Below are 60,948 nucleotides of genomic sequence, written 5' to 3'. Positions count from 1 at the left end.
CTTTAGTGTCTAACACCCAGACTGGTTGCTCACGATACACCAAATCTGATTTGAGTTGAATACCTCGAGGTTCTATTCTTTCCTCTAGAACACGCAAACATTTCTTGAGATGTGATACATGGAAAACTGGGAAAACGGTACTCATTGTCTCAGGTAACTCTAACTTGTAAGCTACCGGACCTCTTCATTCTAAGATCTTGTATGGTCCTACGAATCTTGCGGCAAGCTTTCTTCGGATTCCAAACCTTTTCTTCTTCATTGGCGTGACTTTCAGATAAACATAGTCACCAACTTCAAACATAAGAGGTCTCCTTCTTTTGTCTGCATAGCTTTTCTGACGTGATTGAGCAGCTTTCATATTCTGCTGAATAATATGAACTTTCTTCTCGGCTTCTTCTACAAAGTCAATGCCGTAATACCTTCTATCACCAGGCTCGATCCAATTCAATGGTGTTCTACATTTTCTGCCATATAAAGCTTCGAATGGGGCCATCTTGATGCTTTCTTGATAACTATTATTATAAGAGAACTCAGCTAACGGTAACCATGACTCCCATGATCCCTTGGAAGACAATACATAGGCTCTTAACATATCCTCCAAAACAGCATTTACTCGTTCAGTCTGACCATCTATCTGAGGATGATAAGCGGTACTGCGAATCAAACTAGTTCCCAAGCCTTTGTGTAAATGTTCCCAAAAATGAGCCGTGAACTGCGAGCCTCTATCAGATACTATGGTCTTTGGTATACCATGCAACCTCACAACCTCTACGATATACCTCTCAGCATATTGAGGTGGTCGATAATCTGTTTTGATAGGCAAGAAATGAGCGGTCTTGGTAAGACGATCCACAATTACCCAAATCGAATCATGTCCTTTTTGAGTAGTGGGCAAACCCGTGATAAAATCCATACTTATATCGTCCCACTTCCAACTAGGGACTGATAAGGGTTGCAACATACCGGCAGGTTTCATGTGAATTGCTTTCACTCGACAACATGTGTCATATCTGACAACATATGCTATAATTTCTTTCTTCATTTTGGTCCACCAATAGCGAGATCTTAGTTCTTGATACATCTTACTACTTCCGGGATGGATAGATAGCTTAGAAAAGTGAGCTTCATCCATGAGCTTATTCCTAAGCTCTCGATCCTTGGGAACCACAAGACGGTTGTCAAACCACAACACGCCCTGTTCATCCACTTTAAAGTGTTGAGACGGCTTTTCTTTTATTTTCTCTTTGATATGAAATATTCCCTTGTCGGTTTTCTGGCCTTCTATTATCTTACTTTCCAAAGAGCAACTAATCTGAATACTATGTAACACAGTAGGATGCATTAGATTGAACCCATCTTCAAGTAATGGCTGCACATTTAAATAATGTGACTTTCTGCTCAAAGCATCTGCCACTACATTGGCTTTACCAGGATGATATTGCACATTCAAGTTGTAATCCTTTATCAATTCCAACCATCTGCGCTGTCTCATGTTTAGCTCTGGTTGGGTAAAGATATACTTAAGACTCTTGTGATCCGTGAAAATATTGCACACATTACCAAGTAGATAATGTCTCCAAATTTTTAGGGCGCGCACAACTGCAGCAAGTTCAAGATCATGTGTTGGATAGTTGACTTTGTGCTTTCTCAATTATCGTGATGCATACGCTATGACTCTCCTTTCTTGCATAAGAACACAACCCAATCCAGTCTTTGATGCGTCACAAAACACATCAAATGGTTTCTCAATATCTGGTTGTGTTAGAACAGGAGCAGTGGTCAATAGTTTCCGCAAAGTGTGGAAAGCTGCTTCACACTCTTCTGTCCACACAAACTTATGATCCTTCTGTAGGAGGCTTGTCATCGGTTTGGCGATCTTCGAGAAATCTGGTATAAAGCGACGATAATAACCCGCTAGTCCTAAGAAACTTCTAATCTCAGGAACTGTGGTCGGTGCTTTCTAATTCATAACTTCTTGCACCTTACTTGGATCGACTGAAACTCCATTCTCTGACAGAATGTGACCAAGGAAAGGAACTTCCTTCAACCAGAATTCGCATTTGCTAAACTTAGCATACAATTGATGGTCTCTAAGTCTGGTCAAGATAGTTCTTAGATGCTCTTCGTGATCTTTCTCATTCTCGGAGTACACCAGAATGTCATCGATGAACACTACCACAAACTTATCCAATTCTGGCATGAAAACTGTATTCATCAAAAACATAAAGTATGCAGGAGCATTTGTCAAGCCAAAAGACATGACAAGATACTCATACAACCCGTATCTGGTGGAAAATGCAGTTTTCGGTATATCCTGTGGCCTAATCTTAATCTGATAATAATCGGATCTCAAATCTATTTTTAAGAACACCTTGGCCTTGGATAATTGGTCAAACAGAACATCAATATATGGCAAGGGGTATTTATTCTTAATGGTCACAGCATTGAGTGGCCTATAATCTACGCACATTCTCAATGTGCCCTCTTTCTTCTTTTTCATAAACAAAGCGGGACATCCCCATTCAGACTTGCTTGGCCGAATAAACCCCTTTTTTGACAAATCTTCTAATTGCTTCTTCAGCTCAGCTAACTCATCTGGAGGCATCCGATAGGGTCTCCTTGAAATCGGAGCTATTCCAGGGACTAGCTCAATTCCAAACTCAATCTCCCTATCTGGCGGAAGACCAGGTAGCTCATCTGGGAATACGTCCGGGAATTCACACACTACCGGAATCTAATGAATAGAAATGACTGTCGTAGCACAGGTAACACTTATTAGGTCTGTTCTCCGAGGCAATGGTACTTGGAAAGTACCCTCACCCAGGGGATCCTTAAGGGTAAGTACTCGACTTCCAGTATCTATGACTGCTCTCCAATCCTTCATCCAATTCATCCCTATAATGACATCCAAGACTAACCCAGGCATAACTATCAAGTTCATTCGGAACTTCCTGCTACCTAATTCAAGGGTTGCCCCTCGAACCATCTGATTGGTCAAAACATCAGCCCCTACTAAGCTTAAACGGTACCCATAACCCAATTCTGTGCATCATTGTCCATGTTTCTGTGCAAATGCTTGACTCATAAAAGAATGCGATGATCCATAATCAAATAGAACAACTACAGGGTTTTCGTTGACAGGAAACTTACCAGCAGTGACGGGCTCTCCCTCTAGAATTTCATCCACTGTCGTACTATGCACTCTAGCATTATAAGTCTGCTGCTTTTTCTTGGGTGGGTATGGACAAAACCTCGAGAAATGACCGGGCTGATCACAGTTATAACAGGGTCCTCTCACTGTCTCGGCAGATCCCACAGCTCCCTTGGAACTGCCTTGTACCGTAGTTGCGGCTCCTTTGTTGGGCTGTACTGCCACCTTGTATGGCTTTTGAGGTCCACGAAAATTCTGACTTTTTGGCCGAGGTGGCCGAAACCTAACGCCAGGTGCCGATGGGCGATATGGGGGACGACCTCCCATAGGGGCTCTAGCTTGAGATGGCCCACCCTCAAAGGCTCTCTTGCGTGTCTTGGCTGCGGTGCTGGCGTTGTTATTCTTCTCCTACTTCAGACAGTCGCTGATGAAGTCATTGAATCTGACGCGGTTGTTGGTACCAACATGCTTCATCATTTTTGGATTGAGACCCCTCTTAAAACTGGCTATTCTTTTAGCATCCGTGTCAACCATGTCGGGAGCATAGCGACACAAGTTGTTGAAGGCATGCAGGTATTGCGTCACGGTCTTAGTGCCCTGGTTCAACGCCAGAAACTCTCCCAACTTTATCTCGATCAGCCCTGGTGGAATATAGGCTCCACGGAAGGCCTCAGCAAACTCTCTCCAAGAAATCTGAGCATTTGGAGGGAAGGTAGTGCTATGGTGCTTCCACCACATTCCCACCGGTCCTTGCAATTGAAGTGCAGCATACTCCGTTTTTAGAACCTCCGTCATCCTCAACACACGGAATTTATCTTCCATCGTGTAGATCCATTCCTCAGCATCGAGTGGCTCTGTTACTTCCTTGAATACTGGCGGCCTGGTGTCCATGAAATCTTTGAAGCTACTATATTGGTTCACTCCCATGCCACCACCTTGATTGTTACCACGTTGAACGTTGTTGGCGATGGTTCGAAGAAGATCCTCCATGTTCTTCTGGGATTGTTCCGCGTTGCGCTGACTCCCGAGCAGCTGTGCGAGGAACATCTCGGGGGTAAACGGGGGAGGAGGTGGCAAATGCGGTTCATGGGGAGGTTCATTGTTGTTGCCGTGGTTTCCACCACCACCACCACCACCGGTCCCCGCACCATTGGCACCGGACTCAGCGGCCTCATACGTGGTTCGGCGAGTGTTTGTCATCTGCATATTTCAGCAACAAGTAACGATTGAGTGAAGCTGTAATAATTGCGAGTGAAGGAAAAATTTATGCCGTACTGAATTTACTAGAGAGAATAAACTCATACAATAAAACAGAGGCACAACCATCACATCCCAATTAAAACAACAGCACTTAATCGAATTGCTTCAACGGCAAACATCGCGTCCATACAATCACATTGCCAGCATACATACACTGGACTTTTTATGCGTTCAGATATCGCATTCAAAAATCAAGTTCCAACCACATGCCAAGTCTCATACGTTCGAAGCAACATACGATAGATTATGTGCCAACAAAAGAAATGCCATCACGACGAGACCTAGATACTAGCGCAAGGCAACTAGCCTACTCCTCGAGGCCATCATCAAGATCGGAGACGTCACCATCGCCTCCAGGTGAAACTGCAGGCTCATCCTGGTTGTCATCGTCGATGTCCATGCCAGCGGCGTTCGGTGGAGCATATGGGCCAACCCCATTGTAGAGCGCGTGAAACTCCTCGTGCAAGTAGCCGTTGTATTCCTCTAGCTCATTGACCCTCTGCAGCAAAAGGTTTCTTGCGTTCCAGGCTTCATTCCTTTCCTAAACCAACTGTCCAATCATGCGGTCTGCATTATTGTTGGCTTGAGTCAACGCATGCACCCGCTGCATAGCTCTATCACCTCTCTCAACCACCTGATCTCGCTGTAAGTTCATATCAGCTAACTGCTCCTGCAAGCTAGCTATAGCATGTGCCTGTCTCTTCTTCTGCTTCCTCCCTTTGAGCTTATCCTCACTACGCAAGCCAGTCAAAGTCCAGTAGGTACTCTTGAGACCCTCATATGCTCTGATGGCGGTGAACATAGCACTCATTGCCTGGTTGTCGCTAGCCTGTCCTTCAGCTGGACCTCTGACCAATGCGCTTCCCTGAGGCTGAATCCAAATGGCATCATGAGGATTATCCCTAGGAAAAGTACCAGCCAGAGCTGCTGCAAGCTCACTAGGAAATCTGCTCATGATGTCCTTGATAACACGGAAGGCTGCTCCCTCTGCACCCTCAGCTGGAGTGCGACCCTCAAACTCCAAATGCCAACCATCCCAATCTGGAGCATCACCGAGAGCGGGAACCGTGATCTCCACCATCGCGAGTCCATCCTCTGCTAACTGGCTCTCATTCCAAGAGTACACCGGCTCTTGACCCTCTGGGTACCCCACATCATGGAGCACTCTCCAAAGCAAAGTCGGCATGCCAAACTCGCTCAAGAAGGTGTCCGTGGTGCAGTGCTCCCTTAGGGCCAATGGACGTCGAGGTGCTCTTCCTCCGGTGGACTTATGGGCGGTCTACTTCGTGCAGGCCATCTGTAGCAAAAGTTCTTTTATTACCTCGGGGAAACATATTTTTGGTGATACAACTTTTATCAAAATGAGATAATCAATTTATAAGGGGAGGAATGCATGAGATGAATGAGATGCACAAGTAACATGATGTATGTACGTGTCGTACGTTCTCACAAACTTAGGAAATAAATAATTTCTAACGACGAATTCGGTGGCATACAATGATCTCTCAATACGTAGCTAATACGTTCTACACGATAGCGTTGTTATGTACCTGCAGAAGATTCATTTCAGCCCAAATTTCCAATGAATGCATAAAAGCAGTAAAGTTTTATCTACATGCTCTACACGAATCCCCAGATACATGTACAACGGTAGTAACTACCCGAACCATCGCCCTACTGACGGCATCGCCTCAACAGACGGAAGACCCATTCATGAGATACCTTTGTAAAACATGCGTAGAACATGTAATTACTCCAGCATCATATAAGCATTCACCCTAGATCGGCGGTGTATCCGATCATGCTCTCACAACTCACACTTACCGAGGCGTAGAGGCAAATGATCCATACATTACCACTCAAACAAGTGGCACTCATACAATAGCATGCCGTATGAGCGACGAAAGAGAAATATGATGCAAGAACCCCAGTCAGTACTTAATTAAGCCACCTAAAGTCCTTAACTGGGTGTAAAGGATATGATCACTGGCACACTTTATAGTTTAAAAATCATGTTTTCCAAATGCCTTTTTGTTTTAAATACACTTGTGAACAGTAACACGCTAAACCATGCTCTGATACCAGCTGTGACAGAACCGACCAATTATACGAAATTAAGTAAGAAAATCATTCACCAGAGCAGACGATTGAACAAACTTAAGCCCGTATAACTCGGTAGTCCGTGAAATCACGAAGGATTTCAAACCAACTCGTGTCCCAGCCATGATCGTAATAAGTTTAGCGGTCACCATCACAACTTACATAAAAGTTCGCATCACAGGTACATCAGAGTTTAAACATAGTTATTACAAACCAGTTCGAATAAAAGTAGCGGAAGTCATTTGTTCAAACCACACACACTCACGCGGAGTTTAAATATAGTGCCAGCGAATGATCATCTCCAACAAAAGCATCAGATGAGACGTAAGGAATGACCATGCCCATGGTCCTAAGCATCACCCATCGCAGGATAAAGGCAGTTGATACAGTAGCCGTAATACATCTGCCCATCTGCAACAAGTGGGAATAAAACCCTGAGTACGAGAAGGTACTCAGCTAGACTTACCCGACATAACCAAAAATAAATGACACCAAGGATTATGAAGGGCTTTATAGTAGGGTAGCTGACTCATTTGCAAAAAGAAGCATTTTTAGCATTTCGAGAACCTTTAGAAAAGCATTTTTGCCAAGTTAATTATTATTAACCTGTCGACTAGATTTGGCAAATTGTCAGCTGAAACAGTATTTTTCTTTCACACAAACCAGCCAGCAGTACTTCTTCACGAACCAGCAATGATACGAACCAACCAATCGAACAGGCTGAGTGAAATAAATAACTAATAACTCAATAAATAAACGATATTGAACATACAAACAATTAGGAATCCCAAAAGGCCAGACCGACAATAATCCCATCACAGTAATTAGGAATCCCAAAGAGCCAGACTACTGACAGACAATAATCACATCAGAGTTCTACAGGATTTATCAATCTCATACAAATCTTGTAAGTAATCAGTTCTCTATAAAAGTATTTACCCAGTCAAAGGCAAATCAGAATTAGTCCAGAACTAATTTGAGACAATTTGCCAAATCAAATGAACTGGAACATGATTTGACCCTACAAACCCACCCGGATCAGACGTAACCCCACAAACCATAATACTAACGCGGCGGCTAAAACGAACCATAGATCCGACGACCGCACTAACCCAGGCGAAGAACTGACAACAATGGGGAGATTTATATACCTTGATGATGAGAAGGTTAGCGTCTGGTAAGGTTCTTTCCTCGTCGGGTTTAGATGGTGATGCCGATCAATAAGATGAGCGCCCGTGCGGGGCTCACCTTTTATAGGCCTGGTAAGACTGTCTCCAAAGGGCCGAACGCAAATACGGGACGCATTCCTTCTTATAGGTCATGCGCAGTAAAAAGCTTCGGGACGCAAAACTTCACGTTTCCAACTACGGACGCAAAAGTCCAAATGCCGAGCGCAGCCCGCATCCATGGCGATGCGGCTCCTGTCCCCCTCCACGCCGCCCCCACTCTTCCCGAGCCCCGGCCCGAAGGCACCCACCTCCGTCTCCGCATCATCTTCCTCCAACTCCTCCGTCCGCTTGCGCAGCGCGCGCGGCGTCTGCAGCGGCTGGCACGGCCGTGGCGGGTGGGTCCGACCGGGACGGCAGACGCTTCGAGGGGGGAGGCGCGAGCTCTGGATCCGGCGCCACCGTGCGGCCGAGCTCCGGCCCTGGCGTCGATGTGCCCGGCGAGATCTGGACCCGCCGCCACCGTGCGGGCGAGCTCCGGCCCCAGCCTCACCGCGTCCGTGCCGGCGGCTCTCTTCTCCGCGGGCGGCGAGCGGCCCTTGCCGGCGGCGCTGCTCCTTCACCCTCCAACGGCGACCACAACCCCTCACCTGCTCCCTCCGATGGCCGCCGCAGCCCCTCCCCTGCCCGATGCCGCCTACCCCTGCTCCCTCCGATGGCGGCCGGGCGAATCCGGACTCCACGACGGCAGCCGCGCCTCCACCGACCTCCATCGGTAGCTCCTCCCTCTCTCTCTCTGCTGTGTTTTGCGTCGTCGTTCTCGATGATGCTTTTTTTGCCTTCCGACTCCGTTGCTACGCAAAATGCCTGCCTTCTTTGCGTCCTCCGTTGGAGTGTAATTTCGGGACGCAAAACACTGTGCACGAGGTTTTTTGGGTATGGGTCACCGTTTGCCTGAGCCGTTGGAGACCGTCTAAGGCCTTGCAAAGAGATATCAGGTGAGGTTACCTCCCTGTGTCACAACCAATGGATGCGGGCCACGTAGAATCGTAGATCACACCATCTTTGGGCTGAAAGGCTGAAACTGCGAAGGTTTGTGGCCCAATTGAGGCCCAGGTTAAGCAGAAGATAGCAGCAGCCCGAGTTGATGAACGGCCCCGCATCGTCCCCGCCCAAGCTAGCCGAGCCTAACTCGGTCTCCCTCTCCCGCATCGAGAGACGCCGTCCACGTCGCGCCTCCTCGTTTCCCAAACGGCGGCTCCGCCTGCGGCCGCGCCGCCGCCTTCTCATCGTCGCCGCTTCTCCTTGCTCGCGGCACGCCATCTCCTTCTCTCGAACGCCAACTCTCGTCGCGCTCCGGGGCCGGCGCTTCCCCGTCTGCTCTCCGACGCCGACGAGGGAATGCCCCCCTGTTTCCTCACGCCAATGCTCTTTGGTGTTTGTTTGACCCGCTTATTCACATAGTGAACTTGTAGGCTTGCTGTATGTATGTGCTACAATGGCGTCTCTGGGGCGAAGTGGTTTCACCGGCTTATTCAAATTGTGAACTTGTAGGCTTGTTGTATATGTGCTACAATGGCGTCTCTCGGGCCCTGTCCCACTTGTGCATCCCTTTCCAGCCCTCAAACTTGAATACCCCACACATTCTGGATGACCTAGTTCCTCAGAAGATTGTGTGGCATCGGCGGCCTCATGACCCACCGGTCCTTGTGGACGGCTAGAGGGATTATTATGGCCATGCGCCTGCTGTCATTGAGCTCTGCATGCAAGTGGGTGCAGTAGTGCCCCTGAAATACCATTGCATGATGAAGACACATGGCTTAGCACCGCCTGTTCGATGAGACCATATGTCATAAAGTTGACTGCCTGGTTAGGTACAGGAACTGTATAGATCAGACACCAAAATAATTTTATTTGTGAATGAAATTTCTAGAGTGCAAAAGACTGTTCTGGAAGAAGCCATCAGTTAACCGTTATGGCTAGCTGAGGAGATACGCTATTTTGAAGATTATTACTGTTATCAGAATCCAGAAGGTGAGACTGAAAAGAAAAGATTTCAGAAGGTCAGTACAAGACACAACTATTACTTTGAAGGCCCTCAGACAATAGGGAAAATTTTGCATTGTAACATATTAGATCAGATTACTTCATTGCCCTTCATTTGTTCAGATTCGTTTCTCTGGAATGGAGGCAGAGCTTTAGGAGTAGCCTACTATCTGCTCTTCAGTGACTCGGCACAGCTACAGTAATAGCAATGTTGCCACTTGCCATTGTTTTATGTGATCTTCATTTTGCCAAGAGGATCACCTCAGTGTCGTACCTTAGCTTTTCCCCGCACTTGTATTTTAAACTTACAGGCAATTTTGTTATGTGCAAACCATGTAAACATATAAGAGAGTTTGACATATTCTGTATTGTATGTATCAAGTACTATACCCTGCTGTCAAAAGTCGCAAGCATTCTTTCTTACAGCTGTAACTTTGTACACAGGTTTTTACTTGTGTTCTTTTTTGCTGTGCTCGATACTGATGATTGAGTCACATGGTTGACATCTGTTGTCCAAAGCTGAATGTTTCTGATCTATATTCAAATTGCGTTTCTGCTCTGGACAAATCCTTGTCAGGCCCAGCATCCAACTGCAGAGTAAAGGGAGCTCTCGTTGACGGTGAAGCTTTTTTTAATATGAATCATTTCACTGGATTAAACCACTCTAAATTTGTGCTAAGATTGAAAAGTAATAAACGATTTTATAGCTGAGAACTGAATAGTTAAAAGGTTTCGTAGTTGAGGACTGTAAAATGAACTTTCTTTCTCCTTTTTCCTGTGACAAGTTGACAACTACTTGTCTCCAACGTTATATTTCAATGACATATTAGTATATTACTTTGTTTGATCTTTTGATAGTGAGATGGACACAAGTATTTCCATGTTTGCAGTTGAATGGATATTTGAGCCTCTAAACAGTTAAAAAAACGGACTAGCTAGCGTCCGGACGTTCGATCCGGGTGCTAGCGTTCGGACGCTGTCCACACAGAGAGCGATAGCGTGTTGAGTTGTGAGGGAGCGCACCAGTAGTGGTCCCGCGCTGCCCCGGACGTCGCCCCGAACGTCGTCCGCGTCGCTGGTTGTTTCCCACGCGCATCCCATGTACAACACCTGATCTACTTTTAAAACATCTAGATACAATCAGTTGTAACATATAAAAGAAGACAATGTCTGAAACATTTGCAAAAACGTCTGAAAAACATTTAAAAATCATTGCAAACATATGCAACATCCAGATGAAACACTTGCCAACATACGTATCAAACACTTGAAAATACTTGAAATATATGCTTGCAATATGTATATACAATATCTAGATCTACTTTTTGCAACATCCAAAAAAAACGCTTGCAACATTCGTCTGGACCAGATGAAACATACACTTGAAATATACGTGTATAGCCATTACAACATGCGCAACATCCCGATTTACTTTCGCAACATCGATGTACAACACTTGCAACATACCTCGAAAACATCTGAAACACTTGAAACATACTATTGCAACATGCACTTTCCGCGTAGCATCTGCCTGCTGCTTGGACGAATGGAGGCTCGTCGACACGGAGCTCGAAGCCGCGGAGTGGCGTGAAGGTTGCCGATGTGGAGCTCGTCGGTGGCACAGACCTCAGCACAGAGGCAGGCGGATGGAGCACATCCGTGACTGGAGGCGCGAGTTCGGGAGCGAGCTAGTGAGCGTCTAGCGCATCGGCCTCGCCGTGACATGTGCGGCGTGGGCGGGCGGCGGGGGCGCGAGCGGGGCGGCGCAGGTGAGGACAGGGTCTGTCCCGCGAGCAGAGGGAGCCGCGACATGGGCGGGGTGAGTGCGGGTCCGTCTGGACGGACGAACGCCCAAAAGCCCGTAAAAATATATCATATTGATACGCAGGTCAATATCTGAGGTTGCGAGTTCTTGTTGTCTTGTCAGGCCACCTGATGATAGTTCATCGTCATCCTACTTGCATGATCATTCACTCGGCTGTTCGTAATTGCAGTTACATTACACATGGATAGTACTCCCTCTGTATGCAAGTACATGTTGCGTGTCAGCAAAATAGTTTAGGTTTAACCAAATTTTAGTAAATACTATTTACATTTACGGCTCACGCGACCGACGCCCCACGCGGTCGCGAGGGCGAGGAGGACGACCAGTTCATGCCCGGCTCGGCGGCGGCGGCCTGTTGGCGCCGTTCGACCCCTTCGCGGACGCCGACGAGGACGTCGGGGCGGCGTCGCGGCGCCCAAGGACGACGTGGTGCACCTCCGCGTGCAGCAGCGCAACGGGAAGAAGACGCTGACCACGGTGCAGGGGCTCAGCGCCGCCTACAACTACGCCCGGATCCTCCGGGACCTCAAGCGGGAGCTCTGCTGCAGCGGGGTCGTCGTGGACGACGAGGAGCTCGGCAGCGTCATCCAGCTGCAGGGCGACGACCGCAAGGCCGTCGCCGCCTTCCTCGTCAAGGCCGGCATGGCCAGCAAGGCCAACGTCAAGGTCCACGGCTTCTGAGTTCTGACCGCCGCCGCGCCCGCGCCCGCGCCGCCTGTCGTCTCATCAGTTTGTTAGTTTGTTTTAGTTGTCTTCGATCGGATGCTTTGTTTCGTAATGATTTGTGTCTCGGTTTAGTTCAAACGGTGTCGATCTTGTGCCGTTCTTAGTATGGACTGCAGATGTCATTTTCTAAGAAGTCATGTTAAGATCTCGTGTTTGCTTTTAGGATTAAATAATTTTGCTATGATTTGCTTACTTGTTGATTGATCTCCGTCCGTATGCCAATCTACGATGTGCAAAAACACACAAACAGCTGATGAGACATTGGCAATGAGAAAACCTCCTCAAATCAAATTTGTTAGAACAGATGTACTCTGCAGCACATCCGCAACACCGATTTCTTAGCCAATTTCAGAAATTTGGCATGGTGCTGTGTGGCAGAGATATGGATGGACAGTTGAACGTGTTGTCTTGCACTGTTGTACACTTTTGAAGACCTTGCCTTGTTCAGAATATCATTATCGTTAGTACAATTACAATTTTTCAGCATGTGCTAACAAAAAGATATTACTCAACCCAAATTATGTCTTTCAGTCAAATTTGGTAAAATGCAATGTGACTCGGTATCTAATTATTTCTCATAGCCACGGTGTTTGTTTACTCTTTTTCTTTTTTTGAGGGGAGCGGTGTTTGTTTACTCGACCAGACCAGGTGCGACAAGCCTTTCGGATTTGGCAATTGGCATCTTCTACAAGATGAAACTTGCACACCATAGTATCTCGCATTCTACTTGGCCACGTGGCTCACCTCCAAAGCTCGACGTCGTCGGATCCTGAGCAGCAATTTCATCAGGCTGTCAAACCAAGCCTCTGCACAGGCTTTCCCTGAACTTTCGCTGCTCCTCCTTCGCTCGTGTGGGACGACGACGCCAGCTCGACGAACCATCTCACTGCCGTTCCTTGGCTCTCATAGCGGTAGCGATCCTTCTTCTCCAGCTCATTCCCGAGCGCCGCCTCCCTCCATTTCACAGCCCCCTCCCCTCCCCGTCATGGCGCCCGTCGACGGCGAGCACATCCGCAACACCGATTTGTTAGCCAATTTTAGAAATTTGGCATGGTGCTGTGCGGCAGAGATATTCTAAATTTCCATGGGTGGACAGTTGTGTCAGTTGAACGTGTTGTCTTGCACTGTTGCACACTTTTAAAGATCTTGCCTTGTTCAGAATATCATTATCGTTATGCTACCTTAATTAGTACAATTATAATTTTTCAGCATGTGCTAACAAAAAGATACTTAACTCAAATTCTGTCTTCCAGTCAAATTTGGTAAAATCCAATGTGACTCGGTATCTAATTACTTCTTCTGAATCTAAAAAGGCGCAATACAAAGCCAAGGTGTTTTGTTTACTCTTTTTGTTTTTGTTTTTGTTTTTGAGGGGAGCGGTGTTTGTTTACTCGACCAGATGCGACGAGCCTTTGGGATTTGGCAATTGGCATGGATACATGGACTGGACTGTCATGAGCCGCTCTGAAGAAAGCCACCCAACTCGAGCTAACAATTGGATTGCCCTCAAAGGCCTAGGCCGTGTTTCACAGGAGAGAGCCGCGTGGGCCACGGCCCAAATGAGATCCTCGCTAGCGCTGTGACTGAGAGCTGAAGCCCAAGTGGAAGCCCGCAACCGAACCGGCGCGAGTCCAACGGAAGGAACACACCACTGCGCGCGGTCCCCACCAGTCAGGGGCACGGCCTCGCCGGTTGTCCCCTCCTCCGCCGCCGGGACGAACAACCGCAGCGCCCCTCCCTCGCAACTTCCCTTGTGAGTTCTGACGGACGGAGCGGTTCGAGACCTCCCCCCCCCCCCCCCCCCCCACCCCCTCTTTACTCTGGACGTCCGCAACACAGGATCATCAACAACAACGCCAGGGCGGAGCGGGGTCGTGGAATGGACTCCAAGTCCGCGCCCTTCTTCTATTCTCGTCGACTTCGTCTCCATGGCCCAGCAGCGGCCGGCGGGCTCGCTCCCCGCGCGGGTGCTGCTGCCATGGCGCCTGCAGTGGCGGAGGCAGAGGCAGAGTCGGCGGCAGATCTTGGTGAGTCCGCTGTGCTCGCTTCTGTTATTCCCTCTAGCTCTCGCTTTGCTGGTTTAATCTGTGGTTGCCCATGCTGCTGCGCTTGTTGGTTTGTTGCTGCAATCCGCTAATGGCTTCGTTGCTTAGTGAATCTACTAGTGTCTGGAGTATACATAGTAAAAAAAAAAAAGGCCTGCTTTCTCTTTCGCATCCGTTGTTTTTTATGCTCTTCCACTTTTTCGCTCACTTGGAATTAGATTTCTCGTTTTGGTGCTATATATTTAGATATACATACATAGTAAAAAGCAATGTATGTACTTTTGATATGCATACGTAGTAAAAACAAAGCAATGTATCTTTAAAAGTCTTATAAAATTTGAGTATTTGCCGGTCAATCTGCGGTGTCTGCGGTAACGGAGTCGGGGAGAGTAGCCGTTTAGCCGAGACGGAGAAAAATCGCGTTTTTTCCCTCGCCAAGTGTGTGATTCCTGTAGCGACTCGACTGTTCCGTCTGAGGACCGTTAGTATGTCGTTTTTGTTTAATGGACCGTTTAGTCCGTCTAGAAGCTCGACTGTTCCATCGATCGTTTAGTCCGTCTCACGTCTCAGTCACAAAAGTTGCCGGGTCGCTAATTTTAAGTTCCCGGTTTATAAGGACATACCTCTTCGGGATGTTTGGTTTCGTAGATAGGATCACGATGGCTTGATCATCCGGACAGTACCCGGAACGTAGCTATGGATCGAGGATCTTAATTTTTGTCATTTCACCTGATTATTTTTATTTGCCATTTTCCCATGATTTTTAGAACTTTTTGCAGCCGTTACTTCACACTGGGCTGGAGGCCCATTTACGTTGGGTGTGAAGTGCTCGCTTGCTCGCTCCATTAGTCGAAGCATCGCTCCCAGGTCCCAGCGCCGCCGCCGTTCGACGCTGCGATGCTGCCACGCCGCGCCGCTTGACCCCAGCACCACCGCCGCCATCCGACGGTGCTGCTGGTATGCCGTCCCCTTCTCTCCTTCTCTTGATCCGGTTCTTTTGGTACGCCGTCCCATTTCGCGACCCAGGCACGTTCCTGCGACCGTACCGCGCCGTCCCCGTTCCGCGATCCGGAACGAAAGTTCCGGGAACGGGGAACGCCGCAGCGTTCCTTGTGACTGCGTCTACGGTTTAGTCCGTCTAGGGACCGTTAGTACGTGATTTCTGTTTAATCGACCGTTTACTCTTTTATTAGTAGTTTTTCCCCTTTAATTGACCATATATCCCTTTTATTAAAAGTTTATTTTGCCACTTAAGCGGCTACGATGGTTTAACGACAAGTGACCGACCGTTAACCGTTTAGTTTTTAAGTATAATAACACTGCCCGTAGCTTATGGATTTTTTTTCTGGATCAGGGCGTCAGGTGGGGACATCGCCGGCGACACCCGACATTGTCCGCAAGCCAACGCGGGCGTCCGGGACAACCGCCGCAGATGGCTCTTGCTGCACTGCTCTGTACACCAGCGCGGCTGCTGGCCCCAGAAAGTTGGACAGCGACTGCCTGGCCTCGGTGCCGTCGCATGCCCAGGAACAATCTCAGTCCGCCATGCCGGAGGATTTGGGACATGTGGGCTGTGATCCGGTGGGCACGCAGGAGTCCAGCACCTTGCCTTCACTGGTGGGCGAGTCCTCTGGCAATCTTGCACAGCAAGAGCAGCAGCAGCACCAGGAAGAAGGTGTTGCTAGTGGCAGCGATGCAGGTGCTGCTTCTCCTGCCCATACTCCTACTCCGGAGAAGGTGGGGCCCACATCTCGGAGCTGGGGGAAGAAGTCGACCAAGGGGGTTCAGCGGCTCAAAGTGGCCAAAGATAAAGTGATGAAGCCCAAGGTGACCACGCCCAGTACAGTCAAGAAGAATAAGAAGAAAATGCCAGAGGATGGTAATCAACGTGTTGGTGCTGCCAGGTCTAATAGTGCAAGACGCAAGTTGGATTTGGATTCATCAGAAAGTAAAACATGTTTCAGCAGAGCCGAGCTGATGGGTAACTTGATGTCCCTTGCCAAGATTCATGGTTTAAACAGTGAACCAACTACGCGCAAGAGGAGCAAGAGAGGGAAGAAGAGGAAACTGATGGTAGGACACAAGGAAAGTGGTCAGCTGGCACTTTTGCCTTACCAGAGGACTCCAGCTGTTGTGGCATCCTTTGCACTTGAGCCACTTTGGTATTCAACAGAACTTGACATCCCACGCCCTCGAAATCATGGGAAACTGCAAGCTAAGGTTTTGGGCCTTACTGATGAAACATTGAGGGTGTTTGCTGTTCTGACAGAGTGGGATAGGAGCGACAGTGAGAGTTTTGAAGGGTTTGATATCGGCAGCGGACCTGAATGGGATACAACACGGCGCACGTTTGAACATTATGTGGATATATTCATTGCTGAAATGTTTGCCCTAATTGGTAATTATTCTGGCCCTTTTTATGCTTTCTTGTGTCAAAATGCAAAATGCAAGAAAGAGGATCACATTACCTTTAATAAAAAGTGACAGCACAAAAAAATGCCTTCTAATCTAATCTAACTTGTCTAAAAAGCTTAGGAAATCTTGCACTATTGCAGGTCACTCCATAACCTTAGTTTTTCTCCATTTGTGTCAAAAAGCTAGATTGAAAAATATCTTGTGGAGTCAACAGGAAAAATGATTTCTTGACAACAATCTAAGCATTGTGAACTGATAAAATGAAATTCAGAAAAAATGGCGTACCCAGTGCAGAGAGCTCCCGCTCTGTGCGGGGTCTGGGGAAGGGTGTTAGAGCCTGTGCAATGCGAGGAGACCGCGACTCGAACCCGGGACCTTCCGGTCACAGGCGGTAAGACTCTACCGCTTGCACCAGGCCCGCCCTTCATAAAATGAAATTCAGAGTTAAGTCAATTTCATATTTCGCAGAACAAAATAAAAAAATCTTGTAGATAATTTGTTGCCTTAGATCAAGAAATAGTTCTTCCAGTGAGACATTAACTTCATTTGTTGAAGTTATTCACTGAGATGCCACTCCTCTATTTCCCTTTCTTTCTTTTAGATTGTACACTTCTTTTAAATGTATGTTAGCTTCTAAATTGTGACCAAAGATCCAATGATGTGTGCATGAATTTTTTTTCTGAGCAAACATCAGTTATTCAAACATAGACATTGGGAAGACCTATGTAGAAGCAAACACCTGTTGCATGGCTGTCAACAGTGTCACAGTTTTATGAACAAAAATCATGTCTTGCTTCTACAGTAGTTAGTTGTATCGGATCAGTAAGCCATACAACCTACTGTCTCTATGGGATACATGAGTATGAAATGGTTTCTAATTTCTTAATTGCTTTCATCAGGGCCTAGAAAATATTCTCAGTGGGGTGGATCCCTAATTGATTCTGTGGTTGGTACTTTCCTTACACAGAATTCTGCTGATAATTTATCAAGGTAAAATGAGGATCCATAAATATGATTTTAGAATGTTCGTATGTTTTATACCAGAACTAATTTCCTCCTTTTCCACTTTCCTACATTTTTCGTTCCTTATCCATGGAAAACAGCCAAGCTTTTATGAACCTAGCGGCAAAGTTTTCTCCAAAGAAGAGACACTATAAAGCTAATGCAATTCCATTAGTAGATGGTGATGATAAAAACGTGAACTCAAATGAAGCATTGGATACGTTTGACTTCGTCGATTCACATTTTGATGGATACATTGATTCTGAGGAAGTTGACTATGATACAGAGGTGAAAGGGCATTATGGTGAAGATGAAGACTACAATAGACTTATAGGGAATTTCGCTGCTAGTATGAAGCAGAAAAACATTTCTACTTGGGACAGTGACCTTATGAACTTAGTGAAGAATAAATCAGGAAATCCAGTATGCACTGAAAAAAACTTGAAAAGGATCTTAGCTTCACTACAACAACCAGACACAGCATCTAATTGGAAAGAGTTACGGGAGGAAGCATATAAAAAGGGATACAATGACAAAAGTCGAACTGAAACAAGTGATGTTGTAGATTGGGAATCAGTTCTAAATGCGCCATTTTCTGAGGTCGCAAAATGCATTGCAATCAGGGGGCAGCATAACATTTTGTGTGTGCGGATACGGGTATGTTATTGCAAGACAAAAACTGCCATCTACTTATTTCTAATATTTTGTCCAAGTTTTTTGTGGCATCACTATATTTATAACTATCTTACCCCAAGTAATGAATGCACTCATCTTTGAAAAAGTTAGTGTTCATCATTTGTAATCCTATTAAAAAAATTGTAGCGAAATTATATTTATAAAGTTATATCCAACATTTTTGTTGCAAGAATAAATTTCTAAAATTGTATCCAAAATTTCTGTAGACGGGAAACTTTCTTCAGATGGAGTTGTTTCTTTTACATGTGTATTTAGTGGAATGAGTTTTGTGCATCACATGCCTGTTGTGGTATTAGAGATAATATTATAATCTAAACCTCAAGATTAAATATCAGTCTTTTGTTCTGTTCTTTCCCAGGAGAGTCACCGCGCACAAATATTTTCTGAGATTTTTTTATTGTTGGCTGTTTTTATTAATACTGTACACATTTATTTGCTTAAATTAAATTATTTATTTCATCAAAACATATGCTTCATCCATATGTTATGATTTTTTATGCCAACTGAAGCAGGTAAATGAACTCTTATAGGAAGAAAATGTGAGAACTCTAGTCTCCCTGATAGGCTGTTCAAGTGTTATAGAGCATTGTTATGAGTTTGCTGGTCGCTGCAAAATTTGATGTTAATCTATGCATTCTAATTGGCATATACTTACAATACTTAATGCTGGAAGGCATATTACATTTTGATGCTTGGCATTTTGTAAGTATGGGAATGGACGTACTAGTATCTTTTTAACGAAAATGACTGACACATCTTGTATCATCTACAGTGGACTCTTTATTCAATACAACCAAATGTATTTCTCTATTCTACAACCACCAGGTTATCAACAATGTGATTGAAATATTAGTTTTATCACTTACTAGGGTTTCTAGCCTGTCATCATATTTATCTTTCTTATTCTTGGGATGAAAGTGCTAAAAGCATTCTTTTACCTTTTTACAGGAATTTCTCGATCATGTACAGAAAGCTCAAGATGGAAGCTTTGACTTGGATTGGCTTAGATTTATATCACCTCAAAAAGCCAAGTATGGCTTTGCTCATAGTACATATACTACTGCCTATTGCTTCACCATTTTGTTCTATTCTTTGTGGTGGCTGTTGTTGAATGAAATATCTTCAAAGAGTAATATTCCTTTTTATTGTATTTGTGCCTGTGAAAAATTAAACAACTTTGTTAAGTGTTTCTTTTATCACCTAGATTATTTTTAGGAAAACTGTATTAGTGGACACAGTACAACTTAACAATTGGTTGTCTAAAACTGTATAAGAACTATCGGATGATTGTCTTGGAATTTTTAGCAGGGAACTGCTACCAGGTTATGAATCAAGAAAATCAAACCCTTCCACAGTTATATACAATCTACTTGCATAATGGAATTCCATCTCGCAAAATTTACTTATTCTTTTTATTTTCTTGGCACTAGAAAAATTCTGCTCAGTATACATGGGTTTGGAGTGAAAAGTGTTGACTGCCTTTGCCTTTTGTCATTGAGGCATAGAGCATTTCCAGTAAGTTATACTTTGTCATTCTGTAGAAAATACGGTCAAGCGCGAATGCTGACTCCATGCTTATTTCAGGTTGATGTCAACGTAGCTCGCATAGTGACAAGGCTAGGATGGGTCAAACTTCAGCCCTTAAACGGTGCTGATTTCCATCTAATTAACCTGTAAGATTTGTCTAGGTTGAATATGAGAATATGATTGTAACAATTTTCTCCTTATTTTTTTGTTATAATAACAATTTTCTCCATATTTCCTTTTTTTGTTTCGTGAAGATATCCGCTCTTGGATGATGTACAAAGGTACTTATGGCCTCGATTGTGCACCATTGATAAGGAAAAGCTGTAAGTCCACAATCTCCTTTGAAGATTAGTAGCACTTCACCGTTACTCTTAGTCTCTAAGCATATCCATCTGACTACCTGTACAAAAATAGGTATGAACTGCACTGTCTTATGATAACTTTTGGAAAGGTACGCATATATTCTAAGTGAGTTATATTTACGTTTTGCTAGGAATATTTTTCAACTCTGGCTGTGGTTGATTGATTTCATGATTCAGGTAGTGTGCACAAAACAAAATCCAAACTGCACAGCTTGTCCTTTCAGTGCAAGTTGTATATATTACAATAGTTTACTTGCCAGGTATGTTCAAGATTTATATTGTTGTTTGTAGACTGTGCCTTAAGTATTTGTATAACTTTATGCCATTTAAATTTAAACTTAGCATCCATTTAACTAATATATATCATAACAAATAGGTATTATCAGATACCATTAGTTTAGATTAGATTTTCAAAAATTAATTACTAACAACATAACTAAACCTATTCAAAGAACCAATCAGATGATAATAAACCAAAAGAAAAGAGAGTGCTCCTGTAAGTTATCACATTTGCGACAGTATGAAAGATGGGTGCTCTGAATTATCGTAAGGAATGTCAGGAAACCAGCCAGTTAAGCGAGCAAAGCCAGCCATGACTTCTCCATTCCCACATACAGTAACATGGGTCCACCTTTGTTACGCAGTTTGTTACTTGACCATTAAGTTATGAGAATTAGGAAGTTGTATTCTAGAATTTTTTCAGATTATAAGGATTGCATTCCATATATTAGATCCAATGTATTAAGGTTACTTTGAGGCAAGTCATCCTCCAGCTGCCACACCTTCCTCTTTCCCAGGTGTTTTACAAACCACGTCCAGTGATATGGGTCCATGACAAGAAATTTGTGACTTATTTAGGGGTGGGGGTGGGGGGACTTGTTTGGTAGACTTCATTCATTATTGCTTTCAATTAGTAAAAGATTACCTCTCACTCAACTCTTCAAGTTGTTTTCCGTCTTAACCCTTAGTTTTAAAACAATTAATTTCTTCCTCTATTCACCTAACTCAAACCAGTATTATTGTGGCTTGTATTGCTGAGTTGGAAAGATTCTTGTTGTTTTCAGAAAGCCGCTTCCTCTTCCAGAGAAGCATGAACATGAACAAGGAGAACAGCAAGCAAGCATGGTTGCTTCTGGGAGTTGCACACCAAGTTCTCAACAAATGTATCAGTATCAAATTCCAATAAGCAGCACTACAGAAACACCACCCATCCATAATTGCGAGCCAATTATTGAGATGCCACCAAGCCCAGAATATGAATACAACAGAACACCTAATGAGCAAGAAGATTCCTACGAAGATTATTATGCATGTGATATTGAAGATTTTGCACCAGAAGGAGTACAGTATGATGCTGAGATAAATATTTGTTCAAGCAAGCATGTGCTGAACAGTAATTCTTGGACACTGAACCGTGGAAAGGACTTGGCTGTCATCAATCCAAAGGGTAGCTTTGGCCGAAATAAAAAACTAAAAAATATCGGTCGTCTTAGGACAGAACATAATGCGTAAGTAATTTTGATTTCTTGATATAATTTTGTCCTTAGAAATCAGCAATTCAGCAGCACCTCTCTAAGTTCTTTTTCTAACTTCTATTGTAGATACGTCCTCCCAGATGATCATCTAATCCTAGAAGAGGTGTGCTATATTGTGTGATTCTTAACTTTACTACAATTATGAGTTATATTTTTCTTTTACACTGACATTGATTAATCTAGTGACCTATTTGCTTGTGTACCAGTACGAAGACCGAGTTCCAGAAGATATGTGTCCTTACCTACTAGTGGTTCTTTCTTGTCCTGATGACTACACAGTGGAAGGCACGGTTCTGGTGAGCAACTACTATTATGATTTCTAACCAATCCTGAAATTTGCTCCTACGGGAGTTGAACCCAGGACCTGAAAGTTCTGCTTAGGAGTCACAACCACTATGACTTTTCTCAGCTGCTTTACTGATCTTTGATGGATCAGCCATGGCCTGGTTTTTATTTCAACCCAATCCCTTGGGGTTGGCTGGGTAATTAATTCGTTTTTCATCCCAACCAACCCAAGGATATTGAATTTTGTTCTCTTTCATCCAAACATACCCTTCAATTCTGTAGAATTCTTATTCTGATTTAAATTAAAATTATTGAAAAATGCGTTAAAAAAATTATTGAAAAAACTTTGGCAACTCCTTATCACTTCTTTTTGTTGATGCAAATTCTTACATAGTTCTAATGACAACAATGCTCTCTCTCTCTCTCTCTCTCTCTAAACTCACCATTGAACTATTTTTCCTCGATATTGCTGATTGAAGTTGTTATGTTCCCCTCTGTTTTGTTTTGTTATTCCTTAACCATGCATATGTGAATATGCAGATACCATGTCGGACAGCAAATAGAGGAAAGTTTCCGCTGAATGGTACCTACTTCCAGGAAAATGAGGTATATAGCCTTTAATAATCAAAGCAAATACCATACCAGATTGGTTGAACACTAGTCCATAAAAAATATACCCTTTTGTAGGTTTTTGCAGATTACTCATCTAGCCGAAACCCAATAACTATACCTAGGGAATGTATTGGGATGCTGAAGAGAAGCGTTGTATACTTTGGTTCATCTATACACTCAATCACAAAAGGTATTATATAAGTGAAATATAAACATGAAAGACAGCCGTGAAATGATTGTTGATGAGTCATTTAACTTAAATTCTTATCAACCTCAGGTCAAACAAGGGAAGATATCCAGGAATGCTTCAAGGAAGGTATCAAGTGGCTCTGAACGTTTCTTGGTTTTCTTTTCTTTTGGCTGAGTCGTTGGTCTTCATCTCAAGGCTCTCAGCTCATAGGTCATAGGTTCAAATCCCAGAATCATAGACGGAAAATCCAACATGTAATCCATCTAACAACCTGTGCAAGACAAATGAGCTTTGTGACATAGAAATTGCATGCTATGAAAGCGTAGTATTGCAGACCAGTTACCAGGCCCACGGGTTTGTTTGACACAGACATGACATGCGATTCCTTTTCTGGTCTAATCTTTTTGTTCTTTTTAGGGGAATCTTTTGTGGTCTAATCTTACAGGGCAGATCCGCTTGGTGATTTTTTGCAGGATATGTCTGTGTACGAGCGTTTCATCGGAGGACCAGAATACCACTGCGCCTATGTGCCACACTGCATGCTACCAACACCATAAAGAAACCAGCTGGTGAGAAGCCTGTGAAGCGGGGCAGGACATCGCCGGAAGGGAAGAGGAAGAAGAACGAGACGAAAGCATCTTCCACTAAGTAGGAGCTGATGGTTGCTTGACGTAGCTGTGTACAAATTGTAGCTAAGGAATTAATGGTCTGCAAAAAAACGAATTGTAGCTGGGAATAATGCTGAACTAGTTCTGTAACACCCCCTGGTTAGGACTTAGAAGATAATGTTAGTTGTGTTAGCTGACGCCCAAGATTGGGAGCGAATACATGGTGATCTCTCTTGTGTGGCGGCTATTATATTTCTGCCTGTCTTGTGCTTTATTTTTATTCATCTTAGACTGTTTACCTTAGTGTTCCTGTTGACTGGAACTGCATAGGGTCAGAAAGAAGTGTGTTCAGGCCAATCTTTTGAGTATTGTCTGAAAAAAGTGTATTCACTGCATGGTTTGTGAAGAAGTGTGAGAAGTAGAGAAACATAATACGCTGAATAACGAGGCACACATGTTTCCGTATGAGCGAACATCATCGCAATAAAAATAATATAATTTTATATTAAAACAAAGGTCCCAAATTTCAGAGCAATAGCCAACCCCAGCGCGCAACCTTGCTTGTTACTTGGTTAGGCTACAGGCAGTGAAAAAGAGGGAGGGAGACGGAAAACCCTGTAATTTTAGTCTTTTACGGTATTGTTGACACTACCAAACTCAGCGGCTGGTTATTATCTCAAGTCAAGATACCAAATATCGGGATGCTCAACAGCTTCAGAACATCCTTGATCTCTACGAGCATTGTTCTGGGCAAATGGTTAACAAAGCGAAGTCTGCTGTCCTTTTCAGTACAAACACCAAAGGGCAAAGGAAGAAACAATGAGTGAAAAATATCTTGGCCTTCCAGTGCGAGTGAAAAATATCTTGGCCTTTGCCTACCTGAAGGATAGGATCTGGAAGCAGATGGAAGGAGAAATTTTTGTTGTGGGCCGGCAAGGAAATTCTAATCAAAACAGTGGCTTTTGAATAAAAATCTCTGCAAAATATTCCTGCCCTCACCTTTTACAAACAGTTCTCTAATTTGTTAACAAATCGTGAATCTACAAGTAGGCAGACTGTCAGCTACAAAACCCAGTAAATCGTGCTGTCTACTATCACAAAAGAAAGTGGATAAGTTGACAGGATTCTACGATGATTCAGACTTGTAATGTAAGATTATTACCATCCTTAAACTATTACTTTCCTACACTACAGAACTGTTGCTTCCTCGAGGTCTTTCAATACATCAAGGCTAGAACTCCACGAGTGGTGACAGAATTGTTGTTTACTCCAAATCTTTCACATCGCCAACAACTCTCTTGAGGTATGCAGCTAGCAGATGAAAGCTTCTGCAGACACATATCACATCACTGATCCATCATTATGCACGCGATCGATGCTATTTCATTCTTCACGATCACAGAACCTGGTTGATGCAATATCTTTGTCAGCCGCAGGAAAAGCCTTTGAAACTGCTGATTGCTGGCTGTCCTCGCGTACCGTCCTCGCCTCTGTCTCCTTGTTCTCAAAGGGACGTGCAGCATCGAACGATCTCCAATGGCGTACAAGGTGAAAGGGATCTTCAAGGGCCTCAAGGTCTTCTCCCGGATCTTCGGTAAGCGGGCATTTTATTTTCTTTCCCGTCTGAAATCCTCAACCTCAACTTTGGCCATGCACGTACGATGGTCGTCTTGTCTCTTCGTCGCCCGTTTGTTTCCTCCATGGATCGTCCTTGCAGCGGTGAAGGAGCACGAGATGGAGATCGGTTACCCGACGGACGTGAAGCACGTCACGCACATCGGCTGGGACAGCGCAGCGGGCAGCGCGTCTCCAAGCTGGGTAAACGCACAGGGCACCAAAATTCAGTGCATTGCCGCTGCAACTTTTTCTCCAAATGTCTGAATTCTGATCAGTAAAGTCTTAATTTAATTTTGTTCTGTCCTGTATTTCCTCGCAGATGAACGACATCATGGCGTCCTCGGACTTGTCGTCCCTGGGCAACTTTGCTGCGTTGACTGGTACCTCCAGGGTTTCTCAAGGTACAGTGACCATTCGTCCTGCTCTTCAGTTCAGAATGCATCGCTCTTTTTTCTGTGGTTCAGTATTCAGTTCAGTGGTTGCTTCCTATGACAGTATGATTGCACCTTTCTTAGCAAAGGTTTTGGTTCCTTATGTGATCTTTCCAGTAGAATCATGCGCATGTCACAGCTTGTTGCTTTGTCCATTCCTCTGTTAGTTCTTGTACCCATGGTCGCAGCAGAACACATGGTAGCAAAGAAAATGCACTCGCTTCATCAGGTTTCTGAAGCCTGGGATACCAGCAACATGTCTGAACTCTGAATCGCTGTTGGTGAGCCCCCGGTCTCGTGCAGACAAACTGCGACCAAAATTGAAAAACTCGATCTTGTTCGTGGCTTCACGCAAACAATAGGACAAACTTCTCCCAGAAACATGTTGGTTTGGTTCTTGCTTCATAAGACGGTAACACCGGCAGAGGCAAATCTGTGATGGGGACACGATCAGTTGGTGTCGTTCATACTGTACTTGCCTGGAGAGCAAGTGATGTCGGCGTGTGGTTGGTTGGTGTTCCGGGCGACAGCCGCTGACCGCGGCCAGGCAATCGGCAGACATCATCCTCCGATCCGGATCACATTGTATTGCCGTTCTTAGTTCCAAGATTACGCACTTTGATTTTGCTTTCCATTCCAGGATTAGGAAGGATCTTATGCCATGCGCGCGCCGCTGACACGTGTTCTGTCTGACAGATCTCGACCGCCAGCAGCGTGTCGGCGCGGTCGTCGCAAAGAACACCGGCATGCGGGACGACTCCGCCACGTGCCCCGACGTTCCAAGGCCGCCGACGAAGAAGCCCAGGGACGGCTCGCCGACGGCATTGTCGGCGTCGGAACCGTCCAGCAGCTCCACGGACGAGGTGGCGGCGTCGCCACCGTCACTAGCGGGTCATGTCGACGTTGTTGCAAATGCCGCGCGATGATCGGAACTGTGCTCCGGCCTCCCGCCCTTCCGAGTTTGTGTAGGCGAGGCTACAAAGATTGCTTGTTTGGTCGTCGTCTGATCGTCTCAGCTTTGCGTAAAGTGTGTATGTGTGTATGGTTTTTTTTAATCCTGTCTCTGCCAAGGTTGCAACAATCGTAGATTTTAAATCGAACATAAAAATTACTGAAAGCCTAGCATCCGGACGCGGCTCCCACACCTACGTCCCGCATCCCGCCCAACACGGGAAACCCGCATTCGCATCCCGTCTAGCGCCAGCGCCCACGTCTCCGCGCCCGCATGGGGAAATCCACATGGGTTGACCCATGGCTGCGCCCCAACAGCAGCGACATGCGGCTTCAGCAGGCCGCTGTCCGCCAGCCATCGACGCCGTGTAACATTCTGATCTGCTTTTAAAACATTCAAATGAAACATTTGCAACATACGTCTAAAATAGATGAAACACAAACATTTGCTTGAAACATGCATGTATAGGCATTGCAACATATGCAATATTCATATCTACTTCTGTAACATCCAGATGAAACACTTGCAATATAAGTATGAAGCATATGAAACACTTGAATATAGGTTTGAAACATGCGTGCAGAGCCATAGCAACATATATAACATCCAGATAGAACACTTGAAACATATGTCCGAAACATGTGAAATACTTTGAAACATAGGTTTGCAACATGCGTACATTGTCATTGCAACATCTTAGATCTACTTTTGCAATAAACACTTGAAACATAAGTATGAAACGCCTAAAATACTTGAAACACCGCATCGTCAGCGACCACAACCTCCCTGATGGGAACTACGGTAGCCAGCAAGTTCAAATATGGGTTATGTCGAGAGCTGCCCAACATATACCCAGGCGTAGGCGCAGGCCTCCCCTTCCTGTCGCGGTATCTTCGACAGGCAGTGGTGCACGTCATGGCCACGACGGTGCGAGGTGGATGGGGGCACAAAGGAGTGCGGGATGGGGTCCAGGTGCGGCGCTTCCATGCTGGAGAAGGCCCCCGAGCTAGAGAAGGCCGTCGGGCTAGAGAAGGTGTGAGGTGGATGGGGGCGGTCACATGCGTGCGGCTGGTGAGCGGTAGTCGCATGCCTACGGCTGTGGGGGAAGGAAAGTGTTGTTGTCTTTTTTTCGAGAATCCGTAAAACACACTTAAGGTGGAGCGAAGTAGGCCTGCTGGGCCGATTGCGTAGGCCCGAGAATAGGGGAGTCTAGACGGATATGTCTGGGCGGACGAAAAAAACCCAGAGAATCTATATATCTTATGAAGATAAACTCATTAGCAATTTATCTTGTCATGCAAAGTATCCACATCAGCATCCACTAGAATATTTCACTAACACATTCAACTATCTCATCATATAAAGTGTCCACATAAGCATCTACTAACACATCCAACTAACACAGGCCATTATGTCTTCATTAAAGCTATTCACATTAACAAACCACATCATTTACTAACATATATTTAGCTGTCCACATCAGAATGCTAAAAATCATCCACTAACATGTATTATGGTATTTATTTAATCATATTAGTAAATATAAGTAGTATAATTTCACCGGCGATTTTCATAGCAACGCGCCGGGCGTTCTTCGAGTTCCCGTAAAAATTATGGAAAAGTAGACTCTGTTAAGGATCGGATAATTAAACAGCTTTGTCAATTAAGATCATAAGTAAAATCATATGGCCAAATCACAGTTTTAATAACACGATTAAGCGTCAACCATATCGGCCTGTTAAGCGGCCAGGCCTGAGTGGGTATTGTCTCGTCTGACATTCCGGCCCGGCCCATCACAAAATCCCCTCTCCTTTCTTCTCCCTCGCCGGAATGTTGCGGGGAACCGGAGCGCTAAGCCAAGCCGACGGCGGACCGCCGGCGTTCCCTCCGTCGCGTGTTACTCCACCCGCTCTCGGCGCGCGTAAGTGAGTTCGACTCTAACGCTCGTAGCAGTAAATCCTCTTTTCTCCCCCCATTTCTCTGTTTTTTTTTTCGCGTGGAATCGCCATGAGAGGACCTCGACGAGTTACTGCTACATTGTTCCCGCTACCAAACTTGCATATTGATGAGCAAGTTGCTAAAAATTAGGATTTCGATGAGTGGGGATGTGGAGGGACTAAAAATTTGCCGGGAGCCAAGACATTTGGAAAGACAATTACATGTTGCAATTGGATAACCGCTCCAAAACCCTTCCGCCGCTCGACGGCTGTTGCGGCAGTGGGATGCTCATGTCATGTGCCAGCGCGTATGGGCGCGCGTCGGCGGCAGGCTCCAGCGATGCGCGGCGCCCCCAGAAAAGTGCAAAGCTTGGAGCAACTTGCGAGGGGGACCGAGATTCGTTCAAACGATGCACAAGGTTACAAAGTTCTAACTACTGCAAGGCTTTCTTCCTTTGTTTTATGCGCATGATTTTGCAGTTCCAACACATATCGGTTCCTTGTCTCTTTCGGAGCTGCTGATCCCCATAGCCGTTGCCGATTCCGATGCTTCTGGTTGGTCCGGGCTACTGCATTCTGTGAACCTGCCCTGCTTAGGCTGCTTTTGGTTAGTTCTGGGCTATATCATACTGTTGTCTGGAATATTATGTTATATTAGTCTGTCGCCATATTAACTAGAAGAAGGATGTAGGTAAACCTTTCCTCTTTGATCGATGATGCGAAGAAATTTGGCTTTGGCTGTTCGACATCGTCAGCTGTCGCTGCCCTGTACTGTAATTACTAATTAGTTTCTCACTTGACTATGCATCAAGGTCGTCACCTAGTAGTAGTATTATTTCATAACCCAACCATTACAAGTAGCAGTGTGACAATGAACCATGAATTCTTTTGAGATGGAGAAGAATCCTATGCATGATGTTCTACAACTTGAACTAGCCAATATTCTGAATTCTAACTTGGCATATGCCCTGAATACTTTTTCAGTTAAAAGAAACTTAATACCCTTCTATGTCTTGTCCATTTATCATTTTTTGAAAGATACATTTTCGCTTTAAATATCTCCTAAACTTCACAATATTCAGATATTTGGTACTTTTAGTTCAGTTCTCAGCCAGTTGTTACCATGGACATGCTGAAAGTGACTATGTATTACTCTCTTTGTTCCAAATTATAGGTCGTTTTAGCTTTTCTAGATACATATCTACTCCCTCTATTCCAAATTATAAGTCGTTTTGGTTTTTCTAAATACAAATTTTTTTTTGCTATGCAATTAGATATACACTATGTCTAGATATATAGTAAAAGCAATATATCTAAAAAACAAAACATCTTATAATTTGGAATGTAGGGTGTAGTTGGCTCTAAAGCTTTGTACCTAGACAAGCTAAAAGACCTATCATTTAGGATGGAGGGAGTATAAGGAACTGCCCAATGGCTGTAATATTTAAACTTACAAATGCTTGGTTGTCACTGAAAATTTCCATCGAATAGATGAATACTGAGGATACGAGTCAGACATACCAAGTGGGCTTTTATTAATACAGACTTATCCAATGAGGTCTTCTATGGAAACTGACCATTTGGAAACACTAGGGATGTGTAATGAAATAGAAAAATAGTCACAACTTGACAAATAAAATAACCATGCCTTTTCCAGCCAGCTAGAGTCAGTATAAGCATATTGTGCATTGACAGATGACAAATGCACAGAAATGTTAAAGACATCTTGTCCATTTATTTGTCTTTACAATCCATGCCGCATTAAAGTGTTAAAGACATGCACTTGTTTGCCATATTTTGAGCTAATTTTCAGAACTTAGTATACTGTATACACACATTCCTTTCGGAAAGGCTCATGTTTTTTTCAAAAACCTCAAGGGGTCTAAAACGGAAAATACATTGTGAGCATAGGGGCAGATGCCCACCCTCATCCTGAGCCATCAGATCGGAAATATTGTAAATTCCAAATAATTAATGTTAAAGTGAAGCATGTCTCTACTGCACTCATTTCCTTTAAAATGACAAATGTATCATACAGTTTAGGAGAACTGAGCAGAATATTCTTACACTGTCCAGAATTCCAGGTCCACTCGATGCTAACTGTCTCCTTGTGATAGCACATGCAAATATCTTATTTTGCTAGAGAAGTATGTATGTTGCTAGTTGTAACCTCTGCAGAAGCTATATAAATTATTGAACTGAACTAATTGCTTGTTTTGGTTTAGTCAGGACTTAGTATTTCTGTAAGGTCAGCGATGCCCCTTCTGCTTATTCTGACTGATTAAGCAGGTTTTTGAATTTTGATACTAGCCACTCATTAAAGAAATGCTAGCTTCCTGTGACATGAGGTCAATATTACAGCTTGCGTCTAGTTCGTGACCGTATTACTGACGTGTGGACAAACGTAAGGGAATCATCCCTATCCATGTGGACTGCAAACTGACTGAACTAGCTAATTACTTTCTTAAACTGTTAACTGTGTAGTTCACACCCTAGCACTAAGCTGTTATGTTCTACTAGTTGGTGTTAATTTAATCCCCTGCATTTCAGTAGGACAAGGAGCATAATGGCACAAAAGTTTGGATTTTTTTTTCCTGCTTAAACAAGGTATATGCACACATGTTTTCAACTTGCTTGCTGACAAGCAATTGCACTGCAGGGTTTACCTAAATTTTGAAATTTAATATGTTCCGCTATACAAAGTTTTCCTCGGTGTCATGAACTTGACTATCCTGCTTTACTTTTTGTTGTTGTTGTCCAATAGTTGAATATGTGTTTTCTTTTTTCCTATTTGAATGTTATATATGATCAGACAGCTCAACAGCTGGATGGGAGTAGGCTCTCTCGCTCAGCTGACAGAAGAGCGTGATGTATGAACTATAATAATTGTGTACAATTGCATTGAATATACTGGTGGTATACATGAAAAAGAATCAACCGAGATAGTTTATCAACATAGAGATAGGGACCAAGCAAAGCCCTTTCTTCCTCAGCTCATTACTCTCATATAGCGCCTTCTCGTTGTTACTAAAACTATTGATGACTTGTTGATCCACGCCAGTCGCCTGCTGTTTTGAACCCATAGCTTCGAAGTATTTGGCCTTCAGTATTCCAAGAAAACACAGGTGTAAGTACAACTGGGGGCAAGTAATCACCATCTTGAAAAACTAGATGTCAAAGCTGTAGATGAGCAAGCATACCATGAGCTGGGGCATGTTGAAATCTTTCGCATCCATGGTTGACATTTGCTTCAAATCGAAATGTTCCATGGTAGCTATCTGCACAGCAAGTCCACAATCACGTAACGTTAGAACATAAGCTATGCGCTATGCTGTTAGAAAAGGCCTAACCAGGGAGTCTTTTGCTAACCTTTTGGCCAGCTGCAGAAGAACAGGCAGTGTCCTGTAGGGCCTCATCCTCCTCGTCGTCGTCGCACATGAGCTCAGACGTGATGAAGGAGGCGTCGTCGCCAAAGGAATGGAAGGAAGAAGAGAAGCCGGAGGAGAAGCTGCTGCCGCCAGAGACCGCTGCATGCTGATCGTCCATCTCTCTGATGCCGTCTTGCGGCGTCGAGGCCAGGAAGTTTGCGATGTGCATGGCCCAGCTGCTCTCTCCGGCTGACATGGTGGATGTGGCCGCCGGGCTTACGCATGAGGAGGAGGGTGATTTGTTCTCCATTGTGACCAGTGCCCGTAAGTATGAAGCAGTAGGAGCTATCAGCAGCAGCAGCAGCAGAAAGCAGATGCTCTTGTTCTTTGATGCTATGCTTTGTTTGTTGTCTGGATGGGATGGGAGTGAAGAAAGCTCGCTAGAGTCCCTGGGTATATATATACGAGTCCAGGGACGACTATCGACCAGTGGTACCAGCAGTACATGCATATGAACTGTCTGCGTGTAGAATACAGTTGAGAGATCCCTCTCTAAGAATCTTCTCGTTAGTTGCGTATGTTAGTCAGTAATGATCACTTGCTAATCGAGAGCTAGTAACACATGGGGATATTTATCATAACGTTAAATTAAATCACTTAGTAAGGAGTTACTATAATCTCGTAAATTAACATAGTAATTATCGTAACTCAAAGTGGCTACAGAATAAGTTATTCTGCAGCCAGCTACAGGATAGTAGTTCTATATATATTTATATATATATATATATATATATATATATATATATATATATATATATATATATATATATATATATATATATCCTTATTGACCTAGTATATTGTAGAGCGCATATGTGTATATATCGTGGTACAGTGGTGTGGTTATTATGGTGACGACTGTATTTTTTTAGTCCTTGAATGGAAACAAAAGAAAAGAAGTCTAATTTTGTGGCGAATGAAGCGTGGCGGTTGGGATGCATATCATCTCCGGCCAATGATATGGTTTGGATACAGTCAGAGGTCCACTTCACCAGCTGAAGGTTGTGAAGCCCAGAGCAATCCACATCTATCATCGCCTTTTTTTTTTTGTTGCCTCGGAAGGAGATGGTTCTCTCTAGCTCGGCCCTACTTTTCAGCCATGAAACAATATTTTTTTCTTACAATAAATCAGCCTTACAAATCATCCGTAGCTACAGTAAGTCCTGCCGAAGGGGCATGCATGCATGATACTCGTTCTCATAAACCCGGTTGTGTTCTGTTGAAAACTGACCAGAGTGCATGTGGAGCAGTGGTGACCACTGACCAGCAGCGGGATAATGATGAGCTGAGCAGTGGCGAAGCCGGAAATTAATTAAGATTAGGGGAGAGAAATGTCACTAGAGAGGCCATTTACTCTTGAATTACATAGCAAATTAGCTACTCTCTCTGTCTCTTTTAAAAGTCGTTTTCACTTGCCGAAAAGTCAAACGTACTCAACTTATCTCTTTAACCATATGTACAAGAAATTATATTAATACTTATATATGGTACATAATTAGCATTATTAGATAGACCATTGAATCTAATTTCATATTAAATTTATTTGAAGATATAAATGATGCTAATATTCTCTATAAATCTAGTTAAATTTTAAGAAAGTTTGACAAATGAAAGAGACAGAGGGAGTGGTCATTAAGAGGTACAGTGGAAAAACATCAGTTAGTGAGCAGAGGGCGAATTGATTTAATTAACTATATAATTAAGTACTGAGCGGAATATGTAGTGCGGAGGAGTTGGGTACGTAATAATGGCGAAAAGTAGCAGCGAGGAGATCGGATTGAGAATCATCAGCAGGAAAGAACGATTCAGAGGGAGATTGGAGAAGATGGTCGCATTCGCTACGTAGGACGTGGTGCGCACTGGTGGTGGAGGGGAAAGCTAGCTGCAGCTTGTAGTAGGTCAAGGCTGCTGCTGGCCGACCGGGGGGACGAAGACGACAGAGCCCAGCTCTGGGTCACCGGTCAGGTCACATCGGATCGGCATGGAGGAAGGAGCGCGCGAGCACGTTCTGTGGCGAGCAGCATGCACCACCTAATCCGAGGATCCGACGTATCCGACGCGATCAGCCGGCGATCACGAGAGGATATCAGTTTTGGTTGAACACTGTTTTCCGAGGGAGGGAGTGAGTGAGGGAGAGAGGCGGTCACGTCACATCATCGATCGCGCACGCAACGACGACGACGCAGGGATCTCGATGGGCAAGATATGGTGATATGATCATCTGAAGCGACCGAATCCTTCCGATCGATGGGACCATTGTTAGTTAGTTATCTCGATCCAGGAGTAGTGTAGGTATATTTGTTGGACACGTATGCATTATACCACGTGCCACAAGTGATGCGTTATGTCGTATCGCAGGATAGGATGATCAATTGATCATGCGTGTGGTCGGGTCGGATCAAACCAGGCTAGCACGCAATCTGCTGCTCGTCGAGTCGTCGTCGTCGGTCGAATGCATGCATGGACGAGGCAGGCACGCACGCATGCTGCATCCATGGCCCACGATGCCAGTCCAGCTCTGGCGCTCCTGCACACCATTGGACCAGCCAATCATGCTGTGGACCGTGCCCACCTGTCAGATCTATGCACAGCTGGGGATATATATGACCAACGGGCCAGCCCAGCACGGCACAGCACGGGCCGTGCCAGCACGGCCCGATAGCCAATGGGTCGGCACGGCACACCATGCCTCACGGGCCGTGCCTCATAGGCCCACGGGCCTGGCCTTCGGCCCAGGCACGGTCCTATGGGCTGATTTCCGTGTCGGGCTGGCCTGGCAGCCCGCGGCCTGTTACCCTTTGCATTCATAAACAGATAACAGTTCACAGTTTCATAATTCATACATTCACAGTTCACATCAATACATTATCACAGTTTCTTACATTTACAAAATCAAAGTCCAAAACTTATCTGATACAGTCACATTTTCATACATTCACAGAATCTAAGTTGAAATGTCCGATACATTCACATATCACAGTTCATACATTCACTGATTCACAGAATCAAAGTCCAAAGCCGACAGACAACAGAAATACCAAAATGAGCTATTTAGTGCAATGCTGCCTTATTAAAAACCTTTTTAGGTAAAACTCACCCTTGTGAGAAACCCTATAAAGGAAAAAAAAAGAGTGCAATCAGCTCTTAATTAACCATTGTTCAACTGATAGACAAGTCTTTCACAGTCACCGAGTCACACACACCCTTTCACAGTCACAGATCACACACACACACACACACTCAGGAGGCAAGTCTCAACCTCAGTACCTCACTAAGTACCAGGAGCACCACCAGCTGGTCCATCTTCATCAAGGTACAAGTTCTGGAATGAGTCTTCAAGTTCTTAGTTGTCAACAGCATGCTGTTCCATTTTTTTCTCCTAACTCCCAGTCCTTTAAGCAGGTCAGCATCTCCACAGTCTCTGGTGACAAGCGCCACCGCCGTTTCTCAATTATCCTACCTGTCAAACTGAAACAAGACTCCGAAGAGATAGTAGATACAAGAACTGATAAGATATCTCTAGCCATTATAGACAGGATTGGAAAGGTTAGCTTGTGGTCACGCCACCACAGAAGTAGGTCAAAATCATCCTCATAAGAAGTGACATTATCACTGTCTAAGTAAGCTGATAGCTCAGAAACAGCAGTAGATGAAGATGAAGTGGCAGGGAGAGGGGAAGCACCAACAATACCTAATCCACGGCCAAAGATTCTTCCCTAGGTCTGCTTTTTCTTACCTGTATGATGTGATGGCTGTGCAACCCTTTGAGACCTAGCTGCACCAAACTTGCTCTCGTATTTGTTAAACAGTTTATACAATTCAGTTTTAACATCAGCATAGTATGAACTGTACTCAGAACGAGTGTATTCACCAAGTAATTGCAGCACATTAAAGAAACCACTCATCTTAGCTCTAGGATCAAGAATGAATGCATATGAATATAACAGAGGTATGTCCTGCCAATATTTAAGGAACTTAAGCTTTATAGGTAATACAATAGCTCTCAGATTATGCTCTTTTTCACATGCATGCAAATGAGAAGCAATCTCTAGGATATGGTGCAGAACAAGTGGACTTGTAGGATAATAAACATCAGACAGTACAACAGTGGAGTCATAGAAGAGTTCCAGGAACTCCAGTAACTTCTCAGCAAAATACCAATGATTTGTAGTCAACAATTGTGAACCATAATAGGAATTAATGAACACAGAAAAGATATTCTTGTATAGAACCAAGTGTTTAAGCATCAGGTAAGTAGAATTTCATCTAACATCCATATCCAAGCCAAACTTTCTAGGTCTAACACCCTTAGCATTAGAGTATTCTTTGAACAATGCAATTCTTTGATTAGAGGAATTTAAGAAGTTAATTGCAGTTCTAAAATCTTCTGTGTAAGGTTTTAACCTCTTTAATCCAGATTTTATAATGAGATTAATGATATGACAAGCACAACGTTGATGTACAAGACTGTACTTACGGTTACTAGGATCCAAAGGATCAGGTGAAGGATCAGGACCCAAGTAACAAGCAAATAGAGGTGTCAAAGTGTTCATAGCCCTAGCATTAGAAGAAGCATTGTCTAGAGTGACAGAGAAAATCTTGTTAATCAGACAATACTCTTCAACCACAATAGCAATTCTTTCAGCAATGTTTTTCACCAGAATGTTTAACCTCAATCAGCCTAAGACCAATAACCTTTTTCTATAACTCCCAATCAGCATTCACATAGTGAGCAACAACACTAATATAGTCCTCCTTAGCATTACCAGACCAAATATCTGAAGTCAAAGCAACAGAAGAAGCAATAGGCAACACAAAATTCTTAAACTTATCACGGCGTTCAGTAAACAGCTTACCAAGATCTCTAGTGTTGGTCTGTCTAGAAACCTTGGCAAACCTAGGATTATGAGCAAGAACAATGTAATCCTCCCATGCATGTGACCCACCTATACCTAATGGAAGGTCAAGCCTAGCAATCAACCTACACAACTTAGAGCGAGCAACAGCAGGATTGTAGTCCTAGTTATGCACAGATCCATCAGGATTGTAAAAAAGCCTAGACTAAATCCTAGCAGCATGATTAACCTTTTTCCTACAAGATTTCTGATGCCTAATCAAATGGTCAGTGCCAGCAGCAGATCTAGCAGACAATCTACTCTTACACATTTTACAGATAGCAACAGTTCTAACCTTTTGACCATTCAAAGTCTCATAGATCTCATCAAAATCAACCCAGACACTAGATTTACGCTTACCAAGGCATGAGGTACCATCTGTGCTATTGGAGCCGACCAGTGTCCCTGTCGCCGACGGCGCCGGCTCCGCCCCTCCACCACCATCGCCACCATCCAGAACGATCGGAGCAGAGCTACTACCGACATTGATACCCAACAACGCAGCAGCGTCATCACGGATGTCGTCGTCCTCTGGGAGCAGCCCTGCCGCGATCAGGTCATCGTTGCCAGTGGGTGGATAGACGACATCATCGTCATCTGCCATGGCGACCATGACCGCGGACGGCTTATCTCCAGCACCGTTCCTCAACGATGCGCGCGGCCGCCGTGCCTGGTCTATGCCATAGGAAGAGGACGATGATGCATCGGCAATCGACCTGCACGGAGGAGAAAAACAGAGTTAGAGAGATAGAGCCATAGAGGTATAGATCTAGAGTTAGTGGAAGACGTAGAAGAGACATAAGAACTGGAGAAGACATTAGACAGATCTAGGGTTAGGGTTAGGGTTAGTGGAGTACCTGCGCAACCGGAGCCCGGTGCCGGAGACGATGAGGGCCACCTAGAGGAGAGAGACCGATTAGAAATGATGGCGAACGACGAAGGAGGGACGGACGGGAACACGGTCATGAACTCACATAGTTCACCGAGAACGAGAGAAGAGAGAGAGAGAAGGAAGGAGAGGCGGGTCGAGGTCACCGGAGTCGGGGACGACGGACGAGATCAGTAGATCACGAGAGAGAGCTCAGATTCACCAGATCATGGATGCGAGCTGGCGAGCGAGTGTGGATTAGGGTTAGGGTTGGGAGCGGACTGCGGAGCCGACCGCCGACGAGGCTGAGGCGACTGGGCGAGCGGGGCTCGGCTACGTGCCTGCGCCGCGGTGAGAGAATGGGGAACTAGGGATTAGGGTTAGGGTTTGGAGCGGAGAGCGGAGCAAACGAGGAAATGAGGCGACTGTTGACTGCGGAGCGGGCGATGGGGCGAGGAGAGTGGAGACTGGAGGGTTAGGGTTGGGAGCGGGGGGGGGAGCCGAGCCGCTTATATGCAGGGGCGGGGCGGCGCGGCCGTGCGGGGGTGGGGGCGGGCGGGCGAACGGGGCGCTGGCAGGCCGGGTCGTCACCGGACCGACTGCTCTGTAGCAGGCCATACTGTGCCGCCCCACGTGCCTGGGGTCAGGCCCAGGCATGACCTGCTGCTCTAGGACGGGCCCGCTTGCCTCCGTGCCGGGCCGTGCTTGGGCTGGGCCGACGGGCTCGGGCTGCATGGCTTTCTATGGCTGGGGATGAATCGAAACAGCTGCATGTGTGAGCCCAGACATCTCGAAACGGCTGCATGCATGCGCCCAGACAGCTCCAAATTAAATTAAATGGCTGCATGCGCTGCGCATATACTCCTCCCTCGAGGACCATGCGTAGCGCGACTGGCAAGAGCCTGTGGCTTGCTCGTGCCGATCAGCGTTCGACTCGGCGCTCGTCCCTCACCTTAGATATTATTCTCCGTTAATAATTTTAGATGTCTCTCGCATAGATGTGTCACAATGGTCAAGTGACGTGTCTGTCACGCTCGGAGTCTGATGATCTTCAAGTATCTCTCAGCTGCGTTCGTTGTCTAGATATAGTTGTAAGTTTATTCGTATACCGTGTGTGTGAGGTGTGTGCGTGTGTGTGGTGTGTGTTTGTATCCGAACAGTGTCTTTCACGTAGATATGCCACAATGGTCAAGTGATGTGTCCGTCACGCTCGAAGTCTGGTGATCTTCAAGTATCTCTCAGCTACGTTCGTTGTCTAGGTATAGTTATAGATTTGTTCGTATACCGTGTGTGTGAGGTATGTGTTTGTATCCGAACAGATACTACCGCGTACTTAGATAAGAGGCAATATATATATATATATATATATATATATATATATATATATATATATATATATATATATATAGAGAGAGAGAGAGAGAGAGAGAGAGAACTACTATCCTGTAGCTGGCTACAGAATAACTTATTCTGTAGCCACTTTGAGTTACGATAATTACTATGTTAATTTACGAGATTTACAGTAACTCCTTACTAAGTGGTTTACTATAACGTTATGGTAAATATCCCTATGTGTTATAGTAACCCAACTATCGTAAATATGTATTGACATTACGGTAAATTAGTATATAAAATTATAGTAAATAGAGGTGGCTACAGAATAACTTATTTTGTAGCCGGCTACTGAATAGCCTCTCCCTATATACTAATTTACCGTAATGTCAATACATATTTACGATAGTTGGGTTACTATAACACATAGGGATATTTACCATAACGTTATAGTAAACCACTTAGTAAGGAGTTACTGTAAATCTCGTAAATTAACATAGTAATTATCGTAACTCAAAGTGGCTACAGAATAAGTTATTCTGTAGCCAACTACAGAATAGTAGTTCTATATATATATATATATATATATATATATATATATATATATATATATATATATATATATATATATATATATATATATATATAGACACACACACTCCTCGCTCGATCGGAGAGGTTACTGACAACGGACGACGAATGAATGCATGCTTCTGTGCGAGCGGCGCTGCGACATTTTTGTACATTAACCGGCCTTAACCGTGCATGCCGCAGGCACACAACCACCGGCACAGCCTTGGCGGCCGTACATGGATTCCCAGATATTTTCTTTAAATTCCGCTGTTGCTGTTCATCAATTATATTGGCGGGTTATTCAAAAAATTATATTGCCGGGTTATTCAAAAACTTCGATCCGAGATCCTCGTACCCTTCTCAAATTAACGCCCATGGACACTTGTCAAGGAGGTAATTCTCGCTTCAGATTATAGTAATAAATTATAATAAAAAAACATCGGAAACACTCTCTAACCCGAGCGCCCGTTGTCCGCACGTTGCACCCACTCTCTGCGCCACCCCGCGCCGCTGTAAAGTCGAGATGGCGGACTAGAGGGGGTGAATAGTCCTTTCTAAAATTAATTGCACCAGCTAATCGAAACACGTGCAGAATTAATACTATCGGTCTAGCCAAGACTACACCCCTCTATCTTTGTTCTCTAGCATCTTGCAAAGATCCTTATTAAACAACAAATGTGTCGGGCTAGCTAGAGCTCACATAATCAATTCTAGAAGCAAGGTCACACAAACCTATGCCACTAGTACTTTAATCAACGGGGAGCTCCTACACATGCTAGTAAGCAAAAGCACAAAGTCAACTAAGCTCACTAGCAATGCTCAATAACAAGGCAACCAATGTTAAATTAGAGAGCGTAAATACTTAGCTACACAAAATAAGCTAAGTGACTAGCAAGATTACACAAACCAAATTAGTCACGCAAGGGAGCTACTTCTATGCTACACAAACAAGAAGGTAACTAGTGAGCTATACAAGCAAACTAATTACAAGAGCAACTACACAAGCACAATGTATATGAAAGTAATTACAAGCTTGTGTAACGAGGATGCAAACCAACGGAAAGAATAAAGTTGACACGGTGATTTTTCTTCCGAGGTTCACGTGCTTGCCAATATGCTAGTCCCCGTTGTGTCGACCGCTCATTTGGTGGTTTGACGGCTAATTGACATCACTCGCCAAGCCCGCACATCGAGCACCACAAGAACCTATCCCAAAAGTAAGAGTAGCTCAATGACACGCTTTACTAGAGTTGCTCTTCGCGGCTCCCGCGTGGCGAGCACAATGCTCCTCACAAAGCTCTTCTCCGGAGCACCGCACAAGCTTCTTGCGGGCTTCGACGGAGACCACCACCAAGCCGTCTAGGAGGTGACAACCTCCAAGAGTAACAAGCATCACTGGCTTGCAACTCGATCACCTAGTGCCACTCGATGCAATCGCACTAGAATCGCTCTCTCACACAATCGGATGATCACTATCAAGCAGATGTGAGATGGAGGGCTTCCAAGCACTCTCAAGCATGAACACAAAGTCCCCCGAGGTGCTCAGCACAAGCCATGCCTAAGACCACCTTCTATTTATAGCCCCATGGGCTAAAATAGTTGTTACCCCTTCACTGGGTAAAATTTGGGACGACCGGACGCTCCGGTCAAATCGACCGGACGCAGGACCTCAGCGTCCGGTCAACGGATGCTCGCCACGTGTCGCCACTGTTCAAACATAGTCGCTCGATCTCAACGGTCAAGCGATGACCGGATGCAGCTACTCAAAGTGACCGGACGCAGGACCCTAGCATCCGATCGTTTCCAGTAAGGTTCCAGTCACGACCGGACGCGTTCGGTCGGTCATGATCGGACACAGCATCAGTGTCTGGTCCTTCTCCAACTTCTCTGCGTCCCCTACGTCACCGTACATCAGCCTGACCGGACGCACCGTGCCAGCGTCTGGTCACTTTCAGTGCTAGCGTTCGGTCGAAGACCGATGCCTGCGTGCTCACTGCTGCCACTAACCGGACGCAGGACCCTAGCGTCCGGTCACCACATGACCAGCGTCCGGTCCACTCTGTGAGACCCTGTCTTTTCTGTATAGGGCGTCGGTGGAGTTTCGAACCCTTCTCGCCTCTGTTCCATCGCCGAGTTGATCCACATCAACTCCAACTTTATATCCTTTATAAATGTGCCAACACCACAAAGTGTACACCACCATGTGTATATGTGTTAGCATTTTTACAATCATTTTCTGAAGGATTAGCCACTCAACTTGCCACGCCACTCAATCCTAGCGACGATGCAAAGTTAGACCACTCGAGTGGCACTAGATGACCAATATGCAAACAAGTTTGCCCCTCTTGATAGTACGGCTATCTATCCTAAACCCTGTCATAAACTTTTCTACACACCTATGACCTGTAAAATGAAATGCCCTAGGCTATACCTTTGCCTTGCGCATTCCATTCCATCACCTCCAATGTCGATGCAACACATGCACCAACACGATCAACAATGATATGATCCACTTCATATCATCACATGATTATATTGGTTCATCGATCTTGACTTCACTTGCTTTTCATAGTTGCCTTCGTCCATCGACGTCAAGTCTTGCTTAAGCTTCACCGCCACGCGGTCCATCGCTCCAAAGCCTTCAAGTTGTCCTTCACGCTTGCAACCGGTCCATCAAGCCAAGTCATGTCTTGATCTTCTCCACCTTGATCACATGACTCAATGTCATGTCTCATTTGCAATGAGCTCCTTCATCATCACATGTGTGAGCTTTGCAATAAGCTCCTTCATCATCAAGCCAACTCATGTCTTGATCTTCTCCACCTTGATCACATGACTCAATGTCATGTCTCATTTGCAATGAGCTCCTTCATCATCACATGTGTGAGCTTTGCAACATCTCTAAGCCATTTCACCTTCATGGCATATGTTGCTCACACACATGTACCTGTGGACTAATCACCTATGTATCTCACATAAACACTATTAGTCCACCTAGGTTGTCACTCAATTACCAAAATCACATAATGACTTTTCAGCCGCGCATCACCCACTCAATGCACCACCGCCACGTGCCCGTGCCACCATCGCCAGGACCTCTGTGCGCCGCCGCCCAGCTCCGCGTTGCCGACGAGCTCACCGGTGACCTCCATGCGCCACCTGCCCTCCCTCTGTGCGCACCGCCGCCCGTGCTTGCCTCCATACCCGCCCTTTGTGCATCGCCGCCCAGCTCCGCGTTGCCGGCGAGCTCTGCGCCGCCGGCGAGCACAACGGTGACCTCCACACGTCAACAAGCCTCTATTTGCGAAGCAGCAAGGAGATGTTTGTGCTGAAAGGGCATGTTGCAAACATATGTTTCACGTGTTTCGGAGGTATGTTGCAAGTGTTTTAATTGTATCGATGTTGCAAAAGTAGATCGGGATTTTGCACGTGTTGCAATGACAAAATACGCACGTTGCAAGCCTATGTTTCAAGCATTTCAGGTGTTTCAAATGCATGTTGCAAATGTTTTATCTGTATGTTTCAAAGGTAGATCTTGGTGTTGCACATGTTGCAATGACTATACACGCATGTTTCAAGTATTTTATTTGTTTCAGACGTATGTTGCAAATGTTTCATCTGGATGTTTTTCAAAAGCAGATCTGGTGTTGCACAGATGTTGCTATGTCTATACATGCATGTTTTAAGTGTTTCATCTGTTTTAGACGTATGTTACAAGTGTTTATTTGGATGTTTCAAAAGTAGATCTCGGGGAAGCGCATGCTGCTGCTAGTGCGCCTGCCGGTGCTGTGTGCATGCGGACGCGTGAAAACGGAGCAGGCTCGGGGTGGTCCCCGCACATGCGTGGGCCCGCGCAGCCTCCAAAGCTGGGTGGGTGCGGGGTGAGGGAGCTTGGTGCGTTAGGCGCAGGCGTGGGAATACCGTCCGACGCTAGCATCCAGGATCGGACATCAGGACGCTAATACCTTAAAAAAATGCATCATATCAAGGTTTCGCTGAGGGGTGGCCATCTCCGTGGATTCAGCCAGGCCATGAGATCTCGCCATGTAGTCTTCTGTCCTATTCTGATCCTGGCTATTGCTGCCCTATAGTACTAACAGTCAGCTCTATGGCGAACGTGTTCCAATAAGCGAGGCCGGCCGGCCAGGTTGCATTACTCGTTAATCCGTGCTTTAGCACCATCAAAAACTTTGCGCCGTAAGTACTGATTTTTCATAGATACCTTTCAAATACGTACGTGGCTTGTGCTAATAAGCCACGATGGCTAAAAAAATTCATAAACAAATTTAGTACACATAGCTAATTAAAATTGATGATTTCTACTTTCATGCTAAGTCAAACAACGTTAAGTCTGACAAAATTCTTTAAAGAACAGAGCAACCGATGGTTATTAGCAGTGATAATGATTATAATCTACCAAATTAAAAGCTGCTACACCCGTCTATGGAAAAATAGATTTATATAGGCAAAAAAAATTGTCCTAGAATAAATCAACTTCTAGGCCCTTACCATCATTTCCTCAAAGTTTTCAGTAGTGAGCGTACCCATTTATTCCTTCTGAACATCATGCTCTAGTGGTTTATTATGTAGTGGGTGCAACAACATTTCATATATTATTTGAAGAACCAAACTCACTGCTCCAGCTTCTTGATAAGTGGATAGAAACGTCTTTTCTCTTGTTTGCTAACACTATGTCATAAAGTGGACAGAGAGTATATATTTCTATTTTTAGAAGATTTATTTGATTTATCTTTTTCTTCATGCGGCCTATGAAGATTAATGTGGGGGTTCAAGATGACGCGCGTGTCTACCGAAGGGTCCACATGTCCATCTGCCCTGCCGCCGCACCAGACACCGGGCTGGTTCAGCTCGTGCCTTGTTCGACTTCGACCTTGCTAGTTGCTGCTGTGTCTCATACGCCATGCATGCATCAGTGCTTACGTCACCGCCACTTCCTCCTCATCTGTCTCCCTGGCTGCAGCATCTCGATCGCCATCTACTCCGCACGTCCGCGCATGCATGCATGCTTCCTCGATGGATAACAGCGCCATCATGCATGCAGAAGCTAGCAGCTACGACTACGATAAGATTGGATCAATGCGATCGATCGAGGCGTCTCTTCTTCCATTCCTCTCTTTTTGCAGTTTTGCTCAATCCCCTTCTCGGCCTTCGCTCCGTCCAATGGCGAATAGGGGCCAAATGCCCAAATCATCTCGTTGATACTTCCTCCGTCCCACAATAGAAGTCGCTATGAGATGCGTGGAGGTCAAACTTTCTAGGTTTGTAGAAAATATGTGCAACATTTATATCTCTAAATTAGTTTATTATGAAAGTATATTTAACGATCTATCTAATGATACTAATTATGTATTATAAGTATTAATTTTATATATATATAAGTGGTCAAAGCTAAAAAAGCTGACTTCTCATTAAGTGAAAACGACTTCTATTTTGAACAGAGGGAGTACTGGAGTATCACAAAAAGAGCTAGCGCAACTAACCCGTCAATAAGTGCATGCATGCACAAGCTTAGCTGCCTCGGCTAATAATTACTCATCACCACGAGCTCAAATGGCCGGTGCAGATCTCTCGCGATCTCGTGTCCGCCCACCCACCAGCCATTCTCATGCACGCGCTCCTATATATATATATCGTCATTGTAAAATCCTTGTTTGACTATTTTTAGAGGCCCAGTTTGCGCAGTATGCATACTAATTAATAAGCTGCCCAATGACGTGTGCTCATCACAACCCTACAAATGATGTGCACAATTTGCACTAATAATGATTTTAGTGACTACTATTAAATTTTGTACTACGACGTCCAGCTAGACCCAAGCGCGCAACGGCGGCCCAAGCTTCTGTAACCTCCCAAAAAACGATTTTCTACCCATTTTTATTAATGCAAGTTGACGTAAAGCATAAGCTCCTAGAAATCAAATTCTCAGAGGTAGTTTCCATACTAACCACTCGTAGAAATGAGCGATTTTAGAACTTATTGACATAGTCAACCGTCTCTAAAAATAGTTCTTGCGCAAGTCATAAAATTCATAATTAACATTTTTAGATAAAGTCGGAGGAAGACAAATTTTATATCAAAATTGATGTGTTACCTGTAACAAGTGGCAAACTGGCAACAAAGTTAGAGCAAAATGACTGAAGAGGTGTGCACTGTCAGGAGTAAGAGGCGGACGGCAGGCTCTGTTAACGTTCCGGCAAGGCAACAGGCGGGAAGGGATTGCAAGCGGACTTGCCAAGTGGCTGATAGGTGGGGCTTCGGATCAAAGGTCTGGTGACTCCTGACGTGTGGACCAATGGCGGTTGTGCCATGGGGCGTGCTAGCTGGATGGAGCCGGTATAAAGGGCCGGTTGTAACGACTGAGACGCTATTGATGAGCTGAAACTCTGAAACCCAAGTTGTTCTCTGAACTCTGCTATCCCAATCCAAATACTCTGTTCTTCCTATCTCGTGCTCCAATTCTCGATTTCGTATGAATCCCAGTGGATTTGTGATGACATGCACTTTAGCACTTATCTTGTGGGTATATAGACAGACTCAGACTAATCCCAGTGGATTCGTGATGACATGCACTTTAGCACTTATCTTGTGGGTATGTACACAGACTCAGACTATGGCCCGGTTCGCTTCGCTGAAAAAACACGCCGAAATATTGTTTCGGCTGATTTATTGTGAGAGAAAAACACCTGAAAAAACAAGATTATAAGAGAAGCGAACATGACCTATATAGAGATAGTACATTTAATGTGAAATTATAGTCCTGGTTACTGTGAATTTTATGTTTTGCCATACGTAAGTGCATCTGTGCCTCCTAAACTGTAGTACCTACTTGCATTCGCCCCTGTCCACGTACGCGCGGATTTGGTTCAAGCTTGTCATCTATTTCGCTATGGTTCTAGCTCTAAAGGTTCTTGCAATCACTCCAGCTAAAATTTGACAACAATCGAAAACAAACTGGCGACGCATGCACACGCAACCGTACGTGTCATCTGTCCACTATTTGTTCATATGAAAATCGAAGACACGTTGCTGTTCATTGCTCCGTTCGTTTGGGCTGGTTTGGCTTATAAGCCATGGTTGAAAGTGTTGTTGCCTGGTTTGGTGTGAGAGAAAAATATTATTCGTTGGCTGATAAGCCATGACTTATAAGCTAAATACGACCAAGCGAACATACTTTTATGAGATGATGAAAACGAACGTTCAGTTTTATCTCGTGCTCTAGCCAGACCGACTCTACTGAATGCTATTGAGCCATACCTATTTAAGTAGTGTTCAGTATAGTTCCTACTGAAAGTTTTGTTCTGCATTACACCTAGGGTGTACAGTAGCATGTGTGGGATCTTTAATTAGTAAGATTAAGATTAAGGTGATGAAGTGTGTACCGATTACCGAATGGTCCACTATTTCCATGTGCTGCTACACTGGCCTATATCGATTGCCCTCCCCGCACGTCCACATGACCGCACATGTACGCATATGCATCTCATCAAACAGAAACGCAGCTAAAACAGAAAAGCAAAGAGGCGAACTATGACAATGTACTGAGCCCTGAGCAATAGGCAAAATTTGCTGTTTTTCATGTTGCTATGATCAATGTAACTGTATATATAGTCACATAGGAGTACCTCAAGATTCAAGTAGTAATAGTCAATATGCTACGTACGTTATTTATATGATCACACACATCGACTGCCACTTCTCAGTCCACCAGAGCCCTCGCTAACTTGCCATGCTGCCAACCTCGCTATCTTTGTTCACCATTGCAACTGCAACCATGCACGCTTGCTCCTTCTCTTTTTTCTCTGCAAGACTGGCTTTGCCCCAGTGTGTGCTAGTGTAGAGGTGCAGAATCATGCTGTCTTTATCGTATCCATGTACGGCACACACCTCGCACGAGAGACTGCCATTCTCCTGCTGCGTCACGGTGAACACCTTGCCCTCCACCTGGATCTTGATTGGCTTGCCAGGTACAGCAGTGGTGTCATTTGTTCTCACGGATTCCTTAGTTTGGGTCACAGAGCCATTGGATCCGGCAGCTGCGTGCTCTCCTTGAGCTTCCTCAGTAATCTCGCAATCCTCAGTTGGTCCAACAATGCAAGTATCAAGTTGAGCTTCTGCTGGTCGATCTACTGCCATGGATGCCATTGCAACGGTGTTTTTCGTTGGTGGAGTTGCCAACGACGGGGCTGATTCTTCTTTGTCGACAGCAGTATTTGCTTGTGGCACCGCTGACGGCACCAATCCAGCCTCCACATTGGCTTTCGTGGACTTTGAGCTGTTGTCTTGCACCTCATCAGCCTTGGTGGCAAGGACACACAAGTCATTGTTTCCTTGTGCAGCAAGTGTCATCTTGCGCTTGTGCTTTTTGCCAGCCAGGTGAGACCGCATGATGGCCTCGGATGTTGCCTTTGCATTGCAGCTCAGGCAGATGAACAAGTTATCCACCCGGGAGAGAGGGTGCATCACACTGTCTACTTCCATGGTCAGCAAGTCAGAGTTACAGGCATGATTGAGCTGAGCTCCAGCAGAAGTTGCACTGCTATTCATCACTTCCGTTCCAACAGGCTTAGCACTGTCCCCAGTGGCGACGTCTTCTTTTGGTGGTGCCACGGTCACTTCTTGCACCTCACCGTCATCACCAAGCTTTGGTTGCAAGGACTTCTCCAATGGGGCTTCCACCTTTGCTACCATGTCAGAGATGACAGCCGTGTCTGTGTCTATCGACTTTGCTTTGGCTGCTTCCTTTCCACCTGTGGACACGTTGACAGAGGCATCAGAGCTGGTGTTCGCCTTATTCTTGTGCTTCTTCCCTGACAAGTGTTGACGCATGCCATGCATGGATGCGGCCTTCACATCACACAGCTCGCAGAGCAGAAAGCCTTCCAAGCGCCGCACGGTGTGTGGCAGTGGCACACTGAAATCCTCCAGAACCAGCTTTTTAGGATCAGCACTGCCAATAGCTGAAGTGGCAGCACTAACCGCCTCACCCGATGGCTTGCTGGAGGGTTGACGTTTCTTCAGGTCCTTAGAGATGTGTTTGCTCCCTTGTAGGTGGCACATCATGGTAACGCGGTCTGCCGTCCGCACATTGCACAACTCGCAAAGGAGGTACCCGTCCATCTGTGTCACTTCGTTCAGCTCTCCTGCGGTCGTCGCCATCATGAACTTTGTCGGTTTGTAATCTCCCAATGTCTCCATCGACATTGCCTCTTCCTCCCCTGCCTCAAGCCCTCTCTCCTCTGTCTCTGCCACTAGCTTTGGCAACTCCGGAAGTGCTACCACCTTCCTCTTGTGCACCTTCCCATTGAGGTGGCCTTGCATGGCCTTCTCACTGTTTGTGGTGATGCCACAAACCATGCAGGTTAGTGTGTTCTTCTGCTTCTTGCTGCTTGGAGCCAACAATGCTCCAATGGCACGATCAGGGCTCTTCCGCTTGGTCGGCGCGGTTGCAAGTGTGTTTGCTTTTGGGTGGGCCTGCACAACCAGCATAAGAGTTTCTAGATGAGCAAACAAAAGTAACCGCAACTTCAAATAGTAATGACAGCATTATTATGATTGTATGTCAAGAACACACATGAAAATTGAACTCTTAAAAAAATGTTAAAAACATCAGTAGATCATTAAATTTGGCTACCTTTTACTATAATGAACTACACAAAGCCTTTTTGGGCAAAAAATGGCAGAATTGCATGAATATTGTGAGAGCAACTGATCATGTTTTTCTGTACCCGTAAAAGATTTGCAAAAGTTAACTGTACTCGTAGAAGATATGCAAAAGCTAACTTAACATACATGCTGTGGGCATCCTTATCACATAGCCATTCCTGTTTAGTTTATATTTTTTTTTAATTTTGATATTGCAGATGACAATTTTGTTAGACGTTTGTAATGCTCTGCAATTTTACATCCATCAGCGTCAAAACTGCAAGAAAATCTGCAGCATGTATTGCAAAGTCTGCAATCTGGCAACAAGGTTTTGAATTGGTTATCCAAAATTTGTGTTAAAACCATGATGAAAGTTTACAAATACTAGGGAAGAAAATAAAAGCACAATTTAAATATCAGAAAGAGTTCCTTCACGCTGACTCCTATCCGGAACAAGGTGTTTGATTAGAAAGAAATTCTTCAAGTATCAACAATGAGGGCACAAACTTTGTATACGGTACTCTATTTTCTTCAGTTTCTAATCATTGCATATTAATAAAAAGGTGAAAATTAATTCCGGTATAGTGCAACACCGCACCCTCGTGCTCAAAACTGTGCTTATTTTCAGCTACTTGTTCAGCATTGATCATTTTAGCCCATACCAAAAAGTGCAAAATGAACTATTGAACTGGCATCAATAATGCATAAAGATTTTCACCAACACGAATGTTCTTTTATGTAGATTACATGAATTATTTGTATCTTGTCTTATATTTATGCTAATGTAGTTTGCCCACAATGCATGCATATTTATCTTTGAAGATGAACAAAGTAAATTTTTCCAATTAGGTCTTGTTTATCCATGGCTCCATAACATATTGTAGCAATCAGAAAAAAAAAAATTCGCTCCATGACTAACCAATAAACCACACCAAATAGACCTATCCATTGTTCCATGACATACTCTAGCAAACAGAAATAAACATTATGTCATACTGTTGCAAGAGGTTGTAAGATTCACTAACCAGTAAATAAACCACACCAAATAGAACAACAAAATTCTGCAAAACTTAACAAGAAAGGGACACTTTTGACAAACAGCTAAACATGATTATTATTTATGATAACTATTTACACTTGACATTTTGACAATTCTATGGAATAATTTACCATTCAAATTTTAGTTTAAGAAACAACAAATTTGATATGTTACATAGAAACTTCACCTATGGTTGCTTTAAACATTCAAATGGAATAGTCTAAGTGAATTTGAAAATTTTAGGCATAAATACGTGCTTCAATTGGAAAGCAAATCAACAAAAGACTGAATGATGCATCGAGTTGTGCCCTCGGGGTGAAAAATCTATCTTATCAACGTTAGATCAGAAACATTCCATGATGCGACATAGAAAACGTGAGGCGAGAGCTAGGGAGAAACAGAAAGCGTGATCAAACACAAAAAGCCAAAAGACAGCAGACCTCAGGCGTAACAACAGGCAGCGACGAGTTGGCGGCGGTAATCGTTCCCGTTGACAGCGCCGCCGGCGTGTCAGATCCCCTCGCCGATCGCCCGAGCACAGGCCATGACTGACGCAGCATCTGTTCCCTTAACTCGCTACGTACCTCCAGCTCGAGTTCCCAGTGCTCCGCTTCCTCCCTGAGGATCCGCTCCCTGATCCTCGCCTTCTCCGCCTGCCGTCGCAGCTCGTCAGCGTCGACCGCTGCTGTCTCTGGTGGCGGCAGATTAGGCTGCCATAGCGTCACGGCCGAATTCCCCACGCGCTCTGCCCGACCGCCGCTGCCGTGGCTGTCTGGTGGAATCCCACGGCATATGCATCCAAAAGCAATAGGCAGGTCAGGGAGATCGATCAATCGATCCCCAACATGAAACGACAGAGAGATCGGGATAGGAGTCTGGGAATCTTCTCACCTGCCGATCCGGAGCCAGGAGTACTTCGCACCGCTGGCGGCGGAGGGGACCGGCTTCGGCGCTCATCTATGGCGCGGTACCGGAACTGCATAGGTTTCGCAACAAATAAAGAGACGAGGAGGTTTTGGGTTTTTCCAGGGGTACATGCCCCTATTTATTTCCCATGGCAAAACGTCTGTCCTGCAATTTTAGTCTATTTATAGGCTAAAAGTGAGTAAAAGGAAGGCTAGAGTTTAAAATTTTTGACTTAAAACAACTCCAAGAATCTATTTATTTAGGGACACAGAAAAAACAAAGTATAGTACAAACGATGAACAAAAAAAGACACCATATGACCTCTAAAATATAAAGTACACCGAAGACCAAATCGGTCTTCTTCTTTTTTCAGACGTCCACTCCTGCCAGAGCTTAAAGGTCGTTTGCTCGGAGTTTTGCAAAGGTCTGCTCAAGATCGGCTATGAGGTGGTCAGCTCATTTGGACTTGACCGCGATGTCGTCAACGTTGGCCTCAACGGTCTGCCCAATGACGTCCTCAAAACACTTGAGCATACAACATTGGTATGTAGCCCCAGCGTTCTTCAGACCGAATGGCATGGTGACGTAGCAAAAATGATTGGAAGGGTGTGATGAAAGATGTCGCGAGCTGGTCGGACTCTTTCATTGCAATTTGATGGTATCCGGAGTACACATCAAGGAAGCAGAGGGTTTCGCACCCCAAGGTAGAGTTAACTATTTGGTCTATGCGTGGCAAAGGAAATGAATCCTTTGGGCACGCTTTGTTGAGACCCATGTAGTCAACACACATCCTCTATTTCCCACTCTTCTTTTGTACAAGAACGAGATTGGCTAACCACTCTGGATGTTACACTTTCTTGATGAATCTGGCCGCCAAAAGCTTTGCAATCTCCTCGCCGATGGTCCTGCGTTTCTCCTTGTCGAAGCGATGTAGGCGTTGTTTCGCCGGCTTGGAGCCTGGGTGGATTTTCAAGGCTTGCTCGGCGATTTCCCTCGGAATGCCTGGCATGTTTGAGAGTTTCCACGCAAAGATGTCTCTGTTGGCGTAGAGAAAGCCGACGGACGTGCTTTCCTATTCGGAGGAAAGCGTGGTACCAATGCGCACTATTTTTCCCTTGGTGCTCCCGGGGTCTACGAGGACCTCCTTGGAGCCCTCTACTAGCTCAAAGGACCCAGTCGGCCGCTTAGGGTCGGGTGCTTCTTCAGTGACCTCCTTCCTGAGAGCCACAAGCTATACGGAGGCAACGATTGCTGTGGCGTGATCGCAGCACTCGACTTCGCACTTGTAGGTGCACTGAAAGGAGGTGCCGACGGTGATGACCCCGCCTGAGCCCGACATCTTTAGGTTAAGGTAGGTGTAGTTGGGAATGGCCATGAACTTCGCGTAGCAGGGTCATCCCAGGATGGCGTGTTAGGTTCCGTGGAACCCAACCACTTCGAAGGTGAGGGTCTCCGTCCTATAATTGGACGGACCACCGAAGGTGACAAGTAGATCGACCTGCCCAAGTGGCAAGGCCTGCTTTTGAGGCACGACACCATGGAAAGGTGCTCTAGTCGGCCGAACGTGCACTCGGTCGATGCCCATGGTGTCGAGCGTCTCGGCGTACATGATGTTGAGGCCACTGCCCCATCCATCAGTACTTTGGTGAGCTGCTTTGTATCGACGATCGTGTCGACCACGAACGGATATCTCCCCGGTTGCGGGATGCTCTCTGGGTGGTCAGTCCAATCGAAGGTTATGGCAGACTCTGACCACCGGAGGAAGGCAGGCATGGCTGGTTCGGTCGTATAGACCTCGCGGCGCACGACCTTCTGGCGACACTTGGAGTCATAGGCCGCCGACCCTCCAAAGATCATAAGGCAGCCATCCGGCGTCGAAAAGCTATCGTCTTTCCCCTCGGCATCATCCGTGGTCGGGTCAGGATCCTTCCCATGCTCCCCTTTGTTGGAGCCTCCGGACAAGAACCGCTTCATGAGGCCGCAGTCCTTGTACAGATGTTTGACGGGGAAGGCATGGTTCGAGCATGACCCCTCAAGTAGTTTTTTTGATGTGGTTTAGGGTGCCCTCCGCGGGCTTTCGACCACCCCTACGATCAACGGCGGCCATGAGGGAGCCCTCGCGCCGTTGCTTTTTCTTATTGGCGGGATGATTGGAGGCGCCTTTGCTGGCGTCCTCGTCCCGTCCTGCCTTGCCTTTGAGGCGGTCGAAGATCGCTTCGACCACTTCTTCACCCAAGGCGTGGCTGGTGGCGATGTCGAGGAGTTCCTTGGTGGTTTGTGGGCCCTTACGTCCCAGTTTATGAACCAGGGACTCGCAGGTGGTCCCAAACAGAAAAGCTCCTATAACGTCGGCGTTGGCGACATTAGGTAGCTCGTTGCACTACCAGGAGAAACACCGGATGTACCCAAGGATGGTCTCATCGGCCTTTTGTCGGCAGTTCTTGAGGTCCCATGGGTTCTTAGGGTGCTTGTATGTGCCCTAGAAGTTGCACACGAAGATCTCCTTCAGATCCGTCCAACTCTAGATTCTGTTGGACGATAGGTGTTCCAACCATATTCGTGTCGAATCGGTCAAGAACAATGGAAGGTTGCGGATAATGAAATCGCCATTATCCACACCACCAGCTTGGTAGGCAAGCCAATAATCCTCGAGCCATAGTCTGGGGTTTGTCTCTCCAGAGTACTTCAGGATGATGGTTGGTGGTCGGTACCTTGACGGGAATGCAGCGTTGAGGATGTGTCGACCGAAGGCCTGAGGCCCCGGTAGGCCAGGGCACAGGCTTCGGTCCTCGGCACTGTCGTAGCATCCGCCATGGCAAGGGTGATAGCCACGGCTAGCTCCCTCTCCTAGGTCATCGTGGGTACGACTGCGAGCGTCGAGGGTGTCGCGTGCGTCATGGTTGTGGCCGAGACGCTGATGCACTGGGACTGTGGTGCGCTGCCTGCCGCCTTGTGGCGCCTGGTGGACCGATGCGTCTTTGCCAGGGCACTCGAAGAGCGTGTGTTGGCTGGCGTCGAGCTCACGTCGCCGAGACAATGAGCTCTCGGCCTGCTGCGCCGCTGCACGCTCGAGCAGCGTGTGAATCTTGTGGTGGGCCCAACAATCCTTGGGCGTCGTGGCCTCTGGAAGACCATGGAGCAAGGCCATCACAGCGGCGATATTTTGGCTTGCACGGACGAAGCGAGGGAGGGTTTCATCATCCGCGATGATCCTTCAGTTCATGTCACGGGCCATGGCGCGTGCGCGCCTGTCGTTTCCATGGCGCTCGATCTCCCCATCGAGCTCCGTGTGCTCCTACTCGAGCTAAAGTCACGCTTCCTCGAGCTCTTGGTGTTGGACTTTCAGCTGCTCCATCCGTATGTGTGGTGAGGCTGTTGTCTCCACCTCGGCCTCATCATCGAGGTCGTTTGTTGGGGTGGCCTCCTCCTCATGGACGCTTTCGACATGTCCCTCAGGGATGCCTGTCATGAAGCATTCGTGAGAGGGGTGATGACTCCCCCTGCTAGAGTCAGAGCCAGAGGGCGACTCTAGCACCTCTATGAGGAGGTCGTGGAAAGATTCCGCGACGTGTTTGATCACCCCCATGCATGAATTCGTCATTCGGGGGAGGTGGAATCATGTGTTGCGCCGCAAGGTGGCTAACAGTCTCCGCGGCGTTACGGAGACCGAACGGAAGCACTGTCGGGGCGCTCCGGATGAGGTGTTTCGGAGAGAGGGGTTCCCCTCTGGCGAGCCATGCCATGTCGTTGGCGTAAGAGAAGGTGAGGTGGCGCAGGTCCTCCTAGGACGGCTGGGGTCCCAGGGAGACGCCAAGCTGGCGCTCAAGCCTCCCATAGTCGAGGAGCTGGTTGTTTCTAGGGGCACGGGCCCCCGGTGCATGCAGCTACAGCTTCTCAACCACCTTGTCGGCTATGTCGAGGCCGATGGAGGGGAGAGGTTGGATGACGGCGTGAGCCAATGCCAACTCTCCTCCCACCGTGATGATGAAGTCTAGGTCCCCGAAGCGCACGTGTGCGTCCGGGACCCAGCTGATGTCGTGACTAGCCATCCGTGGCCTGATGTTAATGTCAGGATGTGCAAAGCCCCCTACCTGGCGCGCCAACTATCGGTGTTTTGAGTAAACACCAATGAGTAAATTTATGTTATTGCGCGTCTGGCCTAGATGTTGTGCTAAAAAGACACAAGGTTTATACTAGTTCGGGCAGAATGTCTGTACGTCCAGTTCATGGTTGCTGCTCATGTTATTAGCACTGAAAAGTTCGTAGTAGGGGTTACAAACGGGCGAGAGAGGGACAGGTCCCAAGTCCCTGATGGAAAGGTCGAATGGGTGCTGAGAGCTTGGTTGCTGCTCAGCTATATGTGATGTAATGCCTGATGTGTTCAATCGATCACCTTAGTGGGGTGCCATGCTTTCCCTTTTAGAGGCTAAGGGTGAGCAGGGATTACAGATGGGAGAAAAGAGGAAAACCAGAGGCAAAGGAAATCCTTCAAGGACGCCAGATCTTCCTTGTCCTCTGCGCGGGCACCACTGACTTGGCTGGTGGTGACAGGGATAGCTCCACGCCGGGCGCATGTTCGCTCACCCTGACAGGGCCGCGCTGGGCGTCTGTCCGCTGACGATGCCATGTCCTGGCATTGTCAGCGAGTTCTCACGTCCCATCCCGCCTCGGCGGACGGCACGGTGGACGAAGGCACTGATCCGTGGTCATACAGGGAGCAGACGGCGCAGTGACCGCACGTTCGTTTCTGTAGGTGATGCGAGTTTCCTTCTGGACCGTATTGGTTGTCGTGAGCTCCCGTCAGGATCCGTGCCCGAGGAAAAATGGCGGCGCCCATAACACTGTAAGGCAAATATCGGCGCCTACAACACTGTTTGGGCTCTGACATGCTTAGAAGGTCACAAAGCGCCCTTCTGTCACATCCTGATGGTACTTTCTTGCAGACGTGCAGGGTACGGTCCTCGGTATTGCGGTTTGACTCGAGTGCCCTGCCTTATCTACGCGCGTTGTTATGAAGAAGTCGCGCGCAGACATCGAGCGAGGCGGAGTCAGCCCCCAGACGTCGGGCGAGGCAGAGCCAGCCCTCAGACGTCGGGCGAGGCGGAGCCGGCCCCAGACGTCGGGCGAGGTGTAGCCATCCCTCAGACGTTGGGCGAGGTGTAGCCATCCCTCGGACGTCGGGTAAGGTGGAGCCATCCCTCGGACGTCGGGTGAGACGGAGCTAGCCCTCAAACGTCGGGCGAGACGGAGCTAGCCCTCAAACGTCGGACGAGGCGGAGCCAGCCTTCGGGAGTCAGCCTGAGGCAAAGCCAACCCTCGGGGGTCGAACAAGACGGGACCCGCGCCCGCACCGTTCACCGAGGCGGAGCCAACCCTCGAGGGTCAGACGAGGCAGGGCCCATGATCTCGGTGGTCGGACGAGATGGGACCCAGCAAGTGGTGTAGTCGCGCTCTTGATCGCGCGAACGAATCAATGTTGATGATCATTAGCTCATATTCTTTGGGTACTCTAGTATTGATCCCGACAGTTTGCATGTGCTGTGTCGAGAAAGCTAGGAGAAAAGATAAGAAGCTATCAAGTCGTATTGGCTTGTGGATATTATTTCATGCACGTGGTTGCATGTACGTGTGCCGAAAGGAGCTACTACTAGTTACCAGCTTGCATGTACGTGCTTATGAGAAGCGAACGCGTATGACTGCATGTATACGTGCGCCGCGCCCATGAGACAACTCTTTCCAAATACGCATAGGCAGCTGATAACGAGAGCCATGCAAGGCAAGAATAAAGAAGAAGCAAACAACGTATCTGCGCATCTTCGCTCTTCTCCAATACGTACAATACAAGTATATAAATACATACATATACTTGCAGCGGAACGGCAACTCGGCGTGTAGCACGCATCTACATACATGGCGAAGCCAGGCCCACAGATCAGCGGCAGGGAAGCTAATCTCTCCCGTAAGCTTCTAGAACCGAGACGGCCCACATCTTCCTCGGCAGGATGGATAGATACTACTCGACGTGATAAGCACCGGATGACCGGATATCTCTCGGGCTCCAATAAACTTTTGGCGGCGCCGAACGTATTCTCCCCGGCATTGATCCATCTAAACAGCCCTAACAGGTGCGCCTATATAAAGGGACCCTATCTCACATCGCGAGGAGGAGGACGAAGGCAGCCGTCGCTACGGCGCCAAGATTGATGATACGCGCCGCCGACCAGAGGAGGCTGACCGCCGCTACGGCGCGGCGCCAAGGATGGGAATCACGCCCGGCCGATCCGATCACGGAGAAAGGCAGCCACACCAAGGTCGGTGGAAGGAGGCGGCCACCGCACCTGCACATGGCGAAGGAGGAGATGGCCGCACGGCTGCCCCGCCGCCCAAGCAGCTGTGCGTTATGAGGAAGCCGGAGGTGCACCAAGGCAACCGCCACCGCACGGTGGCCGCTTCGCCGAAGATGCCTAGGAGGCAGCTGCATCTGCACGCGGCGCCACAGGAGAGGCGCACCCTTGGCGCTGGCACCAGCCAGCCCTGTACCAAGGTGCCGTCATCAAGTTTCCCATCTGGGACCATCTGGGAGAGCTGCCATTAACAGAGAGGCGCCGGACTTCGCGGATGCGCCATGTACGCGCCGCCGGCCGAGGGTGCGTTAGGAGGCAGGCTTTGCATCTGTATGGCGCCACACGCACACATCCCATCGTCACCATGGCGGCATACATACATACATCCCATCGTCGTCACGCCACACATACATCAGCGCCGCCGCCGCACTGGGGAGGCGAGCTCCGACGCCGTCTGCAATAGCTCTGCATCTACACCAACGACCACGCCGAGCTGAAGGAGACGCCCCAATGCTGGACGAGTGATGCCGGGCCGGAGGAGACGCCCCGGCGGCTGACGAGTACGCCGAGCCGGAGGGAGACGCCCGGACGAAACAAGCATCGCCGTCGTGGCAAGGAGGCTGGTTCTGACATCCCCAAGAGCGCCTCTACATCTACACCAACAACACTGCCCCGTGAGCCCTTGCCTCCACACCAGCGGCGGATCCAGGAAATATTTTAGGGGGACTGAAGCCCCCCTATACTATAGAACTTTGCTTAAAAATTCATAGGGGCTCTACAGTAATTTGCACTGATTCGGTTTGGGTAGGGGGGCTTGAGCTCCCCGCCCCACCGCTGTATCCGCCCCTGCTCCGCACCGACCAGATCTGGTCGTGCCAGGTCCGAGGCCCGATCGAGCCACCGACATCACCAAGTTCACTTGTGCTGAGTCAACGGGGAAGTACATGCACCGAGCTACGGGTATACATGTATATACGTGTATATGTGTGCTCGTGCACGTGCTTGCATGAACAAGCTACAAGCAAGGAGCTCGGTCGTCGTCGTTCGAGCCCTGAATCAACTTTGTATAATTTTGTTTTAGTGCGTGTCAAGTGAAGCTGCTCGGACACTCGAGCCACGTCTGCCTGCTACTTCAGCTACTACGACCACTACGCACCACTCAACACCGGCGAGGCGAAGTGCAAGTCTTCATCAACTGCCACAAGATCAACAGGCGCAAGTCTTCATCAACCACTTCAACAACTCCACGTGATCAAAGTTCCACGGCGTACCACGACGATGCTGCCGAAGAAGTCCGAAGCGTTCCAAGCTACACCAACCATGCAAACAAGGCCAACGGCGCAGGCGGGCATGACTGATATTCTAGTCTTGTTGTACCGGCTCATGGATCGATGAGGTCCTTACGCCAATGCCACCTACATCTACACCAACACCATGCATGGACACGTGAAGCGAAGATTGAAGACGACGACCACAGCAGCAGAATCGGAGGTATTCTGTGGGCTAGCTCACGGGGGTAATTAACTGAGAACCTTTTGAGGCCCTAGGAACCATAAAAACCACAATCGCCTAAGTTAGATCACCTCCGGCAGGCCAGGGAGCACATTTTCTAGGAATTTGTATTTGTTAAACTTGTGTAAGTTAATAAAATACATATTCCTGTCTTTTTATTTTGTGTACTTAGTACACTGGCACACCTGCACCTTTTCCAACTTGAGAAGCCGTTTGAGGCAAATTTTTTGGTGTCCAAACAACGACACTTATTTTGAGATGAAGGGAGTACAAGTTACCATGCACAGCTAAATTCCTTCTGCTCCAGAAAATTTGTGGATTTCATAGAACTAGATATTTGTAGCTCTAGAAATCTATGGTGTTAGAGCTTTGGATATATAGAAGCTATTTGGTTGAATAATTATATTCTTATAGTAGAGTAAATAACATCTAAAATCTTTTATTTTATCCTACAAACTCCAACTCCATCATTCATCTATGTTGTTAGGGACCCATTGGTATTTTTAGGATCCAATTACATAGCTTATGGGCTTGTAGAATAAGGTTTAGGGGTCCAATTACATAGCTTATGGGCTTGTAGAATAAGGTTTATGGTCCATTTGTAGCCCCTAGAGGCTGAAAATAAGTCCCACTAGGGGAATAATGAAAACCTCCCCTCCCACCTTCCCTATAATTAAAGGGGAGGGGGAGGTGGGGAGGAGGGTTAGCCTCTCACTCATTTTGGCTCTTTCTCTCCACTTCTGTCTCTCTCATGTTCTGTCTCTAACCAACATTTATGAGAGAGCGACTCCGAGAGTGCAAAGTCTTCTAAGAGAACCACCAGAGTGATTTCAAAAACCACCAGAGCACAAAAATCTCGCTGGTGTACCTAAAATAGTTAAGGAAAATGCAATAACTACCATTAAATGTGACATAAAAAGAAAGAGATAATAAAGACAACCTAGATGCCACATATTATATAAGAATTCCTATTAAATATTACTATCACGCCTCCAATTTCTATGGAATGTAAATCCATAGATTTGTGCTAACAATCTGAGCAGAAGATTCTTGATTGACTTATCAGCGTAGTCTTTGGGAATTTCCCTCAATGGGATCTGAAAAAACACAAGAATCCACATTATTATGTCAACATAGTCTGCAAACTCAAAATCATAAAACTAACAATAAAAAAAATTGAAAATGTGAATTCAATATTGATAACTGAACAAAGCATGATCCGTACAAAATAAATTCTATCTTACCAAAGGTGAAAATCCAAAGATAAAACTATCATATAAGTAGTAGAAAAGTAGTATGCATTACACTCCTATCATATAAGTAGTAGAAAAGTAGTATGCATTACACTCCTGGACATTTCAATTGTTCTACAAGTACACCAATTTTTACATTATTCTAAAATTATCTTGTCGCCGAATTTTTCATTAGTTTAATAAACTTATTTCTAGATCCGTATCCTTCCACTTGGGATAGATCACATTTTTTAGAAGTGTTGCAAAATACAATCTATTAATCATTTCATCATCATTTTGGAACCTTCTACCAATTGTAAATGGAATAACTTTTATTTTTGAGTCCAAGATTCTATATGTTTTTGGATCTTCTAATCCTGTGCATACAAATCTCTTCTCCCGCATAGTATCACCAAGTAAGAGGATAGAGCTGAAACAATAAAAGAAAAATCACAGGCATTAGAGTCACAAGATTTATCGCCTCTTTATAGACGAAAGAAGAGAAGCATAAGTGCAGCCTGAAGCTTGGTATAATGCAACCGACAAGATTTATCAATTCTTAGCAGAAATATTAAATGCAGTACTTTGTATTATTTAATTTATTGACGCTCTTGGAAACTGCTCTTGCTGAAAATTGCTATCGGTTGAAACTACTAAAACCTGAAATT

The 60,948-nt window shown here is 45.9% G+C and overlaps 4 protein-coding genes, 2 long non-coding RNA genes and 1 pseudogene across 9 annotated transcripts; 4 read left to right on the top strand and 3 right to left on the bottom strand.

The window, feature by feature from the left end:
- Nucleotides 1-6,699: 6,699 nt before the first annotated feature.
- LOC136494539 (uncharacterized) lies at nucleotides 6,700-7,772 on the bottom strand. The gene is made up of 2 exons (XR_010768625.1): nucleotides 7,663-7,772; nucleotides 6,700-6,922 (listed from the first exon to the last, which is right to left on the bottom strand). It is a non-coding gene; the product is annotated as an uncharacterized lncRNA (long non-coding RNA).
- Nucleotides 7,773-7,831: 59 nt separating this feature from the next.
- Nucleotides 7,832-12,290, top strand: LOC136492380 (protein translation factor SUI1 homolog 2-like; annotated as a pseudogene).
- Nucleotides 12,291-14,123: 1,833 nt separating this feature from the next.
- LOC136493765 (DNA glycosylase/AP lyase ROS1-like) lies at nucleotides 14,124-23,908 on the top strand. 2 transcript variants are annotated; one of them, XM_066489914.1, is made up of 17 exons: nucleotides 14,124-14,301; nucleotides 15,674-16,717; nucleotides 17,634-17,724; nucleotides 17,838-18,393; nucleotides 19,381-19,463; nucleotides 19,863-19,947; nucleotides 20,017-20,105; nucleotides 20,214-20,282; nucleotides 20,374-20,410; nucleotides 20,499-20,581; nucleotides 21,386-21,829; nucleotides 21,923-21,959; nucleotides 22,063-22,152; nucleotides 22,682-22,747; nucleotides 22,829-22,943; nucleotides 23,031-23,069; nucleotides 23,417-23,908. In XM_066489914.1, the coding sequence occupies exons 1-17, from the start codon at nucleotides 14,154-14,156 to the stop codon at nucleotides 23,593-23,595; spliced, it is 3,255 nt and encodes a 1,084-aa protein (XP_066346011.1). In that variant the 5' UTR covers nucleotides 14,124-14,153; the 3' UTR covers nucleotides 23,596-23,908. The 2 variants fall into 2 exon arrangements, with proteins under 2 accessions (XP_066346011.1, XP_066346012.1); XM_066489915.1 differs by lacking the exon at nucleotides 14,124-14,301 and adding an exon at nucleotides 15,147-15,276.
- Nucleotides 23,909-24,966: 1,058 nt separating this feature from the next.
- On the top strand, nucleotides 24,967-26,710 carry LOC136494366 (CRIB domain-containing protein RIC10-like). 3 transcript variants are annotated; one of them, XM_066490532.1, is made up of 4 exons: nucleotides 24,982-25,145; nucleotides 25,272-25,369; nucleotides 25,488-25,569; nucleotides 26,296-26,710. In XM_066490532.1, exons 1-4 carry the CDS (start codon nucleotides 25,088-25,090, stop codon nucleotides 26,523-26,525), a joined length of 468 nt encoding a protein of 155 aa, XP_066346629.1. In that variant the 5' UTR covers nucleotides 24,982-25,087; the 3' UTR covers nucleotides 26,526-26,710. The 3 variants fall into 3 exon arrangements, with proteins under 3 accessions (XP_066346627.1, XP_066346629.1, XP_066346628.1); XM_066490531.1 differs by having other exon boundaries at nucleotides 25,269-25,369; XM_066490530.1 differs by having other exon boundaries at nucleotides 24,967-25,369.
- A 1,631-nt stretch (nucleotides 26,711-28,341) lies between these two features.
- LOC136493764 (uncharacterized) lies at nucleotides 28,342-29,724 on the top strand. The gene is made up of 4 exons (XR_010768437.1): nucleotides 28,342-28,472; nucleotides 28,640-28,907; nucleotides 28,969-29,095; nucleotides 29,180-29,724. It is a non-coding gene; the product is annotated as an uncharacterized lncRNA (long non-coding RNA).
- Nucleotides 29,725-31,361: 1,637 nt separating this feature from the next.
- Nucleotides 31,362-32,409, bottom strand: LOC136493763 (vascular-related unknown protein 4-like). Its single transcript, XM_066489913.1, has 3 exons — nucleotides 31,858-32,409; nucleotides 31,689-31,766; nucleotides 31,362-31,589 (listed from the first exon to the last, which is right to left on the bottom strand). The coding sequence occupies exons 1-3, from the start codon at nucleotides 32,365-32,367 to the stop codon at nucleotides 31,422-31,424; spliced, it is 756 nt and encodes a 251-aa protein (XP_066346010.1). The 5' UTR covers nucleotides 32,368-32,409; the 3' UTR covers nucleotides 31,362-31,421.
- A 14,761-nt stretch (nucleotides 32,410-47,170) lies between these two features.
- LOC136494584 (uncharacterized) lies at nucleotides 47,171-51,299 on the bottom strand. Its single transcript, XM_066490743.1, has 3 exons — nucleotides 51,178-51,299; nucleotides 50,727-51,058; nucleotides 47,171-49,076 (listed from the first exon to the last, which is right to left on the bottom strand). Exons 1-3 carry the CDS (start codon nucleotides 51,266-51,268, stop codon nucleotides 47,322-47,324), a joined length of 2,178 nt encoding a protein of 725 aa, XP_066346840.1. The 5' UTR covers nucleotides 51,269-51,299; the 3' UTR covers nucleotides 47,171-47,321.
- Between the last annotated feature and the right edge of the window lie 9,649 nt (nucleotides 51,300-60,948).

This window comes from Miscanthus floridulus, chromosome 11, assembly GCF_019320115.1.
Source record: "Miscanthus floridulus cultivar M001 chromosome 11, ASM1932011v1, whole genome shotgun sequence".
NCBI classification, from domain to species: domain Eukaryota; kingdom Viridiplantae; phylum Streptophyta; class Magnoliopsida; order Poales; family Poaceae; genus Miscanthus; species Miscanthus floridulus.
Note: the sequence above shows the minus strand (reverse complement) of the source record. Positions and strands in the feature narration are given on the sequence as shown.

What these genes read in the sequence shown, in the direction of transcription:
- LOC136494366 (XM_066490530.1), top strand. Translation starts at nt 25,088, where the DNA reads ATGGCGTACAAGGTGAAAGGGATCTTCAAGGGCCTCAAGGTCTTCTCC. An exon ending in GCAGCGCGTCTCCAAGCTGG is followed by an intron (nt 25,370 to 25,487) that starts GTAAACGCACAG and finishes ATTTCCTCGCAG; the next exon opens with ATGAACGACATCATGGCGTC. An exon ending in TACCTCCAGGGTTTCTCAAG is followed by an intron (nt 25,570 to 26,295) that starts GTACAGTGACCA and finishes TCTGTCTGACAG; the next exon opens with ATCTCGACCGCCAGCAGCGT.
- LOC136494584 (XM_066490743.1), bottom strand. Translation starts at nt 51,268, where the DNA reads ATGCAGTTCCGGTACCGCGCCATAGATGAGCGCCGAAGCCGGTCCCCT. An exon ending in TCCTGGCTCCGGATCGGCAG is followed by an intron (nt 51,059 to 51,177) that starts GTGAGAAGATTC and finishes GGATTCCACCAG; the next exon opens with ACAGCCACGGCAGCGGCGGT. An exon ending in TGCCTGTTGTTACGCCTGAG is followed by an intron (nt 49,077 to 50,726) that starts GTCTGCTGTCTT and finishes CTGGTTGTGCAG; the next exon opens with GCCCACCCAAAAGCAAACAC.
- LOC136493765 (XM_066489914.1), top strand. Translation starts at nt 14,154, where the DNA reads ATGGACTCCAAGTCCGCGCCCTTCTTCTATTCTCGTCGACTTCGTCTC. An exon ending in TTTTGTGTGTGCGGATACGG is followed by an intron (nt 18,394 to 19,380) that starts GTATGTTATTGC and finishes ACCTTTTTACAG; the next exon opens with GAATTTCTCGATCATGTACA. An exon ending in ATATCACCTCAAAAAGCCAA is followed by an intron (nt 19,464 to 19,862) that starts GTATGGCTTTGC and finishes TCTTGGCACTAG; the next exon opens with AAAAATTCTGCTCAGTATAC.
- LOC136493763 (XM_066489913.1), bottom strand. Translation starts at nt 32,367, where the DNA reads ATGCATGTACTGCTGGTACCACTGGTCGATAGTCGTCCCTGGACTCGT. An exon ending in CTTCTGCAGCTGGCCAAAAG is followed by an intron (nt 31,767 to 31,857) that starts GTTAGCAAAAGA and finishes CTTGCTGTGCAG; the next exon opens with ATAGCTACCATGGAACATTT. An exon ending in TCAACATGCCCCAGCTCATG is followed by an intron (nt 31,590 to 31,688) that starts GTATGCTTGCTC and finishes GGAATACTGAAG; the next exon opens with GCCAAATACTTCGAAGCTAT.